This window comes from Platichthys flesus, chromosome 11 (genome assembly GCF_949316205.1).
Source record: "Platichthys flesus chromosome 11, fPlaFle2.1, whole genome shotgun sequence".
Taxonomy (NCBI): Eukaryota; Metazoa; Chordata; class Actinopteri; order Pleuronectiformes; family Pleuronectidae; genus Platichthys; species Platichthys flesus.
The window spans coordinates 12,786,939-12,859,027 of NC_084955.1; the positions used below are offsets into that span (position 1 = coordinate 12,786,939).

A 72,089-nucleotide genomic window follows, 5' to 3' on the forward strand; every position below is an offset into this window, starting at 1 on the left:
AAACTTATCACACACGCTGACCCAAACAACACAAATACACAAACAAGGCTGTGACACTAAATAACAGTTAAAATCTCCTCTTGAAATATCAGAATGCATTGCAACGCAGTTATGTTATAAGGTTATTAGGCTAGTGGGGTATTTGTGAAGTTTCCAGACTGGCACTCCTGGCCTCCATTTTACTGTGTGTGTTTGTTAGTGCATTTGTGCGAATGTGTATCCAAGGTCTTTTTCCTGGTTCATTCTGGTCTCCAAGCACTACAGTGAATCTATTCTTCTCTGGTGCTCCAGAGAACAGGATTAATGACCAGCAGCAGGGAGTGGGACATGAAAAGGTTGTGTTCACCAGCCACCACGATTTTACAGCCTGTGTGTGGTTGATATTGCCCTCTTTCTGACATGCTCTCTCAACGAAAAAAAAAACTTTAACATACTCATACTTGCCATGTTATACTTGGTGTGATCTGTTGGGCCAGCAGTCATGTGTGAAGGCCGAACAGACTGCTAACAAACATGCTTGTTGGTTTTTTTCTGCAGCCTCTCAGGCGTCCCACCGTCCACGCAACACCTCCCGATCTCACATCAAGTGATCAGACTAAACTGTCACTCTTGCGAGAGAAAGAACCGCAGATCATCACCTGAGCCTCCGCTCCCAGTGTGGCCATGTTATCAAACCAGAGGTGTGTCTGAAGGTCCTAGTAGGAACTCCACACGACCCTCTGCCGATGGCATTTCATGGTTTAAGATCAACACGTTGCCACCTGTAAGGCTGACTCAATCTGCGAGATATGGAGAAGTGAAGAGGGTATGTCGGCTCAGTGTGTGTGTGCGTGTGCGAGAGAGAGAGAGAGTGAGAGAGAGAGAGAGAGAGAGAGAGAGAGAGAGCAAGAGAGAGAGAGAAAGTGTTGTATGGGGTGTTGAGTGAATCTGTGTTAATTGGCAGAAAACTGCCCTTTTCCATCCTGAGTGTTGCTTGTGCGTGGCAGGGATATAAACACACACAGACCTGCCAGACTGACTGACTGTCTGAGGCCTCCAGTAATCAGTATTAGTCAGTTCCGTTGGCTTTTTATTGTAACTCAACAAACCCATTGCACAAGTCTTCATCCATGATACCGAATACCAAAGCTTTTTGTAAAGGGCTGGTATTTCTTAAACTGTTGACTGGTATGAAAACAAGTTTTACAGCTACACAGATAATAGCACATTCACATGCAGCCCTAAAACATAGTAATTATTCTTAACAAGCCACCTTCTAACCTTTCTGTCAACTAACAATGGTAAAGAAATATCAAAGTGAGTCTGACTAGCAGCTTTTATCCCAATCCGTGTTGAAACCATAAATGGCAGTAATCCTTAAACCTGTTTCTTTCTTCTCAACAATCAAATGCCTCATGATGTCAAACTATCTTGGAAATTTGCAAGGAACTGGAGCTGCGCTCTCTCTCCTTGGGTGCCTGCTGAGCGAGAGCCTTTTCTTCAGCCAGCACCACAAGTGGTCTTGATCCAGGCCAGAGCGCAGCACTGTAGGGCTTCCACTTTGTGCTGATTCAATAAGAAATAATTACATATTGGCCTCTCTCCATTCATCCCCCCTTTTACCACCATGGTCTGACACTTCACTGTATTTCTGTGCTCCTGTGCTGTAAGTTACACTTACAGACCCAGAACTGGGGGAAGGACACTGCAGCACTGCTGCTCTTGTTAAACATCCACATTCCTCAGGACTGGATGGGAGAAGCACTTATCTGCATATTGACTCTCAACTGATGTGTGTATATGTATATATATGTGTACATGTGTATATATAGAGTAGAAAGCGGTTTCAACCTGACAGATCCTAATCACTCTACAAAGATAGATAGAAAGAAAGATAGATGGATATATTGATGTATTGTCTTGAGATAATGTATGTTGTGATCTATACGAATACAATTTTCAATAAATATGAAATAATAATAATAATACAATTATTTTCATAGCAATTTTCAAAACACAGTTACAATGTGTTAAACTGTTAAAAAATAAATGAAGGCAAACAATAGGCAACACTTAAAAGCAAATTATAGATAGATAGATAGATAAATAGATAGATAGATAGATTGATGGATAGATAGATAGATAGATAGATAGAAAAGTAAAATCTCCAGCTACTTACTCAAGGGGACTTCCTGTTATTGTGTTTTTAAGTAGGTATGGAATATATATATAGCACATATCATTTGCATTATATACGTGCCAGATCCATTATGTGTGTAAACACCTTTCACTGCAGATATAATATATATAGATGCTATCGTAGCTGACCTGAAAACAAACCTGTTTCACAGCAACTTCACCAACATATACCACGTATCGGAGGAACTACTGAGCACAATGAGACATGATGTCATCCTCTAACAATCCTGCAAGTGATAGCGTAGGTGTAGCCCGTCACATTTCAAAGTTTCACATCCGGGCCCTGACCGTGGATCTGAGCATGTGCGAGTCCGCACTGTTGCTCCCCTCTGCCCGGGTTGGTCGCTGAGGACACACGGGCTGAATGGAGCTACATGAGGATGGAGCTTACGCTGTCAGCTGGACGCGCACCCTCCAGATGTCAGATACAGTCGTTTACAGCGAGACCCCCCCCGCCCCCCCCCCCCCCCACCCCTCCGACCTGTAACTCTGATCTGTACGAGACCATCTATACCTCCTTTATTTACATTTATCACCATATCACACGAGGGGCAGCCGAACTTCCAGACTCGCTCTCGTGGGGAAAACGCGAGCTGCGTTCCTGCGCTCAACTTCACGCCGCGGCTCAGCTGCTCTGACTCCCACCGACCCGCAAACACACAATAACAGTCCCATCAATAAGCACAATTACTAGCCTGATACGCCACGGCCGCTGCAGCCATTTATCCCGAAGCGAAAGGGCCAGAAGAAGTCCGCATTTCCTGGATGGTGCTGGTGATCTGCTGCTGGATGGAGCCGCTCTCCTCGGTGCCCGCGCTCCTGCCGGGGAGGAGGTGTTGGAGGCGGGGAGGAGGAGAGCCGGAGGGGCCCGGGGAGCTTCCCGCTGCTGTGTCAGACCGGACCGCGATGCCACATTCAGCTGATCGCCACAACACAACAACATCTCGCCCTACGCAAGCCACACTCCGCCGCCCCGCACCACCCCGCACCGACAGCTCCCGCCGGGCGCCGCCCCCCTCCTCCCGGCCTCCACCAGTGGGGTGACGCGCCAAGTCCCTGCGTGAATATTCATGAGGTGCCGGAGCCGGCGATTGGCTGGAGTCATCAGTTCCTGGTTAATGCTGCTGGTTCGCAATTAGCTAGGGAACCTCATGCAGGGACCTAAATGAAGAGAAGGAGTGATGAGGCCAATGATGTGAGTTACTCCAAATACTAAAGCAGCAGTGTTTTACATTTTTACATCTTAGGACAAAACAAGAGATAAAATGAAAATTGAATTGATCCCACACTTGTTACAGCAGCAGCAGGTAGACAAGATAATAATAAATTCGAATAAGATCAAATATAAATACAGAGAATGTGTATATGGTATACACGTTTCACTGCAGATATAATGTTTGTCGAGAAAGGTGCGATGGCACAGGATGTATACTGTTTTTGTCCATTAGTAAAATGAACTATTGTAATAGATGTATCCATAATATGGCTAGAAAAAGCTTTATATATATATATATATATATCTTTATGTATATATATAAATTCCCCATATTACACTTAATGGCAGCAAATTATATGTATAGTAAAACTATATATTCTGTATAGTAAATTCATTCAATAGTATTGTATATAATATTGTGTTATATAATTTGCTGTCTTTGAAGTATTAATTTGCTTGTTTAAATGTTTGTTGTTGTTTTCCTTTGTCCTCTATGTGAAACAATTTGTAAAGGATGTTCTAAAAGGTGCTATATAAATCAAGTTTGTTATTATTATTAAAGTATTCTACAAGCAAACACCCTTCTGCTCCTGTTGTACCCGAACAACGTAGCCTTAAGGTGATGCTGACATAGCGTCACAAACAGGAGAAATATAATGGAGGTCAGAATCCGAGGCCACACATCTATTAACTTCCCCGGATGACCATGTGAACCGACGCACGCCAGGTTTTTGCAATCTTTCTTTTGCACACGTTTCAGTACATTTCCCTGTTGACCCAGCGGACCTGTCCGTCTGACCTCGTCACACCTGAGTGATGAGGGTCAGACGCAGTAAAGGTCAGCGAGAGAGGCAGAGCTGTGGCTGCGGGCCTCAGTACCCTGGAGATCAAATGGGGCTCGAAAGGCCAGTGGACATCAGAGCTGGAAGGTGGTGGCCGACTGTCAGCACGCCTCCTCTTTCCAGCTCACATCACTGTCGTGGCACACAGGTAGCCCATGGAGGAAGAGAGCTCTCCGGACACTGAAACACCCAGCTACTGAATTCCATTTTTCAGTATATTTTATAGATGAATCCCCTCTGTGTAATAATTGCCATTTTGTCCTCCTTGCATATGAGCATACAGCTGCTCCCACTTTTTGGTTTGTGTCTCATACTTTAAGGCCTGCATCTGCATCAAGCACGATAAGTCTTTGTTCCCTGTGTTGAGAACAGCAATGCAGCAAGGAGGAAAAGGAAGGGAAGGGAAAGTGCGAGGGGAGGAAGGTGAGGAGAGGATAGGAGAGCGGGGAGTGACAGTCGGAGGAAGTGAGAGACATGGTGGAGGGAGTGCAGGGACAAGCTGTGGTGTGAGCGCTCCATGCTGCCACAATATGACTCTGACAGGCTTATGTAACCAGACTGGCCTGGCTCACAGCAGACGCCGGGCTGCACTGACTGTTATATAACTGCATTAGCCGCTCCTCTGAGCTGGGCGAGAGCATGCGCACAAGACAGCACCCCCCTCCACCACCACAGCCACCACCTCACACACTCACAAACACACACTTTAAGACTTTCTCAGCTTAGGACAGTCTGACTGCATTGCACTGCAGCAAGAGACAGGGAGGAGCGAAATGAGAAAAAGTCCAGTTGAAGTTCAACAGTTTATTTAGAAATGCAGAGACACTATGCATGATGGGACTGACGGGCATCAGCGTCTTCTCCTCCCATCATCCAGCAACAAGTCCCCCATCCTGAAATGCCTTGGTGGGGCTTAATGTTGGGTAAAGTTTTTCAGTGCACGTGTAGTATGCCAGCAGGGCCCAAACTCAATTAGCTCCCCCTGCATGCAGCACATAATTTGATGGGCCTGGATCCCACTTCTAAAACCCAATTACACCTTAGACAGGCATTTCCAGTCATTCTTTCAGATAGGTGGCCAAGGACGGAATAAACAGTCCTCTCCGAAAAAAAGAATGATCCAAATCGGCATCAGGAGCAGTTCTGACTCCACAGCAGCACCATTCACGGTTCATTTTGTTGTCACAGGGAAGTCAAAGCTGAAATATTGTGATGACCTATGTAGAGAGTGACCTTATTCTTGACAATGGAACGAAGCCAAGTGCTGACATTTCGCTGCTAACCTGGTAAAAGTGAGGTGGAGATTACGATCAGGGATAAAACACTGCGAGTGATAATTATGGTTTCAGTCACTCTGCAATAACAAATTTCGGGATGTCTGACCTGTAGAGCCACATTAAGCCGTTCATAATCAGAACATAACAGCCTCTGATCTCTTATTACAGCTACAAATTGCATCTGTTGATAACAGAGGAAATGAAGGTGGGATTTATGACACCTGAGCCAATGGCCAAGACCAGCTAAAGATTGAGGCTGTTTGAAATCCACCACAGGAGAAATATACAGTTGGGATTTATGACTCTTGGCTAATTTGTTCTCGGCATTCAGAGGCTGTTAAATTTCAGATACTGGAAGAGGAGTTCCTCAGTCTCTTAAAACTCGGTTTAGTGCTTACAAACAATTATAGAGATTTGATGGAATGAGAGGTGAGTTTACAACAGTAGAGACAATTCTAACAAAACAGCACAGATTTGAAGACCCCCCGCTCCTTCTCGTTCCTATGTAAGACTCTGACCCCGTGAAGTGAAACCGAGTGTCACTGGTGCAAAGACACAAGCCAGAACTTATTCTCTGCAAAAACATTCCGGCGATGTGGAGTGTTTGCTACACAACAGGTCCGGTGCGGGTGTTTATACAAAGACTGGGCTCGCACTTTCATTGGCGAAACATAAGGAGTGCTTGTAATGCCACACCTGATTCATTATGTTCAGATCAGTGCTTTGCCTCTTTAAATGGAGCCTTTTTCGAGACACAACATTGTGCATTACTGGCAAATATTTAGTGTTTTTCTAAGTCTTCCTTTTCAGCCTCACAACTCCACTGTGACACATTCCATCGACTCAGGCTTGTCGCAAACAGGCAAAGAGAAGGGGGGGGGGGTGCTGTGGGAGGAGTGGAAGTCGACAGGAGGCAGTGTGTGCTGAACGGTTACAGACAGTGCCAACTGGACTGAGTGACTTCAGGAGCCAAAATCAACATGTCGTGTGCACCAGCCAGGCAAGAAGGAAATAACACAGTGGAGGCTGTAAGCACTAGTAAAGTCTGTTGCAGGAGCAGCACAAGGGCCAGGACATAAACATTTACTGCTTTACAGGTTTAGTGTCTAATAGTAATCTGTATTGACCAATAAGAAGATGTTTCGTATAACAAACTCAAAGCACCTTAAACAAACATTAATATTTCATCATATATTTGGTCAAATGTGATCAAGTGTAACTTGTATTTTTTGAATAATTCATTTTGTAGGTTTTATCATCATTCTTTATTTATTTAACATTTTTCCTGCAAAAATGATAAAATAAATCAATACAATGACTGAGTGAAAGATGCCGTCTTTATTTAAAAAAGATAATTATACATTTATTACAGCAATAATGCATGCCTCCTTACAGCATACAATATAATGATTAGCCACAATGTATAAGGCAAGGCATTAACAAACACGTCAGCATTAGTGATATTTGTTTTTTGAATGCAGGACTATAAAAGGCACTTAATAGTGTTTTGAAATATGTCATGAACTGACACAAATATGTTTCTTAGTGGGGCAATAATATAAAATGTGAAATACTTGTCAATACATGTTAACAAAATTAACATAAAAAGGAACTAATCACAACACTTTGCACAATCACATGCAGCCAGAGAAACAGGAAATCTCATTTGTGTGTGTGTGTGTGGGAGTAGAAATTTTGAAAACCAACATAACATAGACAAAGAATTACTATTTTCAGGATCGTACCAAATAATTATTTCACAAGTACAAAACATACTTGAAATCATTCATATTGAAATGTAGGTTACTACTATACAATGCATGAAATGACCGTACCACCATTATAACCATTAGCATATTATGAAGGTCAATACAATTTAACAGCAACTTATTTTTTCTGAAATGTTTTGTTGTTTTTTTACATTGCAACATTACAAATCTCTAGTCTCTGAACTCATGCTCAGCAGCACTCTGGAAATAATGGCATCCGTGAGAGCACAGGTGATGTGGAGTTCACGCCATCACCTCCTCAACCGTTTCGCTGCACATCGCATGATGCTGACTGCTTTGGATCAATACGTGTCTCTCTCCTGCAAACAGGCAGCTACACAGGAACATATTGATGCCTTGGCTGCACAGGGCTGAACACTGTCAGACATGGAGAGGCAGAGCACCGCAGAAAAATGACCTTAGACTGTAGTCGGCAAGGAAGAGCTGAGATTAGACGTTTTATTATTAGGGCTCTCTGGCACAAGGTGCAGTGACATGGCTTTGAGTACAGCGTAGCAGCAAAGGGGAAACCCTGTTATGATCTGTGGGGTGTGTCCTACTAGTCTTATCTAACGCTCACACTCAACCTCACTTGGGGGCTCCTGTGGAGGGCTACCCTGGCTGTCCCAGTACTGTAGGAGTCCTGCTAATCAGGAGGTCTTCAGACTCGGCCAATCAGAGAACACACAGGCCTCGAAAAAGGGAATCTGTAAAGGAAACATCTGAGGTATTGAGAAAGTGCCTTGTTGCTGAGTCTTTGGGAAAGTTCAGTAACTTAGATTCAGTGAAATTTTAAGGAAGCTTATCCAATCATACCACAACAGGATAAGAAGAGTCTGGTTAGCCTATCAAAGTGGCTTATGTGGTTAAAATCATCAAAACAGGCTAACTTAAAATCCACTCAAACTTTAAAACATTGTGATTACATGCACAGGGAAACCGTGGCAACATAAAATCTATTAATTTAACATTTACTTCAAATACAAATTAAAAGAAATGTTAAGTCCTTCCTTTATAATATCCTTCCGCTTTCCTTTATAACATCCTTTACACGGCTCGATGTACTGGATAAGATAATCAAATCAAATAAACAAACAAAAAAAGGAACCACACAGCCCAAAGACGAACCGTGCTCAGTTGAAATCCCTCTCAGGGAAAACGAGAGGGGCAATGAGGGTCCAGAGGTAAAGCCCAAGACCCAGCCAGCTGGAACACATCTTCACCCACACAGCTGGCATAGTGCTCTGCATTGCCTGGGTGGAGGTGTCAGGTCTGAGGGAGGACGCAAAGGGAGAAGTGCAATTTAAAACCAATTCCACATAACATAGGTATTAATCTTAATCTATCAATATCTTACATCTAAAGATCCTTAATGAGAGAACTGTGGTAGATGTTTTTTTTAATCTATTTATAAAATGAGCTGCACTAAAACAGTGAGAGAACTTTAAGATGATATAATGTGCCCTCTAGTGTCCATAGCTGAGGCGTACAATGCCTGAAACCTAGTGTTTTTCAAAACATATGGGTATCTTAGAAGCAAGTAACAGACTTTTAACAAACAACGTATATACTGCAATCACAAACCTAATTGTGAAAATGGATCTGCCCCTAATCATGCTTACAAACAAATAAACCAGCCCATAGACACTTACTGGTACCAGTTGGTGAGAGTCATCATGATGTACAGAGAAGCCAGACAGAGGTGGAAGTGGAAGAAGGAGTAGTTGTAAGTGACTCCCTCCTCCTCATTGTCTAAGGCTCTTCGTATGCCATCCTCTCCCACCACACCTTCTCCACCCGACCCTCTCCCCTCTTCTGTCTGCATCAGCTTGTTTACCTGGGTGTTACTGGACGAACGAATACTAGGGGAGAGACAAAGGGACAGTTTAAACACATTGTAAAAAAAGTATATTAAACAATTTAATAATACATAAAAAGAGCAGAAAATATTATTTTATGAAACTTTCGGCACTGCTAAACCTACCTGGCATAGATAGTGCAGAAGAGGAAGATGACTAAACCAACAATGCTCTGAGCATCCCACAACTGCACATGCTCCTGAGTGCTGTCACCAGATGGTTCAGTCGTGCTAACGTTCGACAGGAGACTCAACAAGCTGGGGTTACACTTCCGATCTAAACCAAAATACACATACACACACAGCATTAGAAAATATATTACTCTAAAAAGTTGTAGAAAATATGTTATTGCCTGTGTTAAGGAGGTTTGTCAGCAGGATACTCAAAAGCTAACAAGACAAGGAGGTGTGCTAACTAATAGCAGAAAAAGCAAATTTTTCTTCCTATAGAATGCCATAGAAAACTCACCTGTATGAAAATGCTGAGGCAGGTAGAAAAGCAAGTACATGTATGTGAAGAAATCATTGCATCTCGACTGAGCACATACCAGAAGCTACAGAGGAATAACACAAGACAGGAGACTCACTTGGGTTGTTGGTCATTGCAGACCAGGTGACATACATTGTGTAGAGGGAGATGAGAGAAGCCTGGAGCAAACCAGAGTGTGGCTGAGCTTCCTGCAACAAACAGGTCAAACAATTACACACCATTCAACACGTTTCATGCAGTAATATTATATTATATTAGTGCCTGTTTGCTTAGTGAAATGTTGAGTTTTGATTTAGCCTGTATCTGTCACCTTGCTGAGAGGAGCGCATCATTAGAGCATTACTCAGTATCATACACTTCAGGTGGCCTGCTATTTGTCAAAGCCTGCTCTATTACTATATCATGTGCATGCACTGCCCCCTTGTTGTCAATTTGTGGCATAAAATGTAATTCCTGTGGCTGTTTTTGTGTTGGGGGGATAGTTCACCGATTATCTACTCACTAATATGCCGGTGGAGGGGTGGACGAAGTGTTAGAGCTCTTGGGGCTCTAAACATGGCGTAAATGTAGCAGAGTTAAGAACCCTGTTCGTAATGCGGGTTCGAGTTGATTTTGAATGTCGGAGCTAAAAGACACTTGGATGACACCACCTGAGCAGTATGGAGGCATGTTATGTTATTATTTTAGTACGTCTGCAGAAGGAGTCACCCTTTACTTCAATTGTATTGGATTTGGCTGCAACGCTGATTACCCCTGAAACTCCTAAAGTGTTTTGTGGGCTCAAACATTTCACCCACCCCTCTTTCGACATAGTGATGTGTAGATAATGAGTGCCTTTTCCTTTTTTCGATGAACTATCCTTTTAACACAGTACAGCTAAATGCAAACATATATGAGAGCTAGATAATTTACAGCAAAGCTTTCTTACCCCATAAATAGAAATTTATGACATTAGCTATTCATTTGAATTATTATAATAAATTAAAACCACAGGAGTGAGTTGTAGATAAGGGAAGCTGACCCTTGAAGTTTTCCCTTCATTGCTATTAGATATATAAACTCTGGTGACTATACAAGAGGCCTTATCGGGGGATATATATATATTAAAAAAAGGAGCCTACTATTGGATTGAAAAAACAAAACAGGGAAAAATAATTTTTCGAATGTATTTGAATTATTGTGTTCATGATACAGTACCTGTATCTTGGGAAGGATGGAGACAACGGAGATGATGATGCAGAAGATGAGGTTGAGGCTGATAAAGACCTTGTGCTCGGTGCAGTCATCGGGCTGTGTGTAATACACGTAGAAAAGTACCACAGCGGCAAAAGCCAAGGTGTAGAAGAGTACGGTGAAAGTCAACAGGCCTGTAATTAAGACAATTATACATTAACAGGAATATGTTCAAACCAAAGTAATAACAAAAATGACTTATTGACATGGAAGACAAAGAAGATCTACCTTCTAACCATCTATGACAATTAGCTATTAGACAAATAATGACAAGATAATGCTTCTCTTCAAGTAAATGCTTTACCTGCAAACCAGCACTTGTTGTCACTATCTTCACAATTTCCTACCCACACCTTGTTCCAGGAATGGGCAAAGTCGATTAGGAGAATAAGTTGGATGATGATGAAGATGAAGGATCCCACCAATCCAAAGTAAAACCACACTGAAAAGAGAAAAGGAAACAGACAAAAGTCATAGTACTTCTTCAAAACTCAAATCCATACCCTACACACTATTAAATCGTGCTAAATCAAAGCTTTGTGATGCTTAAGAGCCTGAGGAAGCATTTTATCCTTAATTGTAGAATCATCAGAGCATGTTAGTACCAGTAGGAAATGTTCCATCGGGGATGAAAAAAGCTCCCACTGTTATCCCAACCAGGATCAGAAACTTAAAGAACCAGAACCTGGAAAAGAAACAGTTCCAAATGCACCATCAGTAAGGCAGACCTGCCTCCATCAATGAATAATGTGTTCCATCAAGCACTTACCCATTTTGAATAGCTGCACGCGGGTCTTTGCTGCTACGGACACAAATCATTATGAGGCAGAACAAAAAGAAGAAGCAGGTCATAGCGAAGCACATCCGGTACACAGACTTGTAGCCCACAAGGACATCACAGTCAGCCAAGTTATTGATACCAGTTATAGATGCGCCTCCTTGACAAAATCCTGGGATCTATGAAAAGATATACATGTCAGATGAAATTAATTTCTAACTAAGCTTAATCAAGAACATGTAAAAATACTCAAAAGTTATATGAGAGCAGGTTTTGTAAGCAAATATTAAAATGTAAAGTGACAGCAGTAGCAGAATCCCTCATAGCTGTATAATAAAATAAAGTACAAATGTCAACGCTTCTACTTCCAGATTCCTATCAAATGTTTGTGAAATATATTTGCATACTGATCTACAGTGATCTCACTTTGCGGAGCTCGTTTTCCATTCCAGGAAGAATCATGATGACAGACACCATGGTCCCCATCAGCAAAAACAAGGAGAAAACCAGCCGTGTGATGGTGGAGTTATTGGAGGAGGGACAGCAGCCACACAGAAGACACGGTGCTGAGCCACACAGACAGGAGGCCTGTGAGAAAGTGCAGAGGGGGAGAGAAAAACAAAGAAACAGCTTTTCACAAGACAGACTTAAAAATGAAGCAATGTTTAAATGGATCTAGGCCCATGCTTTTAGGATAAGTCAATATGGCAAAAATAATATGAAGATAAAAAATTCCTTGTCAGTCAATATCGATAATTATCACCATAAATGTCACATTGATATTTAATTTAAGTTTTAGGGGTATTTTCAGAGAATGTAGAGCTTAACTACTCATATTACAACCCCTCTGACCCTTGAAACCTTTAAGTCAATGTTTCAGACCCACTTATTCTCCGTGGCTTTCAATTCGATTACTATTCAACTATTTATGACGTCTAAGGCTTTAATGCTTTTTTATTTTCTGTATATTTTCAGTTTTTTATATATCCTTTTACATTATTTTTATCTCTTTTTCAGCCTGTTTAAGCACTTTGGTTAATGGTAGTACTTTTAGACGTGCTATATAAATAAACTTTAACTTTGCTTGAGTCAAGGTTTGGATTTTAAACTCTTCTTTAAGGACAGGGACTAAAAAACACTTGTTAAACATAAGAACGTTTAATGACCACTTACAGTCGATCAGTTATGTGTCCAAACCTCCTCGCTGCACAAGCAATAACAGTGTATGCTACTGGACTACTACCGTATCGCTGTTGATGATGATGTATTATTGCCCTGCCCTAGTTGTTTTGACAATCATACATATGTTCACGGCTCCATTACGCATACTGGATTGGAAAGATGATTATTTATTAAAGTGCATTTCCATTACTGGATCCAAATGGATGAGTATCACCTGACTCTTATTTGCATCACACAATCCAAACTAACACAGACCTACTGTTATTTGTTATATTGGTATCCCATGAGGTAAATGTGGAGAACAACTGCCCTCTGACTAATATGGGTGTAACAGTTACACACAGACACACAAACACATACACTTACAAACACACACACACGCTTTAATTTGACATCGATCTAGCTAAACAATTTAATGCTAGGATAACGCTACTGTTGTTTGTGTGTTGCGTTGTGTCAATAGTTCAGCAGCGTTGGTGTAACTACACCTGCTAAACAACCCTAAATTTATGACGTTGGTCTATTTTGACACTTCCTCTTTATTTAGCTCGGTGAGTCACCTGCTATCCAAACCACATTTATTGACGTTTTCTAGCTTTATAACCCTGTCTGGTTAGCTTCGCAGCTAGTTGTTACAACAGGAGTTCAGGTTAGCTGTGACCTAGTTGTCGCAAAACCCAACTATCTCTCAGGTTAGCCGTCCCATCCACAGCTAACAGCTAACGTGAAGGCAACAATAATAAATTACAGCCTGCCGGTGTCGTATAACACTTGTATTAATTAAAGGTACTTACACAACTGGCCAAAGAGCACAAGGCCATACAAGCCCCCATTTTGAAATTTAAATATTGAATTCGGTGTAAATGCACCGACGCCTTTCGCTGTCCTGGTAAAACACAATGAGGAAATCGTTTGTCTACACAGGAAACACAAAAAACAGGAGGCAGCTGGAGGAGTTTTCAAAATAAAGCTCAACGCACTGCCAATTTAGAAAACAATGGGGGAATAAAAACACGTGCAAATTAAGAAAACAACAAAGGGTTGAGCAATCCTGGTTATTATTATTTTTATTTTTCAGGCAAATAAATTGTCTTTTTGTTATTATATATATATATATATATATTTTTTTTTATTTAATTCTATTTACCTCCTGCGCAGTAGTAGTAAAATGTTCCATTAATAAGGGAGTCTTTTCTCTTTCCAAAGTCGGCAATGTGCTGATCGTTGATGTGGGAAGTGTTGGGATTCACTATAACTTCCGTAGGTTTCTCCCCTATATGTAAAGTGACTTGGGATAATGTACAGTATGTATTGATTTGGCGCTATGCAAATGAAATCGAATTGAACACAAAAGCATGCTGCATTTTAAGTATGATAGTACATCCTTGTCAGGGAAATGGATTCAACTGGTCTTGCATTGTTCAATTCAAAAAAGAGGTCTTGGTGTGTTCTCGGCAGTGTTGTGCATGAACGAACGCGTTCATTGAACACGTACACTTTTATGAGAACGATGAACTGAACGCAACTCGTTCATATTGTAGCGTCCTCGCGTACAGACAACAGGAAACTTCTGTCTTTATGTGTAACTTTATTCAAGTCCAGCGAACACGACACACTTCTTGTTCGTAACTCCGACACTCCTACCCAATAACTTTTGGACTCTAAACAGATGCAAACACAGGCAGACAAATTTGTAAGCTATAAAAAAACAATAAAAATATATAATAAAAAATATCAAAAGAGTCCTGTACTGATAGCATATCATGTCATGTCGACACAAATAAACATTAATGATGTCCACAATCGGGTGATTCTTACCTCTATATTCTTCTTTCTTCTCCTTCTCTACTTTGCGGTGCTTTCTGAATTTTTTGATTCATCTTTGACTCTAACCGCAGTCTATCACCGCAGCCTGTACGTCAGGGACACACCTGAGCCACCATCCTGGAGGATGGAGGACACTGAAAATGAAAAGGAAATATATCAAGGAATAAATAAAAGTTGGAATAAATGGAAATATATAAATAAATGTGGAAATAAATAAATAAATGTGGAAATAAATGCAGGATTAAATGAATCAATGTCTTAAACTTATTTCCACATTTATTTATTTATTTCCATATTTATTTATTTATTTCCACATTTATTCCAACTTTTATTTTCGATTTCAGTGTCCTTATGCTAATGAGAAAGGCGGGCCTAACCTCAGTTTCGAGCAGGATTGGTCAACTGAGCTACACACACAGGCCCCGGGGCTCCGCTCCCCGCACCGCCACACACTCGCTCAGAGACACAAGCAGTGACTTGAGCTCTTCACCGTGAAACAGCCAGTTAGTGACTTTGTAGAAAAGTGGAAACACCGAGTTTCTCTGGTCACATCTGCTCAGAGATCAGCTGCTTCATGATCTGAGCAGAAGCTGCAGGTGGTTTATACGGAGCTGGAGTTTCTGTTTCCTCCTCCTCTCGGCTCGCTCATTGTGCTCAGTACAACACGAGACGTGACGCTCACCTCCTGAAGTCCAAGTCCAAATGGACCTGCACTGCCCCAGTCACATCTGGCTCCGCAATGTACCCTCTGTTCTCAGGTGTACTCTGTTCTCGACACCAAAAATACAACCGACATGTTAAACTTATGTGAACACTTAGAAAAGATCTACCTTAGCGTTGCTGAGGAGTCGTTCTGTCTTCCAGCTCTGACCAAATTTCACTTTCTGATCAGCAGGTATCCTTTGGATGATTTCAATGGCTTTTTGTCTTGACAGCTATGTTTCCAAACCTTACCCTTTGTGTGTTTTCGAATACAGTCCTCTTTAATGATCCAAACTGATAAACCTTTCCTGAAGAACCAAGATTCATCAAACTTGTTCGTCACGGAGGAACAGTTATTTGCTATCGTTTTATTGTTTTGTGTTTTTGATCTAGTGACGTCATGGTAATATTTGTGGCCGGTTAGCTCAGCTGGTTAGAGCGTGGTGCTAATAACGCCAAGGTCGCGGGTTCGATCCCCGTACTGGCCATGACTGTATTTATTTTCAACTACTACTCACAGTAAATACATGTATTTAATATCCTCTGTAGACACATGCAGAATACACTATGTGGCATTTTCTGTTCAGTATAATTTTAAACGTCAACAATTTTACTTTCGTCAGTCGTTTTGTATGTTTATTGCTGTCTTGGAAAAGTGTTTTAAAGTATTTTTGAAATATAAAAATACATTACTTTAGTTTGATACACTTGCATCATAATTTACAAACATAATTTGGGAATCTTTAGTGTGACGTCACTGCTCTGCTGTTCATGGCCGGTTAGCTCAGCTGGTTAGAGCGTGGTGCTAATAACGCCAAGGTCGCGGGTTCGATCCCCGTACTGGCCAAAACTTAGTTTATTGACAGCTTTCATAATTTACATGGAAACACATAAGGACACTGAAATCGAAAAATAAATGTGGAAATAAATAAATAAATGTGGAAATAAATGCAGAATTAAATGAATCAATGTCTTAAACTTATTTAAGACATTGATCAGCTCTTGGTCTCATATAAAGATGGCAAGAGAAAGCAGAGACGCAGTCTCAGCAACTACATCCGAGATCCGATGCACCTTATTATTATCTGAGGGATTTTTACACACACTCTGATAAAGATTCCAACAGTAAAGGCAAGGGGTAGTGATGGATAAGATTTTCTTTAACAAGTTAAGTCTTTCATTCTCACTTTCCACCTTCAAACTATGAAATGAACTGAACTATGAACTAGTTCAGAATTTAAATGGTGAACTAGAGAATTCATGAGAGTTGTGAACTTGCATGTAACTGGTACTCAGCACACAATGGATAAATATGGGGACCATCTGCTCATTCAGCATCTCAGGATTTCATTGTCCGTTGTCTAAAACTACAGGGATATGAAGAGAGAGAGAGTCTGCCAGGTTCTGAAATGAGCTTCTTCAAAGCCCCTGCAGTTGGAGTGCACCAACATGGCAGGGAGCCAACAGAAATTGGGCTATTAATAGTACCCTTTTAAACTTAACCTGCATATTTCAATGCCAAATACTCATTTAATTTAACCGGAGGTAGGACTGTTGTATAAGTCAAAGTTTTATTGCGTTTATATATAACGAAAAGCCACCAACAAGGTATCTCTCTCTTAGATATAATCCAACACTTGCAGATCAATTCACAATACGATAAAGTGAAACCAAAATTGAAGAAGGTACATCAGTGATTTATACCCATTAATTGGGTCACACATGATATATCACTGAGTCATGCAATGTTAAACACATTCAGTTCAAAAACAATATTATATTTGGTGGTGGCAAGTACATCAGAACATCTAGTTCTTGTCCCTTCTCTTAAAATATTGAGCATTCTATATATAACCATAAAACACAAATATATCTCTGCAACATATTGTTCATCACAAGTGACAGTATTTGTATGATATTGTCACATTTCACTTTTAATTGCAATATTTATGTTGATTAAAAAGACATCAAGTGGTTGTTGTCATGCTGATTCCTCAGTCCTCCACTAGGTCGCAGCATTGAACCAGCATTTATGAGCTTTTATACACTAAACGTTCACATTTGAACAATTTTACAGCAAAAGAAGGAGAGTTTAGGCTCGGGGTTATTCATGGGTGTGACACAAAAATGTAACAGTTATTATATGACATACTCTTAACACAGAATAAATACTGGTCACACAACCTGGCCATTTTAAAGTAGCCAACAAGTAATATCAACATCATGAAATGGAGCAGCAGCAGCAGCAGCAGGCAGCAGCAGCATAATCTAGACGAGTTGTTTATGAGATATTCTCATTACAATAGTTCAACAGAAGCATCTGTAACTTATTGTTATTGCTTTGGATAAAAGCTTCAGCTAAATGAAATGTAATCTGGTTGCTGGATCCAGGGGAGGGAAGTTAAATTCAAGTAAAATCCTTCGTAATGTCGAATCATGTGTGCCACTTCCAACCATCTATCTAAAGCTTAGGATAAATTAAGAGGTTCTAGTTCTAGCAAAACTGAGAGTAATATCTGTCAAAGAAAATACTAACTACAACAATTTTACCTTAACTGTAAAACCCTCCACAGCCATTGTGAGCATTATTCACAAACCAGCTGGTGACATGTTTGCTGCAAGCTATTGAGGCATAGAAGCCTCAACTGCTGAGCCTGAACCCAGCAAAAGGTCATGTTGTTGGTTCTTGCATGTTTTTGTCAACGATTATGTGTTGTTTTTTTGGGAATGATTATGGATAAGGTTTATCCATAATGTATGGATAAGGTTCATAAACCTTAACATAAATGGTAGTATTTGAGTTATATTAATATCTATCTATCTATCTATCTATCTATCTATCTATCTATCTATCTATCTATCTATCTATCTATCTATCTATCTATCTATCTATCTATCTACCTTTCCATTTTTGTAAATGTGTTTTGAAAAGTGCAGTATAGTGGTGTGGATAAGGTTTATACTATAATCATTCGTGTTATTATTGTTTTACCATCGCACTCGGTCTCACGGTAAAGTGCCCTGTATAACATATCTATGAGCACGCATCGTTCTGGTGAGTAGTTGGCAGTAGTCCAGTTACGTAACCGTCGTTGAACATGCTTGTTTTCCCTCTAACCACCATGAGCTCGTGCCTCATGTGTGTTTCTTTCTGGTCATTTGATCCGCAGCTTCTGGCGCGCACAGCCTCTACGCTGGTTGTGATTGGTGGACTCGGACCAATGATTGCAAACATCCTGTGTGACGTCAGTCGTTTTTGCGCGAAGGTGCAGATGTTGGCGGTCTCTGGGTCTGAAGGTCTGTGAAACAGAAGGAGAGCTGAAGGAGGACCTACACGCTGAAGCACTTGACGGTGAGGACAAAGCTTTTGTGTAAATGTTTAATCAGGCTTCAGACAGAGAGCTGCTGGAGTCTCAGGCTCTTTCTTCGCCATTGTTAAACTTTCTCCTCCTCCCTGAAGTCAACTGCGGGAGTTAATGATAGTTTATGTGACTTTGTTGTTGTGGCCGCTCTTCGGCAGAAGCTGTTTGCAAAACATAAAAATGCACAAATCTTTGGAAAGCGCTATGCATTTAGGCTTATTGTTTTTTTTTTAACATCTCAAAATCTGTAAGCCAAGAAGTCAATATACACCTAGTGCATTTTTCAGTTGCGGTTGTTTTTAACAAGTTGTGCAGCATTTTTCTTGTCTCCCCCCATATTTGCTTCATACCTTGCAAACACACACTTGCAAACACATACTTCACATAATTGTTCATCTTGTTTATAATACTGATTATTCTCTTTTTCCTCATTGAGTCTTCCACTGTGTTCAGTTGTGTGTGTTTTTAATGACTTGTTGTGCAGCAGCGTTTTTATTACCCCCCCTTCCCCCACCACCCACTTCATCTCATCTTAGACCCCTCTCTATGTAGTTCAGAGGTGGAAAAACGTGTTGCACCTGTTCATGCCATGTCACGTTACGACTGCTACTGAACACATTTTAAGGCTGTGCAATTTTTATTTCTGCAGAGAAGGTGAACTGTGGCATCCACCCGTGTGATCCCTCATCCTAATAGATTAGTCCAACATATTAAGTTAAATTGGGTAAACTGGGTGTTTGTGACCTCAAAGTAATACCTGGTTTTGTTCTGTATTGCTCAAACGGGAGGGAAAGTTGGGAAAAGCTGTTATTCCTTTGTAGTCATGCTGCATGCTTGACCAATAACTTGTCATAACATGAGCTGCTACTATGGTGCACTGCTCCTCCTGCTGAGGGACAGCAGGGACATGCCTATAACCTGAGAGACAGCAAGTTCAAATCATGGCAGCGGCAGCTCATAGTTGCCAAAGTGTTTTGGGACAGTTGTTTCTCTTGAGCTGGCCCTTACTGTAAAACCTACCACATCCTCTCATTTGACACGTTCCCACTGTGAGACGTGCACTGCTTGTCACTAATTTTCTTTCTCTTTTTTCCTACAGTGGTATTAAAGACAACACTTCTGCTGAAATGGAAATCTGTGGAGGTAAGTTATGAGACTGTTACTGCACGAGTACAGTTTCGCCCTGAAAGTTAAATTCAAAACTTTGAAAACTAGAATGGCACTCAGTGATTATGAAATCAATGTGAGATATTTTCCTCTTGACTATTTGGTCAATAGATGTAAACAACACAGTATTATATACTATTAAAAGTAGTAAGATGTTTATTGAAACAAACAGATAAAAACCTTTTAGGTTCTTAAAATATGAAACACATTTAAATCATCAACACAGAAACATCATTTTTTCTAGAAAACTTAGTGCTGGCTGCTCACTTATAAATCTCAGAACTCTAAATATGCGTGATTCTTTAAAACAGGGTTCATGATGCTCCCTGATCCAATGTTAAAGAAACTGGGAAAACATCCACCCCTAAATCCACATCCACACCAGAATTTGATTTGGTTCCTCCTAGACCTAGCCCTCATTCCTCCACCAAGTTTGATGGAGTTGGGGTTATTGTATAAATCTGCTGACAAATAAACCAACAAACAAACAGTCTTGGGTATAAACATAACCCGCTAGACGGAGGTAATAAACTTAATGTGACTTTCATGGCAGCATAAGCCTCCACAGTAATTGCTTACTTTAATCTATAATTGCATAAAAGAGCTTGAAAAAGTAGGGCAGAGAATAGCAGCTGTGTCTCTGCAGACTGACACACTTAATTAACAATACAGCAGTGGTGCCTCGCAGCAGGGTTATTGTCCGTCTTTGACCTCTCTGACAAAGCAGTGACCCCTGAAATGTTAGTGGGAGGCCAACTCTACCCCCTTTTAATCTTCCAGACGGACAGACATACAAGCCAGAGGCTCTATGTAAGGGTGACAGTCAAGTGCAGATATGATTGTAAATTTATATTTTATATACTTAAATCTCCTGTTTTACAGATATCCAAGTGAAACAGCTGAACAAGCGTAATTCAGGTCAGGCGTTTGAAGTCATCCTGAGCCCTTCAACTCCCGACGCCAAGGTGGAATGTCCACTGTCCCCTCTTAAAAAGAAAGACATGTCCATCGATGATATTAAGAAGAAGCTGGAGGCTGCTGAAGAGAGACGCAAGGTATCTGCACAAAAAAAATGAACTGATAATCAAACTTTAAAAAAAAAAACACCAAATGTGGTTTGAAGTGTAGCATGGATTAGTGTTCAGGTTCGGTTAACTCACTACAGAGGTTCTCTTTTGTCCCTCCGCAGAGCTACGAGGCTGGAGTGCTGAAGAACTTGGCTGAGAAACGAGAGCACGGAAAGGAAGTCGTCCAGAAGGCCATCGAGGGAAGCTGCAACTTTAGCAAGATGGTGGAAGAGAAACTGAATCAGCAGATGGAAACTTATGAGGAGAACCGCAGCGCCCGGATGGCAGCTCTCAACGAGAAGTTCAAGGAGAAGGTAACTGAAGCTCCTCATGTTTATCTAACATATATGTTAAATGTTGGGGTATAAAAACAATAATGATCATTTTGTCTTTTAAACACAAACAGGAGAAGAAGCTGGAAGAAGTGAGGAAGAACAAGGGGGCGAAGAAAGAAGTTGAAATTTAGTTTGATATAACCGAGAACCGTTTTGACTGCTCCAAAGATTTTGCTATATTTTTTTATCTGATACTTTCACAACTATTCTTTCTTGGATTTGAATACACTGTTGATACTGATGCTGTTACACTGTTAATTGGTCATGGTTTAGGTTTTGTGTGGATATAGCTGGTAGGGCTGCTCGATTATGGAAAAAATCTTAATCACGATTATTTTGGAAATTATCTAAAATCACGATTATTCAAACGATTATTATGTGCCCTTATTCTGAAGTCTATGCTTTATTTTTTTTAATCACTTCCGGTTCTGGTAAACACAGAGGACGGCTGCGTGTCTTATTCCTCCGTGAATCCAGGATATCGGTGCCCGGTTATTCAAACCTTTAATGATGGCAACCCTAACACTCTATGACCGACTGACCGGCGCGGAGAAATGCGGGTCCGGTCTGACCGGTCTGAACAGCCAGGCGGGAGGGCGCTTGAGAAAAGCGGTGCTCTGCGCGGCCGCTACATGGTCTGCTGCTACCCTCCCTGCTTTTCCACTCGCGCTGTTTTTTTCACCGCCGGTCACCACACGCAACTCGCCTCATTCACTTTACTGCTGCTTGAGAGTGAGAGCCAGTCAGCTGCGCTGCTGAATGCTTTGGGGGAAGGACTGAATTGCGCATGCGCGTCTCTTTCGAAAAAAATGCCAAATAATCGTTTCAACTTGATTATAGTAGTTTGGAGTTCGTTTGACCCCATAATCGTAATTACGATTAAATTTCGATTAATCGAGCAGCCCTTATAGCTGGGTTTTTCTCTACCTGTAGACTTCTCTTTGGCAGCTGATTTCATATTATCTTGTAGAAGAACTTTGTTTTTTCATGAGCAGGCTTTTCATTGCCATTGATTGGTCCTGATGCTTCATGCTGTTAAAATGCATCAAGGTATCAACTGTTCTGAGCTGTTGATAAAGTCCTTTAGTTGGAATATACTGTATGTTACCATGACTTTAGCATTAAAGTTTGTTCCCTAAAATTCTGTTTCTGTCCTTCACAATTGAATGTGTTTATTCTTGTTCAATATTAAATGAAAAGCTGTTTTTGTAGCATTTGTTGAAAACAATTGTTGTAATTGAAGATCGAACACAAAGTCCTCACCCGACACATCCTCTCGTTCAATTAGAGTTGAACAAAAGAACAGACGAGATTAACACTACAAAAGTCAAATGATGAATTAACGTTCACAATATTAGATTAATGGAATAAAACTAATAGACATCAGTCATAGGTAAAAAAAAAGTTATAGATAAAGTGAAAGAATTAATTTAGAATGAATCCATATTAACATTACTCTTACTCTACGCATTTAATTCCTTTTTGAACATATTTTAAGATTTTGACTATTCCAGTATCCAGAAGCAGTCTGTTCCACAGTTTAGGAGACATATAACCTAAAGTGGGTTCACTGGTTCCTTTACACAAGAGCATTTAAAAGAAAGTAGTAGAGGACTGTAGAAATGTTGTGAGGCAATACAATTAAGGAACATCTCTGGAACAAACTTCTGTAAAGTTTTATACACAAGTAAAATACCTGAAAAACCCAATCCAATAGTCACAGCATGTCTAATGCAGTGGGTTCACTTTGAGCAAGCTGTATTACTCTTAGACTAAATATATAATCCAGTACAAAGAGGCAATTACAGTAGTGTTCGGTTTTAATAATTACCTGGGTCAAAAACAATCTAACTTTGGCAGTAGGACAAAAAAAACAAACATTTGTTTTAATGCTTTTGTTTAGGAGAGAAATAAAATAAAATGTTCTGAAAGCTTATAAAAAGGGTGATTTGTTTTAAACACTCCTGACACCTAGTGGCAGTGAGGTGATCTGCTTTTGTGATGTAAAAGCCCAAGGACCGGTGATAAATTTCATTTTCTTATTTTTCTTATAAATATGCCTATATATATAAGATATATGCTGATTCCCAATCTGTTCAGATCTATAAAATTGTTCATATTAGACCGATTTATGATGAAAAGAAAAATCAAATCTTAAACCACTAATAATGAAACTACTGTTTATTTTCACTTTTGTGAGTAAATTCCTGTTTTTTATTTGTAAACATAAATGGTCACACCTTGGGGCAAAGCATTTCCACTATTATCCCCCCCCCCATGGAACTTTATAGGAAGAGGTCGTTTTGAAGCAATACAAGGATTAAATATGTGGAAGATAGGATATTAAAAAGGGTGTGTATGTGTACTGATATAACCAAGCTATTGTAGAACAATATTAAAGAAGTAGACAAGTAGGTATTAGTTTACCTATAGAGGTGCGGCCCTGTTATGAGTGAAAAGGAATATAGGTGGGAAGGATTTTTGTGTCTTATAAACCAACATAGATGAATGGAAATGCAGGGAAACACCATTATACACTCACGTCACACACCTATGGAAATGATGCAGTTTCAGATTCACCATATATTTGGACTCGATTCAGCTCTATTCAGCACAAGAAGAGGATTAGGAGACAAAGCTGTAACACTACACCTGCATTCGGTGATATCATATCATCATGCACAGGCAGCTCATGTTCCTAGCATTCAGTGATACAAGCTGTCACAGCAACTCTGTGTCGTCACAAACTCTTGCAGTGAACATGAGTCTGGAGAGTTTGAGCATGGCAGCGCAAACCCAAGTCCTCTTCAGCTCTTTTACACACACACCTGCTGCCTGTGTTGAATACTCTCAGTTGTTGCAGCAGACATGTTCTCACGGTTGTGTTGCAGTGGTTTTGTGTAAGTATTATCCTGGCAGCACTTTTGAGTTTGTTTACAGTTGCTTACATCTTGCACAGGCTTGCAGTCCATGTCTATCCTGTCGCCCCTGCTGGAAATGTCGGAGCAAAATGTCTCACACAGCCAAGTGCAGAGGGGTTGTGTGGATGCCCTCATTGAGGTTTTCCAAAGCCTGCTCAACCTGTTTGATTATATAGCATATTAAGTAACATGAACTGAAGTTTATTTTCTTTAAATCCACTCATTCAGCATATAGTTCTTATTTTTATTTCTGATTGATTATCAGAATTGTAACTTTTTTTATGGTTATTGTATTTAAATGTGTGCTGATATGACATTTTTGGGTTTATATAGTAGAAAATGTAACATTTGATAATAAACATTTCATTTTTCATAAAGGTTTGATGATTTAATGTGACAACTGCAGAGGTATTCGATTGTCATGCATCATTTGAAATTTACTGATAATTGAACTGTCCAAATGAAGTATAACGTAAAACCGCTGCAGACAATCAAAGTTCAAATATTCTAAAACATTGATTATTCACTTTCCTCATTGATTCTTCCTCTGCTTTCAGTTGTGTGTTTTTTAATGATGTGTTGTGCAGCAGCATTTTTATTAGCCCCTTCATGAATGTGTGATCCACGCCCTACCCATTTCATCTCATCTTAGACCCTCTCTCTGTAGCTGAAGGTAGGAAAAGACCTGTTGTACCTGTACATGTCATGTCATGTTGTAACTGTAGATGCAGACAGTTATATAATGTTGTGATTGTATAATGTACAATTATGGAGCAGCCCCCCATAGCTGTGCAATTCTTATTTCTGCAGAGAAGGTGACCTATGGCATCCAGCCATGTGGGGTCCCTCATCCTATTAGTTTAGCATATTGAGTTCAATTTGGTTAACTCGTGTTTGTGACCTCAACATTATATCTGGTTTGGTTCTGTAATGCTCAAACAGGAGGGAAAGCTGGGGGAAACTTTTATTAATTTGAAGTCATGCTGCATGCTTGACCAATGGTTACTATGGTGCTCTCTATGGTACTTTCATAAACCAATATATATCTCATTGAATAAAGGACAAAACGGCTCTAGTTTCAAAACTCTGTGGTATCAAAGGTAGTTCCTTCACATATCAGACGCAGTTTCTGTTGACAAAGGAAGTGCCTTCTATACGAGCTACCGCTGCCACGAAACCTACCACATCCTCTAATTTGAACAAAGCATTTTGATTGATAAATGTTTTTCTTTTTTTTTTTTCTATAGTGGTATTAAAGTCCACACTTCTGCTGAAATGGAAAACTGTGGTGGTAGGTTATGAAACAGTTACTGCACAACTATAACCAAACCCTGACAGGTAAATTAAAGACCTTTAAAACTATAACGGCACCCAGTACAGTGCATGTCTCCTCCAAAATATAAAAGTAATCAGATAACCTAAATTAATAAAAAAAAATCATCAAAAATAATCCTAAACAGTGATTATGAAATCGGTTTGACATATTTTATTCTTGACTATATGTATCTGGTCAATAGATGTGAACTTGATGTACTTAAATCTCCTGTTTTAGATTAGATTTCTTTATTTATCCACACAATGGGGAAATTCATTTTACAGACATCGACATGAAAGAGCTGAAGCAGCTTAATCCAGATGAGGCGTTTGAGGTCATGCGGAGCCCTTCAACTCCCAACGAAAAGGTGGACTTTCCACTGTCTCCTCTTAAAAGGAAGGAAACGCCAATGATTGATATAAAGAAGAAACTGGAGCTGTTGATGAGAGACTCGGGGTATCTGCACAAGTAACATGAACTGATAATCAAACTTAAAAAAAACAAAACAAATGGGGTTTGAAGTGTAACATGGATTAGTGTTCAGGTTGTGTTAACTTACTAGAGAGGTTCTCTTTTGTCATTTGTCAGAGCTGCGAGGCTAAAGTGCTGAAACACTTGGCTGAAAAACGAGAGCACGGGAAAGAAGTCGTCCAGGAGGCCATTGAGGGGAACTGCAACTTCAACAAGATGATGAGAGAGAAACTGAATCAGCAGGTGGAGGCATATCGTGAGAACTGCAACACATGGCTGGCAGCTCTTCTGGAGAAGTTCAATGAGAAGGTAACTGAAGCTCCTATTGTTTACCAACATATTCCAGCTTCATGTTAAATAACGGGAAAAAACAACATAATGATAATTTTGTCTTTAAAACCTAAAACAGAACAAGATGCTGGAGGAGTGAGGAAGAACAAGCAGGCGCAGGAAGGACTATTCATCTGATATAACCTAGAAAACAGTCTTTATATCTCCAAAGATATTTTTTTATCGGATGATTTCACTACTATTTTTTCTCATCTCTCTTACACTCATGGATCGACCTTTTCCCTCAGTTTGCATCAATAACAAATAAAAGAAAGGATCGGGCTTTCAAGCTTGTATTAATTTCATGACTTATCTCAACTTGTCTCTACAAGTCATAACATCGATTGTTTGTCAGGTTTCACAGTTATTGAATACTTTGTGGTTACAGTGAAATAACATTTGATGAAATGTAGACAGCGGCTTGTGTGTGAGTCTGTATTGCTCTGCACTCACCCACAGAGCTGCACAATCCCGTCTTTGTCATGTGTTGGGAGGAAAGTGCTGGCTCATAAGCCCACAAGACTCTCGTCTCGCAGAGTTCTGACGACACAGGGATCAAAGACCAACCCGACTCCAGCACACTTTTCCCAGCCTGCGCTAGACTTTTGGATTATTTTCTAATGATCATCATTACTTCTGCTGGCTTTATTAATCTCTGTGTAGTATGTGCTTTATGTTCTATGTATGAATATACTGGGAATATTCATTGAGTAGGTCGGTTTGAATAAGGGAACAATGCAGATCTCACAGAAACACAAGAGTGACTTTGTTAGTGAGTGCTCAACACGGGGAAGACACAGGCCATAAAATCGATTTCCACACTAGTCCACACCCTAGAGCATTGCTTGGTTTGATAACTGAGTAAGATTCGGTAAAGTTATCAGAGTAATTTTTACAAAAGCAATTTAAAAGCCAAATGAAGACCATACAGAGTTTAACAACGCACATGTTTGTAAAAGCTCTGCTGCACAATCAAATCCTGAACAACACAAAAAGGAAGATTTCAGGGCTGTGTACAAAAAATATATGTATGGGATGATTTCCTGCTTCTTTAAAACAAGCTTATCACTTCGTTGATCTGCATTAAAACCACAGCAAGTATTTTTGAGTCCATTAGTGAAGTTGGATGACTTTACAGAAATAATAATAATTTAAAAACCCATCAGATAACAGGTGAAAAGGGTTTCCACTATGAGACAGAGTCAAGGTCCAGTTTACAGGTCAAACTCAGATTAGCGCCAAGACTGGAATCATTTCTGAAAACAACAAACCAACAGTGGCCAAACAAAACTGAACTTGAACTTTCAGTCACGTCATAACGAGTGGTCGTGTCTGAATAAAGATGAAGATGAAAATGAAGAATCAAATCTTCACATTGGATGATCCTCCTGAATATGATCACATGACCAAATGAGGCAGAAAGCTTTGAATAAGGAAGATTTAAAAATATGTATTTCAAAAATGTTTTCCGATCCAGAATACATCAGTACCAAATCTAGCTCAGAAACCCCACTTGTGAAATCTGGAGAAGATTATCAAGGAGAGAGTGAAACCGAGTTTAGATTTGTGAAATACAAAAACAAAATAAAGTTCACACAAACGATAAAATGATCGGGACAAGTTTACAGTTTGTTTACAACAAATTCAGCCAGGTAGAGAACAAAAACTCAAAGAAATCTAAATAATCAATAAAATGTTCAACTGTGAAATCATGATGAGGAAATCTTCATGAAATACGTCTCATAGTTATATTACATTACTTTATCTTAACATCTGAACAGTTCAAGCAGCTTAAGAAATAAAATAAACCAAAGGCTGAATAGCCTCATATATTTTGATTGTTTCTAGTTAAATTCATAATTAAAAGCCTAAGAAGAGAATAATAAAAAAGTTAAAGAGAGAAGTTTATGCTGATGCTCTTTATTTTTGTCTCTGGTTTCACTTGGTACACTATCGGCTCATTGGTTGTCAATGTTTTATCAGTTTCCTTTAATTCCAGGTGAAGCTAAAAAGTCTGACAGCTCATCAGATGAGGACCACAAAGACCCCAACAAAGCTGATTGTCCGGTTCCACCAAAGGAGAAATTAGAAGCTTGTGAGGTCAAATCTCTCAATGGAAGCAGCGTCGCCTTTGATAGCAGCGTCGCCTTCGATAGCGCTGCTATCAAAGGCTATCAAAAGCTATCGAAGGCGACGCTGCTATCAATGGCGACGCTGCTATAAAAGGCGAAGCTGCTTCCAAAGGCGACACTGCTTCCAAAGGCGACACAGCTCCCAGAGGCGACGCTGCTCCCAGAGGCGATGCTGCTCTCAAAGACGATGCTGCTCCCAGAGGCGATGCTGTTCCCAGAGGCGATGCTGCTCTCAAAGGAGACGCTGCTCCCAGAAACAACGCTGCTCCCAGAGGCGACTCTGCTCCCAGAGGCGATGCTGCTCCCAGAGGCGACGCTGCTCCCAGACGCGACGCTGCGCCAAGAGGCGACGCTGGTCCAAGACGCGACGCTGCGCCAAGAGGCGACGCTGGTCCAAGAGGCGACGCTGCTCCCAGAGGCAACGCTGCTCCCAGAGGCGAGGCTGCTCCCAGAGGTGACGCTGCTGCAAGAGGCGACGCTGCTCCCAAACGTGACGCTGCTCCCAGAGGCGACGCTGCTCTCAAAGACGATGCTGCTCCCAGAGGCGATGCTGTTCCCAGAGGCGATGCTGCTCTCAAAGGAGACGCTGCTCCCTGAGGCGACGCTGCTGCTCCCTGAAGCGACGCTGCTGCTCCCTGAGGTGACGCTGCTGCTCTCTGAGGCGACGCTGCTGCTCTCTGAGGTGACGACGCTGCTCCCAGAGGCGACGACGGTGCTCCCAGATGCGACACCTCTGGTCCCAGATGCGACACCTCTAGTCCCAGATGCGACGCTGCTCCCAGAGGCGACGCTGCCACGCAGCTCCCAGAGGCGAGGCGGCTCCAAGAGGCGACGCTGCTCCAATAAGAACAGACGACTGAATCTCCTGTGGTTAAACCTGTAGAACTAAGAGAAAATTACTCGCAGCCAAGGATAAAAAGGTGAAGTATAAAAAAGATGAAGCCGGCCGTGCAAAGGTTACGTAGGAGGTCGCATTGCACCACGAGAACTCATATAAGAAAAATGTAGAAAAGGAAAACGACGCAGCAACAGAAAAAGAAAAAGAACCACACGAGCATCGTCCTCCACAAAGAGTGTGAGAAGACGAAAGAGAGCCCGGCCGGTACTTTCTTTCGTCTGAGAGGACGGTAGAGGTTGAAAATCACTAGCTTGTCCGTGCTAGCCGCCAGCTGGAGGAAGGCCTGCAGGCCGCAGACCGACTGCTCACTGGTAACTGTATGGTGCTGCTGTAAATGCTGATATGTGATGCACACTTTGATATTTAGTATCTTAAGTTAACCTAAAAATTCTTTATAATAAAAACACTTCTCTATATTGTCTACTGTGCGTTATGTGCGACTCACAGGAAGGAACCAGGAGCTGGCGTTCAGGCTATGCAGTTCGGCTCAGGTAAACATGGCCGCTGTGGTATCGGTTCAGTTTTGGTCAGTGAAACGCATTCATCTGCCAGGACCCAACAGTTACGTTGTGAAACTACATTTAAATTTATTCAATCTGGATTTTGCATAAAATGCTGCTGATTTTGTGTTTTTGATATTATTATTACATGAATTGTTTCTGCTATCATTAAAAACACCTTAACATCCATCATTATCACTGTTTTCATTATTTTCATTATAACAACTAGTCTGTCAGAGCTGAAACCTGATGCACAATGGTTCCTGAGCTCTCTCTCTCCTTTATCTTCCCCTCCTCCCGTCTCTCTTTCTTCTCGCTCCTCTTTTCCATCCCCCTCTCTTCTCCTCCCCATTTCTCTCCGCTCACCCCAGCCGGTCGAAGCAGATTGAATCCCAGCAGCCTTTAACCCATTTGATACGCAAGCTATGCAAAGCCCTTCTAATGCACAACGTATGAAATAACACAGGAAATGAAAACCGGTTATTTTTGACACATACATGTGCATGTGTCAAAAATAACCCGTTTTCATTTCCTGTGTTATTTCATGCTTGGCTGGGTGTTTCTTTTCTATATTCTTTTAAAGCTTAATCGTGCTTTTTCATTTAGGAGAAGACTCCTTTGTTCACATACAGTAGAAGATGAGTCTCTTATATCATCAAGGAGCCTACTCCATTTAGGAGAGCTGGATTCCTAAACACACCCACAACTCCAGCTTGATTATGTGGAAACAAGTATAGAGTCTCAGCATTAGAGAATTCAAACTCAGAATCAAGAAGAATAATTGCCTTCTCAGTTTCCTCATCCAGTTCTTAAAAAATTATTTTATTCAAAAGTAACTAAGGCAAAATTTAAATAAAGATTTGCTGTGATCATTAACATTTAATTCGGGGATTACCTGCAATACTGAATATTGAAGATATAGTAAAAAACACTGAGCCAGGTCACTTTTGACCCATTTTGTGTATCAAAGGGTTAGGGTAGGTAGGTTTAGAAAACAATATATAGCATAACAACTCGCATTATGGGACTTATTAATGATTTGAATGGGGCCACTAGTGTTCTACCCATGAGATCAACCAGGTTGTTAAACTATCAGCAGACTGGGACTGAATCCCCAGATGCCTGATGTGACAGAAATGCCTCATGGGAGAATGAGTGTACTGCAAGTGATGAGGCAGCGGAAGAATTTCTATTGAGGGAGGAGGGCGGGCTAATCGGCTGTGGCGGCCACTCTCATTGGTTAAAAACGATAGACGCGGTGGCACGAAGAAGCCGCGTTGCGTTCGCTGATTGGCCAGAGGGTGCGCCCGTCACTCGGTGCCCGTCTCCTCCCGGCAGCTGCGCGCAGAGAGCCGCCAGGCGCTGCTCCCGTCACGGTCATCCTCCATCCGTTCCCTTCTTCAAACCATGTTATCTAGATCCCGCACGGCTACACCACACTCTCTGGACTGATCTGAACATCCGCAGGTACGTCCCGTTACACCGGCTCCGTTCACTCGCTTTATCCATCCACCGAGGCGATAGAGTGAATCGCGTGGAAATGAGCTCAGATGCGCCTCGACGCAAAAAAAAAAAAGAATTATATATATATATATATATATTTATCCGCCTGTCAGGTTTCCACGACTGTGCAGCGATATTTCGTGAATTCAGCTCCGAGGTGGATGTGTATGATGCACATTTGTATCAATGGTATTGTGCATTTATTTCTAACCCCGGATCTGGAATTTAACCATCGATCAGGTGCACGTTTTGCTGGTGGGAATGATCTGCAACAGGCCCTTTACGCAGGCCCGGGATTTCAAACCAACACCTCGAAATATCCTCCACGGTTATAGACGAGCATTTTCCTGTCACCATGAATATTTTACAGCGCTGAAACCCTCGTACGAAGCAGCAGCAGGAGGAGGGTGGGGACTCGGATGGGTTTATGTTACGTAATGTCTCCCCATTCATCCCTCCACGAGTCTCCTCCTGATCCTCGGCCGGCCCTCGCTCATCCCACTCGGCCTGATCTCCCCACATCTCCTGCAAGACGAGAAAGATCTGCGGCCATCTCATCAACGAAATGACCATTTAATCCTGGTCCTAATCCGGCGTGTTGCTGCTCATATTAATCACTGAGCATGAAACATAGCACAGCCTGAGTATAGTCAGCCATACTGTATTACTCTTTTCAGAAATAGTGTTTGGTGTTGGAACAATTGGAAAAAAACAATCTGTTGCAAAACATCTCAGGAACCTTAAATGACACTTTGCTCATTGTTTGAATGTTGCCTTATCGTCTATTTACTGAAGGGTGAGACCAAGAACCTGTTGAGCAAGATTTGAATATAGGAGAAATCCAAACAAGTTAATGATCTCCTGATATGACACTCTGTCATTCCTCTCTACTGGATCTAAATATTTAAACATATAAAATTGTTTGATTCTTCAGGTGTCAGTGCATAAAATAAGAAAGAAAAGAATGGATAGATAGATATAGAGATATATAGTGATACTCTATTGATCCAGAGGGAAATTTTGTGTCTGGGTCAGTTGTGTTGTGGTTGTATTGTTGGTCCAGTGACTGTAAAGCGCATACTTGGCTTAGAGTTTCCAAAAGTATTTCAGCAGGATAAAAATCCTAAATATTCAGCCAAAACCACCTCAGGGCAAGGAGCTGAACATGGCTGCAGTTAAAGTGTCTGCTGGAGGTCTTTGGCTTAAAGAATCTCTTTAGGGTTTTCTGTGAAGTATTTCATCTGATGAATTTGTTTGATTCCAGTTACTTTTGTCATGTGTGGAAGATATTGTAGCCCCCAAATCGTTCTTTTAATATTAATATTATCCTTGACCTCAAAGACCTTAAGACTTGGCAGTTTAATTTATTGTCCATTATTTTATTTTAAACTGAAGAATAGACAAATGTATAAACTTTATAAATTTGTATAAATTTCACTAGTACTGTTTTTATTGTGATATAATATCACATATATCATGATTAAGGCTTTCAGTCATTGTGTTAACCCATGGATCACCGTTGATAAAGCAACCCTACTCTCTTTCATGTTGTAACCTATTTCCCAAATAAATGTACCTAAACTCTAGGTAATATTAAGTCTATTAAGTGATGCATTTTAAAGGAAAGTCGTTTCATGAGAATTGAGAAAGAATGTGAGAAGGCCTGAGTCTACACCTGCCTCCCTTAAGGGCTGCGGAGGTCAGAGGGTTATGCATGTGAGCTCCTGTGGTCTGCAACAGGTCAAGAAGCTTTTCTCAGGTGTTGGTTAGAGACCAAAATCAAGGTTAAAAGAGAGTGTTGGACTTATTTTATTCATGTGACCATAAACACAACACAAGATGAATTCTTATATGGCTCAATGTCAAGTTAGTTCCGTAACATGTTTACTGTTTATAAAGCTACTAATAAGTTGCTGTGTTCTCTCTCACAGACCTTAAGTGACTTGAAAATGTTATTGATCAAGGATGCTATTAATTATGTATGTATCATTTGACCAGATGTTTTTATTTACCCTATACAAATATTAAATACAAACACCTTTTTGATTAAGGACCCCATGTGACAAATTTAGTTATAAGTTGATAATAATGAGTTTGATCAACTATCATATAAACAGAAAACAACCAAACTCTGGATGCTGTGAATGTTTGATGTTTAGTTGGACTGACTTACACGATCCACCGATTTTCAAGCCATTTTTCTGCTCATTACTCAAATACAGTGCATCTTTGTTTTCTGTACCACTGGTGAAGCAATAGGAGCAAACCGACAGTCTCAGTTCCTACATGCATTTACACACACATACACGCAGCTGCACACAGTATCTGACAGCAGCATCTGAAGGCCAGGCTGATACCGACCCACTGACTGACTGTTCTTTCCACCCTCTCGTCTGCAGTTTACCATGGCGACAGTGGTGATGGAGCAGATCGGCCGCCTGTTTATCAACGCTCAGCAGCTGCGGCAGATCCCTCAGCTGCTGGAGTCGGCCTTCCCCACGCTGCCCTGCACCGTGAAGGTGTGCGACGTGCCCTGGGTGTTCCGCGAGCGGCACATCCTCACCGGCTACAGGCAGCCGGACCACAGCTGGCGCTACTACTTCCTCACCCTCTTCCAAAGGCACAACGAGACCCTCAACGTGTGGACCCATCTGCTGGCTGCCTTCGTCATCCTGGTGAAGTGGCTGGAGATCTCGATGACGGTGGATTTTTTGCGTGACCCCCACGCTCAGCCCCTCTTCATCGTCCTCCTGGCCGCCTTCACCTACCTCTCCTTCAGCGCGCTCGCTCACCTCCTCTCTGCAAAGTCTGAGCTCTCCTGCTACAGCTTCTACTTCCTCGACTACGTGGGGGTGGCCGTCTACCAGTATGGCAGTGCTCTGGCACACTACTACTACGCCATAGAGAAAGAGTGGCACACTAAAGTGCAAGGGGTCTTTTTACCTGCTGCAGCGTTCTTGGCCTGGCTCACCTGCTTTGGCTGCTGCTACGGCAAGTATGCCAGTCCTGACATACCCAAGTTTGTCCTCAAGCTCTTCCAAGTGGTGCCGTCAGCCTTGGCTTACTGTCTAGACATAAGCCCTGTGGTTCACCGCATCTACAGCTGCTACCGGGATGGCTGCTCCGACCCAGTCGTGGCATACCATTTCTACCACGTGATCTTTTTCCTAGTCAGCGCCTATTTCTTCTGCTGTCCGCACCCAGAGAGCTTGTTCCCTGGGAAGTGTGACTTCATCGGACAGGGTCACCAGATCTTCCACGTGTTCGTGGTGATTTGCACCCTGACGCAGATCGAAGCGCTGCGAACAGACTTCACAGAGCGCCGCCCCCTCTACGAGGGCCTCCATGGCGATCTCGCACATGACGCCGTTGCACTCTTCATCTTCACTGCCTGCTGCAGTGCGCTCACCGCTTTTTACGTACGCAAGCGGGTACGTGCCGCTCTCCACGAGAAGCAGGAGTAAGAGTGGAAATCCGAGTAAAAGGAAAGAAGAGTAATTTATTTTACTCTCTTGTACAAAAGAAAATGTTTTTGTTATTGACATTTATCAGTTTGTGACAGTGACTGTGAATTGCCAAACTACAGTGAGCTATAATTGTGTTTTTTGAATTTCACTGAGGAAAAGGGAATCATACAAGTGGTCTGTAGCAATACAGGTAGTAGTTAAACACTGAGTCCTTGCATCTCTACTCTGATCTTTTATTAGTCTGCAAGGTTTTATTTAGTCTTAGTCTAAAGGAATGTTTTACTTTACCAAACAAAAATACACTTGTGTCAAGGTGAGCCAAAAAAGAGAGACTGGTTTGTAAAGATGACTTTTACCGAATAACATTTAGAAATAGCTCAATGTCTTAATATATTTGTAACATTTCAAATCATGCGAGTATTTATCTTTGCGGTCCCATAACACTTTGTACATCGCAGTCAAATACCAATTGAAATCCAATTTGGACTGGTTTTCTTATCTAGTTACCTTTCTGACACTCAATGTTTTTCTCCAAACTGAATCTGACCCTCTCTTTAGGGGTCAGAGCCGAATTCTTTTTCTATTTTTAATTGATCAAGGCGCTAATGCTTTGCCGTGCAAATGTTTCAACGTATCATGGGGAAATCAAGAATCTAATTTGAAAACCAAATATGTACCTCTTATTTAAGAAACATGAATACAATTATGCGGGTGATACCATTCTGTTGAATAATGTTGAAGGTGAGGCTGGCACTCAGAATTGGCTCAGAGATGGACGGAAGATTCCTGATGTCACTTTGTTGTTGTGGTCGTGTTCATTTTTATTCTAAGGGCTGGAACATCAGCTTTTGCCTTTTTCACATCCCATGATATCGATGCTTCTGTGTGCGTTGTTTTCAGCATCGGTTCGACCGGATTTGACTCACAAAACGCCGCGTCAGGCTCGTGTTCTGCTTTCGGCATATTTTAGTTTTTGTATGATGAATATGTATGTGCCTCTACGCATGTCTTTTGGTATATACTGTGGAAATTAAGTGTGTGAATGTCTATGAAAGCTTAGCCTTGCATTTCTTTCTTATTCTGTAAATAAGCTGTGTTCCTCTCGAAAGACGCCTGCATCCCATTTTCTCTCAATCAGTCGCGTTCAGACCCCGAACGCATATTTTTCTTTTCTGGTGGAACACAGCACTCTCTCATTGTGCAGTGTTCTTTCTGAGCCGGCTTTATGTCTGGTGTCGTCCTGACTATCAAGGCTTTAATGGCTATGAATACACCATTTCATTCCGCTGCACTCCTACTCTGAAGAGTCCCCTTTGTTCAAAGATCCTCTTCCTTTCTCTCTGTTTTGTTATAGATATATAAAACACACAGCTCACTGGAAATGTGTAAGATTCTTATCTCACCGAAATCTTAAATGTCAGAAATTATTTATATTCATTGCAGCGCTCTCTGTTCATGATGATGTTTAATGTGCCAATGAATCTGTCGTGTCGCTTCAGTGATGGTACAACTGGAAGATGAATTCAGAGACAGAATGTCAGAAGTGACGGGTTAAGTCTTTTTTTACACTTCATCTCTTGACCTGACTGCAAACATGGGACTGAGGAGATTTAACCTTGACGCCCGGGAATATGAACCTTCTACCTGTTGACTGTACTGTCCTGGTCTCATTGTGCACTGCCTGAATCCACACTGTATAAACTGTGGCTGACAACACTGGCTATGTTTACATGCCTGGAGGTGTCTGCAGTCCATGTGGTTACTCTGGTGTTTGTGTGTGTGTGTGTTAGTTCAGAGTAACCCGGGTGAACCTGTTCTCCATTTCAGGGGCACCTCTGCAAGGCACCTCCCTTTTATGCCTTTTTTGTGAAGGGTCATAAATCGGTTGGCAAAAAGAATGAAGCTGTTGTGCTTAAAGTTCATTCTGCACATGTGGTCTAGTGCTTCATTAAAGGCTGATGATGGCGCATGAAGCCTGAAAGTCCATCACCAGCCCAGCATGTGTCATAACATTATTGTCCTGATCATTAAAAAGGACCAAAAACGATTAAGACTGGAGTTTAAATTTCTATCCCATGTGGTATAGATGATTAAGTATGATTCAAACATGGACATATTGTGTCAGTGATGATCCTGAGTTACGTGCCAATTTACCCTGACGGTCTTAACTGGAGTATAGCCAGCACTCCATATACAGTAAGTGTGTGTGTGTCATAGGCTGCGTTTGGGGAGAGATCTCAGATTTAACACCAGGTAATTGGGAATGGATTTTCTAAATGGGAACAAAGGCCTCAAATGGAGGGAAAAAGCAGAATTTGGGGTAAGTGGTCTGTGTAATGTCCCCAAAAGTGACCCATGACAAAGTGTTAGTATAAACATAGCCTCTGATGCCACCCATGGTTTCCTCCTTATTTCTTCATGAAAGCAGTGTGAGAGCGACTAGAATATGTACTGCCTCTATGAATATGTGTGGCTGACTGTACTAATATTCTGTGGTATTAAAAAAAACGATTAAAGTGTGACAGTGAATTCAAATTCTCATTCATTTTTCACAGGTGAGGCAACATTCAAAAGAAAAGAAAAATCAGTTTAATAAGCAACTATGGAGCCATTTGTCATTGGTTTAACTGATCTGAGAGCTTTGGAATACTGCACTTTACTTTGAAAACGATCTGTACGTGTTTTAATTCCCCCCTTTAAAATGTCGAGGTCGGTTCAAGTTCTGCACTTTCATAAAAACCCTTTACAGATATTCTCTAGGCTGCATAATTCGTGTTCACTTTAAAAATCCCGAAATACATAATTCAAATTTCACAGAATTCAAACCACATGAATTCAAATTAATGGTTTGACAAGTAAAATATTTAAATGCTATTAATTTTAAGTTTGAGTGTTCAGTGGTTTAGTTTCAGAGTTTAAGATTTAAAATATTATTCTTTCTCTCTGTTTCTAGATTCATATCTTAGTGTTTATATTTTATTGTCCATTATTATGATATATTATGATGTATTAAATATTAAATATTATAGACCAATCTTTAAAAGCTTATATTACTGTAAATCATACCTTTTATTTACATAAATACTAAGATATGTCTGTCTACAGGGCCTGCAGATTGGCCTCTCTTTGCAGAGAGTAAAATTGCGTAGGAAATATTTCAATATATTTTTTTAAACCTGAAACCAAAGTGAGTCCTTTAAAATCTACAGCATGTAGTTAATATTTCTCTCTTCTGAACCCACTAGAGTAAAGGACCTGGACTACGACGAGGTGGTAAATGTCAGTAATGGCCAATAAAGACTCATCCACTAAAATCTAGTCGTTTCTAACATGTACCTGTTATACAATATGATTTCTAATCCTTCGCCACTAGAGGGCAGCCTTGTTGTTTGGTAAGACCATCCCTGGGTTCGACAGCAAAGTTAAAACTCCACCATATTGAAAGGATTGTGTTGTTGACTCGAGGGTTTATGTGAGGAACACACACACACACACACACAAAACAAAACAAAACCTTCAATAATGGAGGAGCAGTTATTTGCATCAAGTTTTTTTCATAAAGGCAAGGTCTAAACACAACAACCTACAATTCCACACAAAGTAAAGCAGCTTACAATGGCTGAGAAGTGCAGCGATAGCCTAATCAGTAATGAGCGTAAATGAGTTACTGACTGCAAGACGACAAGCACCATTGTGTTGGTTTCAAGGGCAGAAAAATACACAGATGAATCTGTTGCACGGTATAAAGGCGTTTAATAAAGATGCGCAGGCAATTATTTCGTCAATTCTTTTTTATCAGTTTCACTTTGACGTTACCTGGAGTTCTTTTGGGCAGATGAGCTGAATCACTCTCACAAGATCGATTTCCTCCCACAGGAGTGATCTTTAAGAGAGTGAATCTGTCCTTTCGGGGGCACAGATGATCTGCACTTCTTTTCTAAACATTCCCTGCACATCCCGGTGCTTTAAAATGAACCGGCAGTTTATTATAGTTTAATACCTTTTTATTGATAGGGATGCCCTGCTGTTGTTGCACTGGGTATTCATCATAAGCCATCTGCAGCCTGCATTTCTGAGCAGCACACTTTATACCACTTCCTCAGTGTTAATTAACACACGCTTTAATTTTGCTTAATAGTCTCAAGAATAATAGAACATGATGAGATCTATTTGTCTTTCATGCAGGGAACGGCATCTTGCTCACTCTGCTGAGTCTTGACACTATTTGTATATGTTTATCTTTGTTTCCTCTATTACCAATAAATGTGCGGGTTGACTTGGCGTTGTGACTTTAGTTGATATCAGGTTTGTTACTAAGGATGATACTCAATGCATTCATATAAACTAACTATGCTGTCAAGCTTAGCCTCCCTCTTACACACACACACATGCACACACACGTTTATATCCCGAGTGAGTGGAAATTCATATGAACCGCTAATTAGAACGTTTCTGAAGTACATTTTTCCGGTGATCGAGAAGAATCCTTGAAACTTAAGGCAGAAATGAGCTCTTGATGTATCTACCTGGGATGTGATTAATTCACAGTATTACACACTCGGACAGTCTTAAATCAAATGCCAGAGATGGTGATAATTGCCTTAGAGCCTGCTTCCTGTCCTCGAAGTATCAATTGCTTCCCCAGACTCCATCAATTTCCAAACGCCAGATTCCGGAGCAGCTTGTCGTCCATCTCCTCGCGGCTCCATAGTCTCCTCTCCTTCTGTCTGCGAGTTGTGCTGCGAAGTTATCGCTCCACTCAATTCCTTTTTTAAATGCTTTATTTGCTCTGTATGATTTGTTTCCAGGTTGCCGAGGTAACACTAGGCGGCTTTGGTCTCCTACCGTGTTTTGTAATTAAAGGTTTGACTTGGGAGAGGGAACGGCTTTATTCTGACTTATTACATTGCCTCATTTTTTTGCCAGGTGACAGGCAGCCAACCTTTTCCCCCGTCTATCTACTTTTCTTTGCAGGTATTTTGTTCCTGCATCAGTGGTTATTGTGGCATTTTCATATGGTCTCTCACTTTTCTTATTGCTCTCAGAAAAGCTTTTGGAAAATCACTTGGGTTGGACAAAATGTGTTAGGAGGTATGTAATCATATCAGGAACCGGTGAAAAGGCGTATAAGACTGTAAATTGGAGTTGAAATGGAAAATGCAAACCTTGTTTTCCAGTCTGTTCTCATAACTAATAATGGTGCATGTTCAAGTAGCTACACAGAAGGAACTTGTTTGACTTTGAAATGTTCATATTGAATCATTTGTTTTTTTTGGTACACCGTGTATTAGTGCAAGGAACAGAAGATAACCCTGGATGTTCTCCTTTCTTAAGGAAGAGTACACCTGAAATTGTGAAGAGGTTTAAAAAAAAAACATCTGTTATTCTTCCTGGGTGGATTTGAACATGCATCCTATAGATTCGGGACATGCACTTTTAGGCTTTCACCTCAAGTGGAGATAGATTCTTATTTTTGTCAATTAAATATGAAGAAGAAGCCAAAAGACGGTTTGCTTAGCTTAGCCTATCATCAACGAATGGTAGACTGTTCATTTGTTCAGATATTAATTATTGGGATGGTTTTGATTTGGATGACAAACATCATGTATTTAGATATTAATCATTCATGAATCCTTGTCGCTCCGGTCACATTAACAGTCGTGGCTGTGAGCATCACATCTCATGTTATACTGAGCTTGCACAAATGTTGATGACTCATTCTTCATTAGGTTTAAATGTAGCTTCAAGTAAACTTCATGTCCCCGATAGCTTCTGTTGAGTGTTGGTGTTTATTAGTTAAAGTGAGAGCAGGTCGGCAGGAAAATAGTTTTTTTCCTAAACTGTCCATGTTCCAATGCTTTCACATGAATTTACCAGGTCGTGAAATAATTCCTGTGATTATTCCGACACCATGAACACACAATTACTTTGGGTCAGTTCAGCAAGCAGTCAATACTGTGCTCATCAATCAACTCTTGTCTTTTATAATGCTTCCTTTTATTAAGTCCCATTTACTCAAATGGATATTGCTCCTTACAGTCCCAGAATCTCCAGTTATGTATATCATCAGTCATGTGTGTTTCATAGCAGCGTCAGAGTGCATTGGGCAGATAATGGGAAAATGAAACCGAAATAAAAAATGAGACGTTGATAAGGTAGACAGTCGAGGGATATCAATTATGAGGCTCCAGTTGATTAATGGTTGTCTGAGAATGAATCCTTACACTGTGAGTGTGGCTTCGTATAAAGAGAATAATGAGGCACTGACTCACTGGTACATCTAATAACATGGGAGAATTAGCCCCCGTCTTAATCTCAGGAACATTGCATTGTCTTTGCTGGCACAGATGTACACTGAGGCGCTCACTCCACCTCCTCCAGCACAGACTCAGCTCCTCCTCATCTCTGCAGTTGCCTCTGTGCCACTTGCCTCACCAATCAGCTCGCCCACTGATCAGGCCTATTCATCATGGGCTGGCGGAGGAGATACTGGAGGCTGGCGGAGGTGAGGACAAAGCACAAATGCCCTATCTGAAGGTCTCTCTCTCTCTCTTGCCAAAACTCGAAACAGATCAAGGATAATGAATTCCCTCCCTCTGCCCCTTAACCTCTCAGTATACTGCAGGGTCACTGGCTCCCGATGCGTTGCACCCAGATAACCAGAGAGGGGGAAACTTTAGGAAGCCTGGACATTGTGTTTTTCTCCCAGCAGGCTGCTGCTTCTGCAGCTTGCAGGGTTGATAGACTTGTTTTGTGGGTGTTACTGTTGGAATAACCTTTTGCTCGCTTTGAGTTGAGACACGACGGCCAATATACCTCGGCAGCAACAAAACTCCTTCACTGTACCGTTCTGTGACCTGAACCTCCGGAGTTCATTGCCTTCTGATGGGCTTGTGTTTGCAGCACACTACTTTTGAGTTTGTGTCACGTTCACGCAGGAAAAAAGTGATAAAATGAAGTGGACACAGCTTTCTGTAAAAGATTAATATTTGCTTTCCTGCCAAAAGTTAGATCTAAAAATGGATACAGCTCTTGTGTCTGTGCAGTGATTTGCCACTGGTTTATTTATCTAAGCATTAAGATTGAGAAGTTCACATACAACATAATTAAGTGTGAATTAGTGACCTTTACAGGAGAAGGTTAAATCCAGTTTTTGAGCTAATCTAAGTTGAATTGCTTTCTGTAGCATCAAATTTGCTGTATGACACTGATCCGTAAGGAAGTGATTAAACGTTACAGTGCCTTGCATAAGTATTCACCCCCTTTGGACTTTTCTACATTTTGTCATGGTATAACCACAGATTAAAATTTATTTCATCGGGAGTTTATGTAATGGACCAACACAAAATAGTGCATCATTTGGAAGTGGGGGGAAATATTACATGGATTTCACAATTATTTACAAATAAAAATCTGAAAAGTGTTGAGTGCATATGTATTCACCCCCTTTACTGTGAAACCCCTAACAAAGATCTGGTGCGACCAATTGCATTTACAAGTCACATTTGCAAGTCACATAATTAGTAAATAGGGTCCACCTGTCTGCAATTTAATCTCAGTATAAATACACCTGTTCTGTGACGGACTCAGAGTTTGTTGGAGATCATTACTGAACAAACAGCATCATGAAGACCAAGGAGCTCACCAAACAGGTCAGGGATAAAGTTGTGGAGAAATATGAAGCAGGGTTAGGTTATAAAAAAATATCCCGAGCTTTGAACATCTCTCTGAGCACCATAAAATCCATCATAAGAAAATGGAAAGAATATGGCACAACCGCAAACCTACCAAGAGGAGGCCGTCCAACCAAACTGAAGAGTCGGACAAGGAGAAAATTAATCAGAGAAGCAACCAGGAGGCCCATGGTTACTCTGGAGGAGTTACAGAGATCCACAGCTGAGGTGGGAGAATCTGTCCACAGGACAACTATTAGTCGTCTACTCCACAAATCTGGCCTTTATGGAAGAGTGGCAAGAAGAAAGCCATTGTTGAAAGGGATCCATAAAAAATCACGTTTGGAGTTTGCCAGAAGCCATGTGGGAGACACAGCAAACAGGTGGAAGAAGATGCTCTGGTCAGATGAGACCAAAATTGAACTTTTTGGCCTCAATGCAAAACGCTATGTGTGGCGAAAAACCCAACACTGCTCATCACCCTGAGCTCACCATCCCAACAGTGAAACATGGTGGTGGTAGCATCATGCTGTGGGGATGCTTCTCTTCAGCAGGTACAGGGAAACTGGTCAGAATAGAGGGAAAGATGGATGGAGGCAAATACAGGGAAATCCTTGAAGAAAATCTGATGCAGTCTGCAAAAGACTTGAGACTGGGGCGGAGGTTCATCTTCCAGCAGGACAATGACCCTAAACATACAGCCAGAATTACAAAGGAATGGTTTGGATTAAAGAATGTTAAAATGGCCCAGTCAAAGCCCAGACCTCAATCCAATAGAGAATCTATGGCAAGACTTGAAGATTGCGGTTCACAGACGGTCTCCATCCGATCTGACTGAGCTTCATCTTTTTTTACCAAGAAGAATGGACAAACCTTTCCATCTCTAGATGTGCAAAGCTGGTAGAGACATATCCCAAAAGACTTGCAGCTGTAATTACAGCGAAAGGGTTAGGGTTAGGGTTAGGGTTAAACTTTTTACCCTAAAAGATGTAAACTTTTTTGTTCTCATTATTGTTTGTGTCACAATAAAATTTATTTTGCACCTCCAAAGTACTATGCATGTTTTGTTGATCAAACGGGAAAAAGTTTATTTAAGTCTACTTGAATTCCAGTTAGTAACAGTACATAATGGGAAAAAGTCCAAGGGGGGTGAATACTTATGCAAGGCACTGTACTTTCAAAAGGGAACTCGCTCCTTTGCATGTTAGGGGATGGTTCAGATACCATGCCGTTTATTTAGGTACGGGTACCCAAACCAGACACACTAATTCATTGGATTAATGTAATTTCATAAAAAATATATTAAATAAAATTCTAAGATATTTATAAAACATTAGTCTAATTTAGTTAAAATACAAAATATTGAACCTTGTTTTTCAGATAAATTAGTAAACATTAGCAATGTCAACAGGCATATGCTACCAGAAAAAAACAATATGAACAATATGAACAAAAAATATAAACTTGCACACACAAATCTGAGATCGTGCCTTCACGGCTGTACTTTGTGATGAATTGCTGGCAAAAAGAGACTAAATAAAACAAGTTTGACATCATATTCCAATTGTTTCAATCGTTATAAATATTGCTAAACCTTAATGTGAAAGGACCAAGAGCAGGAACACAGCTATTTCCCACATAATTCAAAAGGGCTTAATTGCGAAACTTATAAAAAGGTAAATTAGGATTTCAGTAACTAACCATTGCAGAAGATAGGGAACGATTCTCGTGATGTGCTTTTTGGATATTAGAGGTAGGAATCTGATATAGCTTCTCATAACGAATTCATCATTTCATGTTGGAATGCATAAAACAGTTAAGTAACAAAAAACCTACTGTACAATCAAGGTTATATTGAACACACTGTACACTGTTCATATGTAGTTAGGATTTGGGACACTGCAGTGTTTGCTTAATATCTTAGGCTTATTGAAGAAATTATAGTTCTGTTGGTTATGAGCTCGTCAAAATGTCAAGCCCCCGATCCTTTCACCCAGTCTAGCTTTCTCTTCCTCTCATTGTGCCTCACTGTGGAGTTTTTGTGTTCCAATTCTAAAAACCCATCACCTGGTGAAAAGTCCTCTCCTCCTCCTCCTTTTCCGCTGTATGAGTTTTCTCAAAAGACTCCAGATGGCTGCGGATCCATTTGTTTGCAGCCTATCTGTGCCCTTCCTCTGCTCATCTCTGTTCCTTGATACGCAAAATTCAATTACCCATGCACCAGCAGCACTGGTTTAAATTCCCTGATAGAAGTGTTTGAACAAGCCGCTCGTTGCTGTAGGAAATGAAAACCACTTTTCAAAATCCAACAATCACTAGTTTAATATCTCAGCAATATTATATATTGGAAATCAATGTGGAAGACTTGTTTTATGACGCAGAGTTAAAAATAACTTTCCTGTGAATGATGAAAGTCTAGGGCAAGACAGAACAATGCTCACACAGCCGCCGTTCAGAGTTGTCTTCTTCCAGTTTTAAGTTGTAACGGAATGTAAGTCTGAGATTATGCAATTGGCTGGGCTCACTTATTGTTGAGACTTTTTTCAGGGATTCCATCCACACTGAGGATTAGCAGAGAAAATGTTAAATTGAATTTTGGGGAGGTGCATAGATGATAAAGGGAAATGGTGCTATATGGCATTGGCTCAGTCTTGCTGAATAGACTTGCTCCTCTTCAAAGAGCAGAAGACCTGAGAGGCGCTTCAAACTGGCAACCCCCCCCCTGATCCCTTTTTTACACTCTAAACCGGCTTATTCAGCAACAGCTGAGCATCCTGTGAGAGGCCGATTTGGTGTGAGACGATGTGCCCTCACTGTAGAGGAAAGTCTATCACAGCCCTAAAAGAACTGAACTGGGTATTGTGTGTAGTGCATGCAATACAAGAATAATGATAACAAGTGAAATGAATTGAATTCACCAGGCTTAATGTTTTATTCATTAAAGGTGAGAATCACAATGACCAAGTAGAGCTGGGGGACACAACAATATTAATAGTAATCGCAGTATACTTTCCAGCAATAGCAAGTCAAACAAGCAAACAGGTAGAGGTAGAGCACAAACAACATACATCATATCTGTAAAAAGTGTTTTTGTTTATAAGTTGAGTTCAAAGGCTTTTTCACACAAGTCCAACCCAAGGTTCACGTGTTTGTTACATTGTTCACATATGATCCAGCTAGTTTGGTTTCACTTGTAATTTATGGAGCAGAACACAGATTTGATATGATGTTTATGACCTTTGGTCAAGCCCTACATGGTCTGTGTCTACCTGTTTGATTGGTTTCTGAGTGTGTTATCAATTTGGTCTTTGATTTTACCTTTTTTGAATAAAGTGCATATAAAACAGTAGATATTCTATCTAAATGGAGAAAAGGAAAGAACCTTTTCTTTGCACTTATTTTGTTCCAGCTGTATGACGTCATTATAGGAACTTGAGGGGCAAACACTGTGAGGTGCGTCCGCTTCTGTTTCTTCTTCTGTTTCAACATCCTGAAAGGTTTCACAATCCAAACGAACCAAATCAGGGTTCAGTTTGATTCCAGACTAACGCCCCCTCTATCGGTCAGACACAATTTTAGTTCTTCACACCTGTTATTTTGGTTCGGACTAAACGGAAAAGTCTGAAGGTCTGAACCAAACAAGGTGGATGTGAAAGCATGAACATTTCAAAGAAATAATAACAATAATGTGACACTTAATTAAGATATAAACTGATAGTGTACATAGGCCCAGCCGTATCTCCATGTCCAACTACTACCATATGAAAGAAACACAAACACTTAAGATGACAATCATTTAGTTGAATAATGTCATATGCACCATGTTCTTCACCTACCTCATGTATATAAGTAGCCTGTATGTTAATGATCCATATTTGTTTGTTTGAGAATCTTTGCACCACTGCACTATTGTCCTCTGGGCACAGTTCCATATTTGTGTAGTAGTTAAATGTATTTTGTGCACCCTTGCACATCTTGTTTCCCATTGTACAACTGTCTTTTGCACATCAAACTCTATTTGTACATAGTAGTTATATTTATTTTGCCAGTTTCTTGTAGTCTGGAGATGCACTGCTTGTCTATGTGTAAGTTCTGTGCGCAATTACTGCAGAGCCAAATTCATAGTATGTCTACACAGACATGGCAATATAGCTAAATCTGCTGTTAAACCATATTGTACCTTCATTGGTTATCCATAATATTGCCAATACACGTTTTGTTTTAGCATGCTTTGATACAAACCATTTTAGCTTTATGATTATCAGAAAGCAAAATAAATGAACAGACTCCCTGTCATGGAGCCGCAGCACCTGTGGCTCCCTCAGCATGGTGGCTTCGTTATTCAAGCTGTGTAATAACTTTAAAAAAAAGATGATAACGGGCCTACAAAAATGTAATATATGTAGCAAATCCTTTTTCTTATCCGGAGCGAACAAGAGGAGAGTGAAGATGCATCGAAATGTAGAGGAAACGCACGACCATCACTCTGAAACAATACATCTAATGTGATGAGTGTATCTTGACAAAATCTAAATAGAAGTGTCTGAGGGAAAACAAGGAATCGGGTGGAGGCAATCGCCGTGTTTTGGTGCTGGCGGCCCTGCGGACCCACACAGGCTAATGGATGGTCGCTCGGCCTGACAGCACAGGCACAGTAACTAAATCACAGAGAGGAGGGGCCGCGCTGATAAAAACTCTGGGACTGTCAGACGGTTTCTGATTAAGGTTTTCCCCTCGGCCCATTCCACTTTGAGAGAGCAGCACTTTTTAACTTGGTGTGGGAGAGTTTTTCATTCTTTAGGCGAAGAAGTTCCACCTCATCGCGATTCACAATAAGCAGTAGTTCGGACTAGTGTTGTGCATTTGATGTTCTCACTTTTATGATTGGAGTAAATCGTGATTTTGTGCTGGATTTTAGACCATAGCATTTGGACAGACATATGGAACATATGCCACCTAATTTAAGAAGCCAATCCTGCCGAGGGGCTAATATGTCAGAAAATATACCAAATATTTATATTTATTTTTTGGTCTTTGAAAAACAGATTATTGCATAATTGCTGTACATAAGCATAATAAAGTCTGGCTGCATTCCATTTGCAGCCAATTAAAAAAATTTGTTATGGTGCTATTCAGAATATATTTCAGTGCCACTTTCGAGTCCAGAGGAATTATGATGTAGATTTTTATGAAAGATTGATGACACGCTCACATCAAGTAAATGCCTGTGATGAAGATAACAGTGGTTTGCATTTGGTGGGAGCTCAAGAGTCCTTTAAAGGAATGTGCCCTTGAAAGGGACCAAAATGTGTTTCAAGCCTTGTGAAGAGCAACTCTGTGTGGCTTAACAAGGCGCACGCCCACGTGCACTCGTGACTCATCTGTCTACTTTAGACAGCTGGCTCAACAACTTCGAGAGCGGCAAATAAGAAGACACACTGCCACAAACCAAAACATGGGAGCCAAACTGTTTAAGCTAATGCAGATTTAATAGAAAACAGTTATCCTCATATTTTATTGCTACAATGAAATAGTTTTGTTGCCCCTTCTAAAAAGCATCAATATGCTGCAACACAAAGCACTGTAACCTCACGGCAAGAGGGTTCCTGGTTCAGCTGCTGCCTTTTCTTTGTGGAGTTTGTATTTGATCCCCGTGTTTGCGTTTGTTTTCTCCAGGTACTACAGCTTCCTCCCACAGGCAAAATACATGCAGATCGTGGTGAGGTTCATTTGAGATTCTAAGTCGGCCATTGGTGTGTATGTGAGTGTGAAGGGTTGTTTATCTCTGTATGTCGGTGGCGACCTGTCGAGGGTGTATGCTGCCTCCAGCCCAGTGTCAGCTGGGATTGGCTCCAGCCACCCCCCACTTTACCCACGACCCTAAAAGTATAAGAAGACAATGGATGGATGAATGATACAGCTTACAGGTTTGGTTAGATATGTTTTAACAATTCAAGCACATATCATTTGATAAATGTAAAGAATATTCATTCAAAACAAGAAGTTTTGCTTTATGAGTGAAAAAAAAGGAAGCCAATACACACGCTGGGGAGATTAAAATGATGACTTTTCCACAGCCCTAACTGGTATCACTATAATTGTTACCATTTTACACTTTCCAATAGTGTGATCCTTTATGGGTCTGTCAGGGAACATTCAAAAAGGCACAAGGAAAAGGTGTAAAATAGGACATTTTCTCCTTTAACATGAGAAGTGTTCAAAAATTGCTCTCAAGTAACACAAGTAAATCAATTCTGTGCAACATAAGGAACTAGAAAAGAGCTACAAAATGAAGGGCACTCACTCAAAAAGAGGTCAACCAAGCAATAAAGAACACACGTAGAACACAAGTTTAACACAATCAAACATAAACAAAACTGACCTGCTCACAAATGACACAGGGAGCTTATTAAAACATGGACTAGTCCTAGATAAACACAAAGAGGGACTGTACTATCTACTAACATTCATTTACTAACACACTTAAAATGTACAAACACTAATACCCAATCAAATCAAACCTATCTACAAATAAACTTTAGTGTTAAGCAAATGATAAAGAAACCATAAAAAGTCAAAAGCCCTGAAGGGGCAGAGATTCTTTAGTCTTCAATTTCTTTGGCTCAATTCCAGCTTCAATGATCAACAAACATAAACACTGGTTTATTTCTTCATGCTCTGGCTTCGTATATCAACCTTAATCTTGAATGCAATATTGAATAATAAAAGTGAGCATTGCCTACTATATATTTGCACATGAGTCAATATGCCTTTGAGCCATCCTGATTAACCTGCGACATCATGCACAATCTCCTGAACGAATCCTCAATCCAATAGTTTGTGTGATTCGTCTCTTTCCTCTGAAACCTGCTCATTGTCAATCAGTGCTTTACTTTTGGCCGATTTAGCTGCTATTTTCATGTTTTCTTTGTGGAGGGCTGGAGCTTCACCCATTACATTTTTAGTCGAATCCGGATAAACAGGCTGATCCATGATTTTAGTTTTAGTCTTCCTTTTTAAATATGGCAACTTAGGATGTTGGCCTTGGCTAAGCATGTGCTCTCTGTGTGCTCTTCTCGTTACCATTATTATATTGTTGTTACCAGAGCTATGACTGCCGGTACACGCCTGTGGGTTGTATTTATCTGACCACAGGGGAACTGTATGGTTCAATTTAATTTTTGTGGATGAAATCTGGATGTATAAACATTTTTTAATTGTTGTGCAGTTCAGACTGTGTCCCTCACACTGATGGCCACTGCCCAGAAATCTCAGAGGATAATATACAGCACAGATGGGAATGCGGTTGAAGCACATACACAGAGTTAATATAAACATATTAAAGCCAAGTGAATGAGAGAGAACAGATGCTGTATTAATTTATTCACGGTTAATCCAATGCTCAGCAACATGCCACACACTTCTTCCCCTCGGCAGGAAGGTCTGCTGTAATAGAATTGGTATTCGTCTGCAGACACAGCTCTCTGGGGTAAATATTTATAGAGGGGACTGGCATGAGGTGATAAGGAGTAGGGGTCCATTCATGATAACACAGGGGAATTTCAACAGAATATTTAATCAAGCACTAGTTCGTATCTCTGGGAAAAAAAAAATATATATTTCAAAGCTTTAAAGGCGTACGCTAAAGCATTCTAGCAAAGGTCAAGGAGGAATTCTACAAACTCATTATTCAGCTCGGAGCTGTGTGTTATTTAGGGGCTGTTTACACAGGGCTGCAATAATCGTAGACAAAAACATGGCGTATTTGTTGTCCCATAATGCAGTGCACTGTGGGCTGCCAGCTGGAAATAAAAAGTTATCTGAGCGCACACAACATGCAAAATAAAAACTGAACTTGCAGCTGCATATTCTGATATGGACGAGGCTGTAAATTATGTTTTGCACATGGATGGCCACTTCTCGGTTCCTTCAGACAACTAGTTTTCTATTTTTCACTTTAAACCCTCATTACAAAATCCACATAATGAAAACAAATTAAAGAAAACATGTGATCCACACCCACACTGCAGAAAATTGCAATGATTTAAAAATGGCTGTTATATATGTGGGCCTATATGATATATATGAATCTTTATTGATTCAAATAATCCATCCTCCATGAAATGCTCATCATGGGACTCATTCATTATCCTGTCAGTGCTGATTTGACTTCACACAGGATCATCTTTTTTTCCTTCACAAGCTGTGACAGTAAACACAGAGCTGAGGTGTGGAGGTGCAGCTGGAATCAATACATCACTCAATATTCATGGTTGAACAAGCCTGCTGGTAATAATTTCATTTTTAATGCAAAGCTTCACTCCTGATGTGTTTCTGGTGTAATTTTAAACTGAATCTAAGTTTAATATTAAAATGTCTGAGTTTGACAGTCGGTATAACGCTTATTTGAGAATCTGCGTTGAAAAGAACGTTTCAAATGACATGTCTTTCAAACCCTGGAATATAATATTCACTAAAATAGAATTCTTTTTATATATGTTTATATTCAACATATGCAAACTGTCCGATAAAGGGAAAATGCACTAAATACAGATGAAATAAACTAACAAAAAATAGTTTTTTGACCTGGCAGCAAATATAAATAGCCTAAATAAAGAATAAATAAAAACAAAAATATATAATACCTGACTTACAGTTATATTTCATCAGTCAATACCCCCTAAATTGAATTTTTTCAATATACAACGTGATGAACTGAAAATGTTTACTTCTTCTACGGCCCTTTAACAGCAGTCCAAGTATAGTGCTGTCAATCCGAGTGCACGTTAGACTTGATTCTGAGTGTGTGGACTGCCTATTCATCAGGATATACAAAAGAGAGAGTCAGGCAAATGTTGAGTGTGTGAGAGACAGTGAGAGCTTGAAACTCCTCACAAAGAAGACACTTGGCAGCAAGGACCCTACTGTGACAGATGGCTGAGGGAAGTCAGGGAATAGAAGAGAGCACCAGATCAGACCTGACTCGATATCTAAGGATGAGGAGGGACAGAGTTTTTGGAACTCAGGATGAAGAATGAACGATGAGAGGAGGGATTGCAGGATTAACTCTCCAAACATGAGTCATGCGACTTGAATGGCAGCTCGGAGTGCCCTGAAGAGGCAGACGTCCTTTCTAGTGGCTTCGACGAGATGCCACGAACGCGAGAGTCGTTTCATTGACGGCGGTCTCAGCACAGTGTCACGCTGCATTTAGACCCTCATGTTCCGCCTGTGATAAGCAGATTTTCCGGCTTCACATCGTAAACCCAGGTCATTCTTATTTGCATGCAATTAAGAAGTGCCTTAGAAGTGCAAAGAACATGGCTGCTTGATATTGCCCACACGGACGGAATCAAATATTACGGAGTCCCTCGCTGGCTTAATTAACCCCAGTCAGGATTGTTTTGTGGACTGGCTCGTGTAAATGCCGTTGCCGGGAGAAGCCTGCCAGTATAAATGAGTTGGTGAAGGCTTCATGATGAGTGGGCGATGAGGATATAGTAATGTGTAATTATTGGTGTGCAAGTGAAAATGTCAGAGAGATAGAGAAAGGTCCCCAAACATCCCACGGTGGCGCTAGACGTAGATATGATAATCCCTGGACTGTGTTGTTTATTACTCAACTGTGGAGCTCTACTTTGTAACTACTGCAAAGTGTGAAGTTTGGTAGTACAGACACACACACACACACACACACACACACACACGCACACACACACGCGCTGATTCAAGATGGTTCCCCCCCAGCGGATTTCTCGCTTCTCCTCTCTCTCATTCTTGGCATGGCTCTCTTGACCCACGAGCCAGACTTAATGAGTTTATTGGTTCATCTGTTTTTCAACACCCTGCACTTAACACCATCTGCTGCGCTCGGGTACGACAGACCCACAAGTCCGAGCCCCCGCCACCTGATTCTCGAGCTGTGCTCCACGCCGCTCCATCATCCTCTTATCCCCCTCCCCCCAGCTCCTCCTGAGGGAGTCTGTGTTTTTTTAGACGGCCGCTTGGTGGATAGAAAGTGTCCAATCTTTCTGCTGCTCTGGACATTCAATCTTTATTCTCTCCTCCCTTCTCTCTCACCCTCCTTCTCCCCTCTCTTCCTCCCTCTCTCTGATGAGCTCTGCAGCCTCCCCGAGCTTCGTCTTTCAGATAGGAGCGGCAATCTGCATCATCTTCCTCCCTCTGTAAATTGTTTTTCCCACACCTCCGCTGACTTGTTGTAAGCCATCAGTGTGATTTAGTGAGTGACGCCTCGCTGACTTTAATGTCTCTGTGGTGACTCAAAGGGGGAAACTAACAAGGAGGGCAACAATATGAATATGTCTCTTTCCTCGAATAAAATATGAGGCACTGCTCCAGATTTAAGACAAAGAAAAAAGAGAGAAAAGAGAGAAAAGAAGCAATAAAGGTGTGTTTGCTCAGTGCGAGTGCAACAAGTTTGAAAAGTGCACAATGCTCAAAAACTCATCTCAACACTTTATTACCAGTGTATTCATGTGTCCTTGCACAGCATAGAACAATCTCAAATGGCATGCACATTGCTGAGCCATTTGAGGCTATAGCTGTGATGGAAGTTTTTCGGTCAAAAATTCTCTCACAATAGCTGTTACCAATGGATTATTATGACAGGTCACGTCTGAGTTCAGTCATCTGAAAGAGAGTACACACTCTATCTTCCTTTTATCCATTTGTCTCTACGTTAAGAGTTTTGTTTGTCACCTTTACCCAGTAATTACTGAAAATTACTGCATGAATGTGCATTAACAACAACACAGTCCGACTGTATAAAAATCTGCTCAACATGTAGCGCAGAGAGAAGATGAAGGGAGACAGTGGTTTGTGTATGCAGAAATCTTAGTTTGAATGCCTCTTCCAGCTACTGATATTCTGGAAGGTGGTAGTATCATTAGAGGGAATTGCTATTTGGATAATTGTATATAAAAATATAGTTTTCACCTGCTGTCGGCCCAGCGGTCAGGGGCAATTTGAGATTCTGTGACGCCCAGTTCAAATTTCAGACTGGAGGTTTGCGGGGATCAAACCACCGACCTCTGGCTAGTGGACGACCTTGTCTACCTCCAGCCATACTGTAACATGTTTTCCAAGTTTTATCCATATGAGTTTATCAAAAGCATCAGAAGTCAGATCCACCTGAGTTCAAATCGTAATACTTATTCCCTTCAAGGCTCGATCCACATGTGAACAAGAGTCCTGCTCAGCACAGATCACTTGGAACCAGTTGTCACTGAGTGATGGACAGGTCTTTGTATATGAACACTAGTCAGCAGCATCAGACAAAACATCTAAATCTATTTTGACTGTTGTCGAGAGAGGGTCAGAAACAGGCCCAGTGGAGTTCTGGATGATTTTTCATGATTTGTGCAGTTGGCATAGAAGTCTTTTCTTCTTTTTTTTTGTAGGGCTGCTCGTCCTGGTTGTTCTAAACCATTTAACACCATTTAAGTGTGAACATATATTCAGACCTACAAACTGTGACATTTAAGTTTAAACAAACATGTACGTCCCTGTCTGTGTTTATTTATGTAACATAGTGACAGGAAGGTGGACAGTTATTCAAATGCTTTATACAACAACTGAACACAACTGTCAACAGCATGGATGCAGCATTTTCTTTGTCTGGTAGCTTAAGAAGGACGGAGCCTCCTGGAGCTCTAGAGTAGAGACCAACTGTCTCTGCACACAGGTTTCTGTGAGAGAGTGGACTGCACGCCTTTGATTCCCAAGTTGCCAGTCTTTTGGAATCTTTAAAGGGAGACGCAGACTGCATTCTACCTGCCAGAATGTCAAACATACCATAAATCTGCCCATATACATGTATACCACTTACATGTTGAAAGCTTTACATATAAGGTCAATCTTTTGTGGTAGGATATATAGGTTTCTGTTCTTGTTCAGGCAAACAGGAACTTTAGATTTTGCAGCAGATTCCTGTCTATAAATGAAAAGAAAATTGTACATCTTCCGCATGCTTCAAATGCAATGAACAATATTTCTACTTTTTTAAAAGTTAATTTAAGAGTTTTGTCATCTATTATTGCCTTCAATCACAGATTAATCAAATATTCAGTTGATGAAAAATAATCAGACCAAAAAGCTCATCTGGTGGCTTCACATAATCAAAGACAATTTCAATCAGGAAATCTAGATTTTCTGAAAAGCTGTTTCAGAGGACGAGAACTAAAATGTGCTAGGTTTCGAGCTCGTTAACATGTCGACAGTTTTTTCCAGAGATTTCAACCATATTCAATAACCTCCTTAAACAACAACCATCACGCTGCAGTGACATGTTCAAGCTGGCGTTTAGACTTGTATTATAATTACATTGAATTGTAACCAGCGTTTTACCTCATGCTGGAATGCAGAGGGCTGTCACGTACGCCCAGCACGAACACCTGAATTTAAATAGTACATAACAGCGTGACATCTACCTGCCACCAATGTTACATCAAGACTGACTAACTTTCACCGCTCAGTTTTCCGTAATTTCTATTTCAAACCCCTTTTTCCTTCTGCAATTACATTTCTGACAACAAATTGCAAACATTAGCATAATTCCCCTGCAAAGCATTTATGTCTCTTGTTAGCATTGAGCAGCATTTCCATTTCAATACAGAAATCATCCTTTTCTCCCAAGCGGCCTGTGTCTCGTCTCTCTACCTGCAGATAGTCTCAGAGGCTCCTCTTTACATTTTCATTTCACAGACGAGAGGAGCGATAAGAAGGATTTTATCTGTGTATTTTAAAGCTACATTTTTATCCAAAACATAGGTCTGGTCACTAGAAATAAATTTGCAGAGCTTCTTCAGAATAAATTAAGATTGGAATATACCACCTTACGCAACCGAATGTATTTGTTAGAAATGTTTAATATTTTGAAATACCAATCTTATTTCGATCACGATAAGACATATTTAGCCATTCCTATAGCTAAGTATTATTGGTTTCAACGCATCTAAAACTGATAAAACATTTAATATCTGGAATAAGAGGCATTTAAGCAGTTCTTTGCACAAAGTAATAAGACAGTCTTTTTTTCAGTTAAATCCACAAAAGAGATTGTGTGCAACACACATTTGATACAGTCAGAGATGGATGAGGATCTTTTACATCAGTTCATGAAAGAGAAACTTGTAAGCTGTCTGTATGAGTCGGGCCAGAGAATGATCCTTCTTCAGAGAGCTGATGTAATACATACCAACACATTGAAAAACATTGTGTTCTCATTTATCAATCAACTTCACTTCTGATATTGATTTTTTATTCTTTAACTCTAACCCAGAGCCACATGTTTTCCTTATCACCATTGGCTCAACATAAATTAAATTTACCTCAGCTCTTTCCTCCCTATTCCAAACCATCAACTAGTTCTGACATTTTGGAACAGACGATGCTTTTTAAATAACAAACTCGAACTTCTATTAGACTTGATCGAAATTGGGGAAGTCATTACTCTGCCGCTTGAAATTGGAACAGAATTGTCAATTTAAACATTATGCAAATGAGAAAGTATATTGGTCTGAAAAGATGTTCAGGGAATTCGGGCAGGTAAGGGTGACGAGGTGGGTTTCGATTTCCCCTTTGAATGTTCTCTGGCATTCTAATCGTCAAATTGAACCAATCTCTGGTGTCGTCTCCGTTGCACTGGGGCACAACAGGCATTTGACTCTTTAAGGCTCAATTATACTCAACTTTATCTGGAAACAGACAAAGCCTTCTTTCTGAACTCTGCGTTATTTGTGAACGTTTTCAATGGAACAGACTGAGCTGCGATTTAAAGAGTTGGCAAGAAATTATAAAGGCATCTATTTGATATTACTTTGCCTTTTCACAAGGCAGATGCTTTTTGCTTATTTCTAAAGAGATACATACATCGCTACATCGCTTTAAATGGATGCATCTCTTTTCGTAACTCAAGGCAGTATAAATTAGCCTATAGGAGGATTAGTTGATAAGAAAAAGAAAGCACCAGCAGCATAATCCTTTAAATAGCAGTAAATATTCAGTGCTAAGCGTATTATATGAGCTGAGAATGTTTCCCAAACCATATTACATCTATGCTTTTGTCACACAATAAATAGTGATTACATTTCGAGGAGATGTGGAGCACTTTTTGTTCAGAAAGGGTGATTCAGGACAGGAGACTAAGCTGAAAGACACGTGGGACAAGTTGGGATCTACTTACCGAGTCTGTTTACGACCAAAAGATACAAAAATGCAAAGTGAAAATAATCCAATAAAGCAATTTGTAACTCTTAGGGTAAAGACATTTCTTTCCATGTGCCCAAACTCAAAACAGCTCCGGATTCTTTATGTTCTCTTGTTAACACTATAATAGCAACATTTCACTGCTCTTCTCTTGAACTGATATATTTATTTTAACAATACTTCATTACAGAACCTCCAATGCAGGCTTTGTATTCTTGAGAACCGGCTGGTGTGTGTCAGGTCAAAATCCTATTGATATTGGATAAGGTTTCAGATCACAGCCAGCAAAGGCTCCGTTTCTTTTTAATATCAACCAGGAGTTGAGTCAGGTGGCGGCTCGGACACAAATCACTGAAGTCCGGTTTATTATAAACGGTTAGCACAGCAATTTTAGCTCGGATGGTGGTAGGTAAGGGAGTGAGGTTCGGCGTGTGTTGAGGCATTTTGCGAGAAAATGAAGGAGGAAGGAAAATAGTGAGGCCGGTTGAAAGAAATGTTGGAAGATGGCTTGATATACTCTGACAGAAAAATCAGCTTTTTAGAGAAATGAGAGAGAGAAATGGACAAGCCTGACTTGGAGACAGAAGGGTTGGTTCAAACCCTGATGGCAGCAGGTCTCTGTCCTGCTGAAGCAGCGCTGAGCCAAGCACTGAAACCCAACTAGATCCAGGGATCTAGAGGATAGTGATAGAGGGGATGGTAGAGGGCAAATTTATGTTTAATTTATGGTATCAGCAGCAAATATTCAGTTTTGAATTTGAAGTCACTTCCTGTGTGGCAGGAGTCTTTGTAAAAACAATGAAGGTAAATGCATGTTGTGTTCAAGATAAAGTCTCCCATGTCCTAGTTGTCTAAATGTGCACGACTGTAAGGTAGAGGAGCTCCAAATAAACTTGTTTCTCACTGTATCTCACACTCACCTCAGACTAACACTAGTAGCTGACACCTGAGTGCTTGAACAGACAACTGCAAAGGTTTATTTATTTATTTAAATTATTATTTATAGGTCTAAATGTGACTTTCCTCTCACGTAGGACATGGTTAGAAATCTCAGATACATCCATCAAATGACGGGCAACTCATCTTTGTACCTGACATTCAACGGATTAAAAGCCAAAACAAATGTCACTACTGGAGTACTATAAGTTTAGAGGTTATCACACCGTCACTGCAGCCTCATTGCCTCATGACAACTCATCAAAAGTGAAGCCTAAATCATCTTAATCCCTCCCTGGTGGCTAGCTGCAGTAGAAATCATAAACCCCACCTTCTCCATGTTAGTGTGTGGGACACGGTAGAAAACAAAGAGTCAAAAATCACATCAAATGTGGTTTTATTTCTTCAAGGCATCTCTTATCACACTGATGCCTGTTCAAATGTTCCGTTTTAATTGGTTATTTGATACTATATACTTGACTGACGCATCATTATTGACAAGGGCGACTGAGCCTGGATTGATTTCAGAAGAACCTTCATACCGAGGATCCATCCCCTGACATATGTCATTGATGCAAGAGTGAAGCGTGTTCCGGATCTTTTGGCTTTTTTTCTTGATAGTGGTGTTTGGAGAGAGTGGAGACGTGTCATCAATCTTTATACGATCCATACTATATTCTCACTTGTGGTTTGTCTTTCAACAGCCCTCATTGTTATTTTATTATCATTGTTTCTAAATTATTTCTAAATTGAATTGTCAGATGTTTTAATATCATTTGAGGCCTTTTGTGAGAAAGCTGAGATCAGTGCTTTTGCAAGACCTGAACCAGCATGTTAACATTTTAATTGTGAGCATGATGACATTTAGTTCAAAGCACAGTTGTGCTTATTTGCAGCCTGACAGAACTCGCTGAATGTCTGCAGACTGCTCAGTTACCTCTAGTGTGCTGTTATTCAGACATTAATAGACTTGTCTTTGAATGGTCCAGAAAATAAATGTTCTTAGTAAGTAGAACGATAATTCATGACCTTGCTCTAAATTCCACTCCTTTAAGAAAGCTCTCATGATATGAAAAGGACCGGGCACTGCAGTGCAGGGGAAGACACATGTTTTTAATTAACTGAGGAAAGGAACTTTAGACAAGTTGACATCACCACATTGTCCCCTGTTGCATCATTCAGCAGCTGAAAGCTCGGTGTCAGGCTGAAAGCAGCTGATTGCAAAATGGTGATCTTGTTAGTTTGGGCTTCAGCGTATAGTGGTTCTCTGAAAGCGATAGAGCAGCGTGCGATGCTCTATTTGAGTGTCCCTTTTCCTCTTTACAAGTCTAATTACCTCAAGATGAATAGCTGCCTATTCCACAGGTCACTGTTGCTGGAGTGAGCTCATGGAGAACATTTTGTGCAGCCTGATCTGCCTCCTGGAATTCACCGTGACTGACCACAACAAAAAGTCATGTCAGGCAAAGCATGTTTACTATTAGTTTCTTTATAAGAGTATTCGTTCAGGAGAAATGAAAGAGTGTCGTGAATTCATGTGGCTGGAAGAAACATATTTCTGTTTAATCAGGATACCAAAATCCTCTGAATATGTTGAGGAAAACAGACATACAGAGTGAAATACAGTTTATGTTTGTTGTTACAGTATTACAGCAGATGTGAGGGATTACAAGGACCACTTTAACTCCCAGATGTTGTTCTGCAAAGACAAATCCCTCTTTTTAAACCCTCCTACTTCCGCTCACTCTCATCAAGTACCTAATTTGTGTCTGCCGTCCTTTAAAAAAAATATCATTAGCCTCTCAATTTATCATTTAGAATTACGACTTATTGGATTAGTCCAAATCTAATTTGAAAATTATTTTCACATAGACATAATTTTGGCAGAAAATAAATGATGTATAATATGCCTGAGTTAGTAATGTGATGTTTTACTTAAATGAACATAAATAGATTTTGAACATGCACACACATGTATTACCTCATGTGCATGTATCTCAGTTGTAGTATATGGGATAAAGGTGCTGCATAGTCGCAGAGCATTTGCATGTATCAAACTAAACATAGATTTGAAAGACCTGCATGTGCCGCAGCATCTGTATCGAATCTGTTGAGAGCAGGTAATCTAATAATACACTAACCCTCTCCATGTGTCTTTCTACATACGGAGAAAACAAGTCGATTGTAGATTCTATATCAGCAAACATCCGCACAAATATTTGTACAAGTCTGGGGTCTGACTTGACTCTCTCATTTGCATAATGAAATCCTTTGTGCATTGTAAACTTGCACATTAATTTCCACCAAGGACCATTAAACATGCACAAAGTAGTTAAAAGATGCGGAAGCTGTGGTGCAGAATATAACATTAAAATGCTAATGCAGGCTCAGTCTTGATCCTCCATGGACCAATATAACGCCGGCATAACAGGTAGTGATAGCAGCAGAGGACCCAGAGGAGCGGAGCCGGAGCCAGATGACGGACAATGACACTTGATTTCCTTTGGGGAATGGGACTCAGGTGGCTGATGAAGAGCACGTGTAAGGTGGGTGGGGTGGGGGGATCGGGGATGGGGGATGACGGGGGTGCAGTATTAATATGAGGTAGATCAGATCAGGAACACTGTGCCATCATTAACATCCTGCACAGAGATTTCTGAACAGCTACTTGTGAACTTGCTGTGAACACAGACAAACAGGGAAGATTAAAGGTCAGGTCATTGAGGAATCACGTGTTCCCCCTGCATACATGTTTATCAGATTGTGTGTGTGTGCGTTTGTGTTCTTGTGCTTGTATGCCACACATGTATTTATTCTCACCACTGCAACTTGCCTGTCAAATATCTGCTCATAATGCATTATCTGTGACCCAGAAGTACAATGTCATAAATCAGAAACTGTATTTACCACCAGAAGAGTCTTATGGAGTGTGATAAGCCTGAATTTGTGGTAGAATTATCTCCCCCCAGCTGCATGCTGACAGACTGTTGTTTCTGGGAAAGCTGCCAAGGCAGCGTGACTGGAGTTGAAGTGCTAAGCAAACGTACATAACCACAAATCTGTGTCTGAGCTGTGTCAATACCATGTCATGACCCCAAGAGCGAGACTTGAGCCAAAATGGAGCTGCTCTCCCTTTTTATCTTCTCTCCGCAACGTTATGGAAGGCTCACTTCGTATCGATTAGTTTTTCAGAAACTAAAATTTCAGAAGACAAAATTTGGTGAAATCTTTACTGATACTGTTAGAGGGTGAACAGATGAAGAAAAGGCGATACAGTTATGCTACAGTTTGGGAATAAATATCAAATGAAAGGGAATCTGATCTATTGTCAGTTGGATTTCAGAGTCTCAAGACTCTTCTTATTCATCTAATTTGGAGCCAAAACTGATAAATATAAATGATCAGCATTTGTAATTATTGAACATTGTTTATTTCTGTATTTACTCTCTATATTGTCTATTATTGTATGTATTATTGTATAATGTATTCATTCGTTTACTGTATTTAACAAAGTTGAACGGCCATCTTTTGCTGATGTGAGATACCCAGTTTGGTTTTCTGGCACTTCTGTATGTTAAGAGCCAGGTCAAATATATTAGGGCTTTCAGAAAAATAAAATTACAACTTACTCACAAGATGCCATTATTAGTGTTGGTTGTTGGCTTGCTATCATTTGCTAACTTGTAACACAGAGCAACACTGAAGCTAGCGGGAAACATCACTGGTTTTCTTGTATTTGGTTGTAAAGCGAAATACACGTTCACCTGCTGATTGTGTATGTAAGAGTCAGGATGAGTTTTATTCTGACTCCTACAACAGAGGAGATCATTACAGTCATCTACATGAATCCTCTGGGCAAGATGAAAATCTGTACAAAATATCACAGCAAGTCATCAAATATGTGTTGCGATCATTTCCCCACCCTGAGCGGGATGTCATAGGAGTAATGTCCGCTGTGTGAATATGGTTGATTATTTTTCCTGGGGATTTGGTTGTCAGAGCTGGGTCTCCTCCTGTAAGTGCATGAACGCTGCTGAGTCCTGCCCTGTTGTGTTGGCTCTTCTGTTTTGCCAAGGGTTGTCTAGATTTGTACACTTCTCGCTGCACTCCAATGCATCCGTTCCTCTGTTGATGTTTAGGTACTGCTTCCCAAACGGGCTAAGTGCAGGCTCTCGAAGCCTGTTGGAAGTGCTTCTCTCCCCTAGTGTTAAGCTCAGCCATTTTGCTCGGTTGTGCAGGGGTCCATCTCAGGCTCCGTCATGCTCGAGTGGACGGGGAGAATAAAGCGGGCGGCTCAGGTGGGCGCTGATATGTAGGAGGATGTTCTGTAGACCTCACCTTTAAGGATCCCCTTTCATTCATTGGGGGTGACACAGTGCCTGAATCAGTTGTTATGCAAACCCTCCTTTGTGTCTCATCCATTGTGTTGATGTGTTTTTTGAAAGCCACCAACTTGCCGATTTAGGCTCGGAAATTCCCATATGCCTTTAATGAAGCCAATGTATTTGCTTTCACTCCTCGGGCCCTGTGGGGTTGGCTGCTGAGCCCATGGTGCAGCTAGTGTAGGCACTTGCAGTATACGTTCAATTCAAATCAAGCAGTTACAATGGTTGATGTGTGTGTCATTATTCAGGGTTTGGTCTTTTTGTCATATTTGCTCACAGCTTGGTGTAACATCTACACGTTTTGGGACAATGGGCAGATAATTGGCACAGCTTTAGTTTTGGCAAAGGAATACCTCTGACAGTTGGAGCAAAGTCTTATTTTGTTCTTATTTACAGACAAACGTATTTTCTCTATAATGGAGGCCTGCAACTGATTAACTTCAGTTTCTCTAGTGCTTGTGAACAATTGGTGATTTTCCTCTGATATCGCTTGGGGCATTCTGATCTGCTCTTAGTCATGATCATTTACCTTGTTCTGCCAGTCCTGAGCTTATACTGCTGTTCCTTTCTTCCTTTTCAACATTCAGGAAGATGGTTTTCCGGTCTTTAACAATGCCACAAGGACTGCCTTCTCCAGTGGTGTTGAATTGGATAGCGGTGGTTTGAGGTTCATTATATATCCATTCAGGAGATGTTATGCCAGTGTCCGATTTTTTTGCTTCTTTCTAACAGTCTGATTCCTGTGGTTGTGATCACCTCTCTTTTAGTCACATCTTATTTAAAGCATGACACAGAGAGTTTAATTTTAGACCCTCCGCACTTGTCCAGGTCAGGGAGACACATCTTCATTTCCTCAGTGTGTTAAAAAAAAAAAAAAGGAGACGGCACATTAAGGACCTGCGAGAGTGACAGGATACTCAGTCAAGCATGAAGAGAAAGAGCACGAAGAAAAGAAAGAATCAGATTCCATCCTTTGCCATTTTGGAGTGTTGTTCTGGACCCGTTGTCTTGATATCCTGCCAATAGTCTTCTGGAGTAGAACTTCAGTTGTTCTAATATAACACATCTTATGATTAGTCTGACACCTCTGACTCTCGGCAGCAGAGATCAATGTGTGCGGTAAAGCCAAAAGATCAGAGAAGGAATTAAATTGTAGTTTCAAAGGGGATTTTCATGCTGCAAACGCATCTCCCCCAACACTCCCACCCCAGCCCTCCACATTGTCCTCTCCCCTCAAGCCCGACGAATCTATTTCAAAATCCTCCCGAACATTGGACTTGCAGTCCCCGGCAGTGTTGCCATGGAGGCCCCCCCTTCAATATCAAGTTTCCCCTCCTCGTAATATGGTTACAGGCCTTATGAACAGTACATTTCATTATGGCCTCCCAAACTAGATTAAAGCTGTTTTGCCCTGGAACCACGGAGGGCCTGAACCAGCTGTCACGAGGACGGGGCTGCACACAACGCAGACGCTGGATGTTCGGAGATGATACTTCTTCTTTATTGGACCATCATGTTTATCCAGTCTATGAGATTATACCTTCCGATATCCAGTGCTGAATATTATGGCTCTCTGTTTTATTTTAGCTCTGCTCCTGCTTTGTATGAGCTGGCAACACTGTTACTTGTGTTTATTTCATTAAAAGAAGATTCATATGCAACACTTAGAGGCTATTATCGCAGACGCCAACCATTACAAACCCTCCATCATGACTTCCCCCAACGTCATGCTCAACGTCCTCCTCATGCTCCCGCGCCTTGTTTCTGAGGGGCTTTTTCGCTTCGGCACTAACACTAACAAACATAAAGCTCACAGAAACAAAGGCTTAACTGTCAAACACTGCCAAGCCAAGCTCCCACACACAAACAACAAGTCTGAGACTGTGTGTGTGCTGCTGCATGGCCGAGCACGCTCTGCACAGCGGCTGGCATCCCGGTGGGTGGGTAAAGTACAATCTACTGTAGTGGGCGGCTCTTATAGAATTCAAATGTTTCCTACCTCGGAGATTATAGGAGTTGATAATTCCAGTTTGGAGAGAGACGTTCAGATTAAGCCTCTCTCTAACTCGGTTCCCCTGTGGCTCTTTGCATTTTAGTGGGCAGCTACAGAAAAACACAGGGAGAAGAAAACTCAGCTGCCACTATAACATGACTCACGCAAAGTGTGAAATGTTTGTGGCAGAGTGAACAAAAATGAACAATCATCCTCTGTTGCCCAGGACACGTCCTCCCGATGGACACAGCGGTCCACGTTTGGTATTCCTCAGCGTGAGCCACCCTAGACAGACACTTGCTAATCAATAACCCAATCAAGCCTCTTACCTTTCAAGGTCACAGGAATCTCAAACCGACCATATTTCACATCCATTTTTCATCAGCAGGATTTTAATAGCGTTTCTTAAGTTTTAAGGAGGAGAAGTTCAAAGGACATAACGTACGATGTAGATAATCTGAATTCCCCCGTATCCCATCCTGTCAGTGTAGATAGCTATCCAACATTCTCGTACTTGTGAGTGAGACACTTAAACCAGACAAATGAACAGGGGTCATTTATATTTCATTCCGATTTTAATGACTCATGAGCGAGGGATTCCTCCTGTGAACCTTTCAATGAAGATTCCATGTCTGTGGATGCATAATTTCTCCAAGTTAGGATTTTACCACAGCGTCAAACTAGGACAAAAAAAATGCATATCGTGGTGTTTTTAAAATCTCGGCTGAGTAATATCACCTGCTGAGGTAGCTCACACACCAGAGGGGTTTATTTTTCTCTGATGGGGAGAAATAGATTGATTTGAAGAGGTGTGATAGTTGCAAAGTAAACGTAAAGCCCATCTGTTTTGATTTCTTTCTTTCATCAAGCAGCAGGGGGAGCTAGTAGGCCAGAAACAGAGTCAGCAAGACTTTGTCTCGTGAACTCAGAGCACGAGCTGAGAGTCCTCTCCTCAGATGTGGTGTGTGAGGCTCTGCAGCAACACATAGCAGCTCCCCCTCTTTCTGCTGTTAAGTATGTAGGTACACACAGAATACTGACACACACATTTAAATTATAAATACGTATCAAAATCAATTCAACCACGTCCTGTTCTGCTTGACAAAGTGCATACGGGAGACATCTGCCAGTGTGCCCACCTCCATACTCTTGCCAAATTTTGTGTCACATTGTTGAATACTGCTTGCTTTGTATTGCATGGGTAAAAAACAAAATAATGGGCCACAGTTCTGCCTTCGCTGTCACAAAAGTCGGGAATTTAGCAGCTGAACAATGTAGCTGAACAGTTTGATTCAAAGGGAAGTCACAAAAAATATTCTTGACTTTGCCAACAATGAAAAACACCTTTTCAACAAAAAAAAAAGAAAAGCTGTCTTTGAGTTGTCAGACGGTGTCTTTCTAAAGCTCGGTGCAGTAGCTCTCACATGAAGTTGCTTCAGTGCTAACTCACCTTTGACAAGAAGCATTTGGTTTGATTCTCCTGCATCTCTAGATTTCCCCTGCAGAGAACTGTGTCCCTGGAAGTCCCTCACATCGTGCCTCACATTCAAGGGACTGACTTTATCACTCTTTCATTGAGTGCTTGATCAACTATGAATTGCATATCGCCTAATGGGTTTTTAATGTTTCGGGCAATCTGAGTCTTAAAATATGTTCAAAAGGATTCTCTGAATGCCGTAATCAAAAGTCATTCAAATCTAGTGAGTTCAGTGAAAGGTTTGGTTTACACAGAGCCTCCTCTTATCATAATTGGTCCTTGTGAAAGTAAATTTTCTGAGATATGTTGAATCAATGTTAAATTGGTGGGAGAGAAAACACCTACTGCTCTGAGAATTTCAAAATCACATAATGACCATAGCTGGAGGCTGCATAGAAAGAGGAAACATGTGTAGACATTCAAATGTCACAGGCTGGGTTGTTAACACCAGTGATGCTGTAAACCTGTAGTCACCTTTGACATGACAACATCCTCAAGGGTTATATTACACATATTTAAATGATGGGGAATTCAAATGAGGACTGTAGTCTCTGATATGGGTGAAGCTCTAGGGATTTGGGATCCTACATTTCCCACAATGCAGCTCACATGCATTATGAATTTCATAAGCTCCCTCCTACATAATAAATGTATTTTCTTTCAAGCAAAGAAAACCGTATGACGTAATATTTTCTAATGAATGTTAAATAAATATTGTTATTTTGTTTACTTGCTCTGCTCCATGTGGTATCGACTGCACAGCTGTCTTTTCTGGGAGAGGGATCCCTCACATGCCGCTCTCTCTGAGGTTTCTACGTTTTTCTTCTTTCCCTGATAAATGGATTTTTTTTTGGTAGTTTTTCCTCACTATTGCTGAGGATGCCACACCTTGTTAAGGTCTATGAGACAAATAGTGATTTGTGAATATAGGCCATATACAAATTAAATGTAATTTATTGATCGATTGACATAATAAGGTTTATTTGTCCAAACTTTTCTCAGCTACAGGAGATGTTGAGTAACCTCAACGCCTGTAAATCAGTGGCATGTCCCTTTTAAATGTAACCCAGGTGACTTTTCTTTTAAAATATATTGTCTGTTGCAAATGAATAGTATCTTTACATACATGTTTGCAACCCTTCTTTAATAACTGAACTCAGCAGCCACTTGACTTTAGGCAAACTTTCGTTTATTAGACTAACTATGAGCCAATAATGTAGGAGTTACCCAAGAAGGATTTGGGATATAACAGGCTTTGTAAATCAGTCCAAAGTTATGGCCTGATTTGACTCAATAAAACTGTCAACTGACTGCCCTCAGTTTGTTTTGATTGTGATGTTTAAACTCATAATGTGCGAATGTGCTCTTGGTTTTGGCCATCTGGATCTGAAGCACCAGCGTGCTTCTTAGTGGCTCTGGATTCCATTGGTGAACAACCCCTGAGCAGCTATTGACACCCCAGAATGGCAGCTTTATGAGGCAGGAGGTTTGTTCCTTTATTCTCATCAGAGTAAAGAGAAAAGAATAAATATCATTATGAGACGTGCTTCATTAAAAAGGTGGCTAATGGCTGATCTTTAGCGCCGAGCCCGGGCTGCCTCTGCAGACATCAGTGCTCTACACTGATTGCCGCTGCAGCCTCAGCATCACTTAACTTCACATTAAGTCGCCCTGTGCTCTGTCTGCTTTGAGCTGGGGCAGGAACAAGATGCCAGTCAGCAGATTAATGAAGGCAAAAAGACAGAATCTCTTCTCCTCTCCTTCGTGAGAAGCAACTATGACCGCCTGAGCTCATGGAGGCTTTTGTGAAGTGGATGAAGGAAGCAAAGGGGAAGGACGAACTTTAACATCCAACAAGTGTAAATTTTTCCTGGCTACACTTTCTGTCTATGATTTTACAGCTTTGTCAAATGGTTTTAGTCTCTGGATGCTATTAAATCAATGGTATTTTAAGATTAAGATTAAGATAAAATAGATTAAGATATGTTTATTCATACCAAACACATGCACAACACACCCATGCTATGGCAGGCAAATTCAACCTCTGCATTTAACCCATCTGTGTGCAGGACACAAAGAGCAGTGAGCGACCATGTACGGCGCTCGAGGAGCAGATGTTGGGGAAGTAAGGTGCCTTGCTCAGGGGCACTAGACAGGGTAGGGAGACTCTTGGATTTTTGGACTGATCAATCCAGGTTTGTCTTTTGTTGTCTCTCCGTGGAGTTGAACCAGAGACAAACCAGAGACCTTCTCTGCCCATAGTCCAAGTTTCTGCCACTAGACCACTGCCTCTCTCCTATCTTTATGGGTCATATGTGGATAACATGCAGCTTTTTAAACATTTCTTTGGAGGCAACAGGCTTATGAAATGTTAAGATGCCCCAAATTTCAACTCAAACTCAGGCATAAATCAAACTTCTTAACCGAGGGCAACCAAAATGAAAATGAGCTTTGGCACCAATTTGAAGACTTCCCGGTCAAAGTGAAGTTAATGTATGTATAACTCATTCTTTGAGAAAATGGAAATATTTATTCCGGGGAAATTCACCGGTGCTGCCCAAGCCGTTATTGAAGCACTCAGAGAACAAAAGGGCAGAATACTGATATACTTTCTTCTGATCCATGATTATTTTCTTAGACACCTTGTGGCACATTTGACAGGAGCGGGGGAGCTCAGTCTATGATGGCAACTAAATCCATCCAGACCCTTTGTCTGTCGCATTCAAGCAGATCGCCAAGGTTTCAATATAGCTTAGTGTAATAGTTTTGTATCAAGAGTTGGGCTCTGTTTTAAGATAGTGATATTCTACATTTTCTATGCTTCACACATCTTGCTGGTTCAAACGAAAGTCTCTTAAAGACAGTGAGACTGTACCCACATCACTGAAATACATTTAGGTTGTATAGAAGGAGCTTTTTTTTAACAACTACTGACATTCATGGCTTCAAGCACAAAGACTGAACAGATCTAAAGCTGCACTTTCTTTCTGACGGCTAATGTTTTGCTTGAAGCCGACCCAGAGATCTTTGCCCTTGAGCATGACAGCAGGCTTTACAAACCCCTCCATCACACAGTGGTGTTTGGTTTATGCCCAGTGTGAAGGACAAAGGAGTTACTGTTTTACCATGCACACTCCCTGTATTGACTCGTGGCCTCACACTGGGAGATGCAGAGGGACCAGTGTTCAGCCACTTGTCAAGTGAATCTTAATGTTGAGCGTGTCACTGCAACAAGGCCAGGAAACAAACGCTTGACAGCACAAAGGACGGTGACAAATTAATCAAGTGTCGTCGGGACAAATGCCTATGTTTCAAAAGTCTCAAAAAGTAATTATATTCAAATGAACTTGTCATCACCAGCTCGGGAGATCATTACTGCACAATAGCGTGTGCCTATTACATATGGCTTCCCTGCAGTGAAAAGCCACAGCTTCTTTTTGACTTGAAATTACACTGAAGTCACAAATACATTAGCATAAAGTCCTTCTTAAGTGTTTGACATAGCAACGATTTAAAGCTTTTAATATTATTCTTTGTAATATTTTGTTAAATAATCTGGTTGGCTTTTGGTTTCAAATTAAAGTCACCACATTGTTGATGAAGGTGTCAGTATTTGGCCATTTGGTATTTACTGTATACATAAATACCATCACATCATGTAATGTCAAAATGGAAATCGAAAAGATTCCCTATTGCATTGAAATCACTATTATAAGCAGAATGTTCTTCACGAGCAATGTTGAACCCAAGTTAGATTCTCATTTGAAGGCAAAGCTTATGTCCCCTTTAAATATTGTTGTTGGTACTATTTTGTGGAATAGATTGTCAAATGGTCAATACATGGTTGATGAAGGCGTCCCACAAGGGTCAATATTAGGCCTGTTGGTATTTACCGTTTACATAAATACATAAACAAAATTGCAATAAATGTTTTTATACAGGCAATAACATCATGTCTGCCAGTTTGTTTTACAACCTTCGGACATTTGATCGATTGTTCTTAAATCCAATAGGACAAAAAGTTGCTAGTGTTTGAATTTAGGAGAGGTTGGTTTTGCTTGTACTGCTTCCACTACCCTTTAACAACTGGATACCAGATTGCTTATTATTCTACTGTTGTAGGTATATACCATATGTATTTTTGATAGGGTACATTGAGTAGCTTTGAGTTGCTTTGATATGGCCCACAATGATATTAAAAAATAAGCAAATAGCACAAAGAACCAACAAACAGATGCAGACACCCACACAGCTGTGGGCATACTAGTGTTATGAAACTGTTTATGGCCATACATGAGCATATGCAGGGATGGCGAGAGAGAAAGTGAAACTGAAAGGAGGGGTTGCAGGAAGGATGGAAAGGAAATGCAAGAGTGGAAGAAACCAAGATACGGAGGGACACTGCCTGTGGGGATCTGTTTTTCTGTGTGCAGCCAAACAGCTTTTCCATGCAATTCTTTTTTTATTTCTTTTTTTTTACATTTTTCCACCAATTGTTATCAGGCATATCCTGGGGCAACACACTGGGGTGGTTAACTACCCAGTGTTGGGCCTATAGTACACTGACAGCACAATACTTTGGCTTTTACAATGCTGCAACAATGAATATGCTAACAGTTCCCTTTTTGGAAACAACAAAAAAAATTGTTCCACTAAAAAAGCAACTCTTCATGAAGGCTCGTGTGTGAATGTCCCGGGTTGTGTGTGATAATCTGCCCTTTGGCAGCAAAGCATTCGTTCAACTGCTTCCCCGACCAGCATGTCCACACAGGCTTTGCAGCTCCTGACCCCACTGGACCCGCCGAGAGCATTAATATCAATTTATGTCACTTCGTTACCCTCTGCCATTATTTACCATCCGGATTGAAAATTCTTTATGTTCCCTCTGCAATGAGCCAAAGATTAGAGCTCTAACGACCCCTCCCCGCTCTCAGCAGAAAGCGCGGCCAGATACACTTTTCATCTGAGCCTGTCACACACTCAGACTCGCCTGTCAGCCAAATGAAGACAGAGGGACCCTTGGAAGGGCTTTGTTGTCTTGCATCAGTACTTTGTTTTGTTTTTTGTTTCTGGCATATGCACACTGTTTTGTTGTTCCTCGTCATAGGCCTCATTCGGTGTCTCATAAATTTGAGTGTGTATTTGTGTGTGTTGGCATGTCTTTGCAAGTGCAAGTGAGTCGGCACATACTAATCACAACACTGCGAGACTGCATTGACGCAAATAATTGGTGACTTGACCTTTTTACTGTTGTATCCACTTGCCTGGGATATAAAATGTGAAATAAGCCATGATCCAGTCAACATATAATTCTTCTTTCAGTTCTGCTGCTGACTACCTAGAGTACCAATACACATGTGGACATTGCACCTTTAACATCCGTCCTTTTCTTAGGTTTGTATTTTGGACTCAAATTGCTCTGCAGGGAGAAGCACCATGAAACAAAAACAAACATCCCTGAGAGATGTCAGCTGCGCCGGTTTTTCAGGATAATGATCTGCGTTTTTTAAAGCTGAAGGTGGAGTGGTGAGTTACTCTATGCAGCTGAATTGTCTTTCTTTGGGAAATGTCTGTATTTACGGCATCACCACTCACACTACATTGACCTTTAATAATGCAGTGACTGCCATATGCAGATTATATTCCATGGAACCTGCTTCTCTCATCAGCAGGAACAGTTTGAACGACAAAGGCATTTCAAGTTGAACAACAATTTTAGTGCGAGAACAATATGCACAGGTGTTACAGCAAACAGTCTGTGCCTGTCCCTGGGTTATTGTCCACTGGAATACAGGCCTGTGGTTGATATTGGCAGAGTGTAATCACTTGTTTTGAATGTTTCTGCGTGAAATGCCGAAATATTGTCCAATAACTGAGTGTATTTATTTATATACAGTAAAAACGTAAAATGGGGACACGGAGAAGGCCAGACATCACCAAGTTTAACAACAGCTCAATATTTGCAGCTGTCACTTAAATCTGCATAGTATAATGTGTCATCATGTCTACTATTGATGATTAACACATTCATAAACATAATTAAGATTTTGATAAAAAAGCGAATTAATAATGCAATCTTACATCAAAAATGTAATAAATAAAAAAATGTTTACTCATTCAGCTTCTGAACACATTCAGGATCTTTGTACAATGGAAATTAAACCATGTTTGGAAAGTACATTTGTTTTCACCTTCAACTCACTTCTTCATAAACGATCGTTATGGGTTAATAAAGTCTAGAGATTGTGCTGATCTATCATTGTCAGTATTTTCCTTTCTAATATTCTGGTATATTTCGTTGCTGTTGGATGAATCTCCAATCTGTCTTCCTCTGTTACGCTATACAGTTCTACTTCTTGCAGTGCAATATTGTACTAATTACTTACATATTGTAGTAATACAACTTGTCATGACACGTTCTTTTGAAGCGACACAAATTTTACTGAGCAATTGTTGATATTTTATAAGTTTCCTCACTGAATACCCCAAAAGAATGCCGCTTTTTAATCACTGCTGAGTCTTTTTAATTTGTCTAGAGTTTGGCATTACTCTTGAATTCGATTGGCCTCATTCTGGTGA

The 72,089-nt window shown here is 40.7% G+C and overlaps 3 protein-coding genes, 2 non-coding genes and 1 pseudogene across 5 annotated transcripts; 5 read left to right on the top strand and 1 right to left on the bottom strand.

Annotated features, from left to right (window-relative positions):
* Positions 1-6,832: 6,832 nt before the first annotated feature.
* Positions 6,833-13,746, bottom strand: serinc2l (serine incorporator 2, like). The gene is made up of 10 exons (XM_062399151.1): positions 13,618-13,746; positions 12,068-12,229; positions 11,633-11,820; positions 11,469-11,548; positions 11,168-11,305; positions 10,828-10,997; positions 9,728-9,818; positions 9,267-9,417; positions 8,935-9,144; positions 6,833-8,554 (listed from the first exon to the last, which is right to left on the bottom strand). The coding sequence occupies exons 1-10, from the start codon at positions 13,654-13,656 to the stop codon at positions 8,416-8,418; spliced, it is 1,368 nt and encodes a 455-aa protein (XP_062255135.1). The 5' UTR covers positions 13,657-13,746; the 3' UTR covers positions 6,833-8,415.
* A 2,020-nt stretch (positions 13,747-15,766) lies between these two features.
* Positions 15,767-15,840, top strand: trnai-aau (transfer RNA isoleucine (anticodon AAU)). Its single transcript has one exon. It is a non-coding gene; the product is annotated as a tRNA-Ile (tRNA).
* Positions 15,841-16,125: 285 nt separating this feature from the next.
* trnai-aau (transfer RNA isoleucine (anticodon AAU)) lies at positions 16,126-16,199 on the top strand. The gene has a single exon. It is a non-coding gene; the product is annotated as a tRNA-Ile (tRNA).
* A 2,365-nt stretch (positions 16,200-18,564) lies between these two features.
* LOC133965534 (stathmin-like) lies at positions 18,565-22,497 on the top strand. The gene is made up of 5 exons (XM_062400141.1): positions 18,565-18,704; positions 19,814-19,857; positions 20,764-20,936; positions 21,071-21,262; positions 21,355-22,497. Exons 2-5 carry the CDS (start codon positions 19,842-19,844, stop codon positions 21,412-21,414), a joined length of 441 nt encoding a protein of 146 aa, XP_062256125.1. The 5' UTR covers positions 18,565-18,704; positions 19,814-19,841; the 3' UTR covers positions 21,415-22,497.
* Positions 22,498-25,811: 3,314 nt separating this feature from the next.
* On the top strand, positions 25,812-26,420 carry LOC133964730 (stathmin-like; annotated as a pseudogene).
* Positions 26,421-31,175: 4,755 nt separating this feature from the next.
* On the top strand, positions 31,176-37,349 carry paqr7b (progestin and adipoQ receptor family member VII, b). Its single transcript, XM_062398352.1, has 2 exons — positions 31,176-31,317; positions 33,753-37,349. The coding sequence occupies exon 2, from the start codon at positions 33,759-33,761 to the stop codon at positions 34,815-34,817; it is 1,059 nt and encodes a 352-aa protein (XP_062254336.1). The 5' UTR covers positions 31,176-31,317; positions 33,753-33,758; the 3' UTR covers positions 34,818-37,349.
* Positions 37,350-72,089: the final 34,740 nt, after the last annotated feature.

Excerpts from the sequence above, each read along its gene's own strand:
- serinc2l (XM_062399151.1), bottom strand. The coding sequence starts at position 13,656 with ATGGGGGCTTGTATGGCCTTGTGCTCTTTGGCCAGTTGT. Across the intron at positions 11,549-11,632 it reads CGTGCAGCTATTCAAAATGG|GTTCTGGTTCTTTAAGTTTC; the intron begins GTAAGTGCTTGA and ends TTTCTTTTCCAG. Across the intron at positions 10,998-11,167 it reads CAACAAGTGCTGGTTTGCAG|GCCTGTTGACTTTCACCGTA; the intron begins GTAAAGCATTTA and ends TCTTAATTACAG.
- LOC133965534 (XM_062400141.1), top strand. Across the intron at positions 20,937-21,070 it reads CTGCTGAAGAGAGACGCAAG|AGCTACGAGGCTGGAGTGCT; the intron begins GTATCTGCACAA and ends GTCCCTCCGCAG. Across the intron at positions 21,263-21,354 it reads ACGAGAAGTTCAAGGAGAAG|GAGAAGAAGCTGGAAGAAGT; the intron begins GTAACTGAAGCT and ends AAACACAAACAG.
- paqr7b (XM_062398352.1), top strand. The coding sequence starts at position 33,759 with ATGGCGACAGTGGTGATGGAGCAGATCGGCCGCCTGTTTATCAACGCT.